The sequence below is a fragment of the Crinia signifera genome, chromosome 4 (genome assembly GCF_055691185.1).
Source record: "Crinia signifera chromosome 4, ASM5569118v1, whole genome shotgun sequence".
NCBI classification, from domain to species: Eukaryota; Metazoa; Chordata; class Amphibia; order Anura; family Myobatrachidae; genus Crinia; species Crinia signifera.
Window position 1 is genome coordinate 24,815,846 of NC_139220.1, and position 72,089 is coordinate 24,887,934.

The window sequence follows — 72,089 nt, forward strand, 5'->3', positions numbered from 1 at the left end:
CGGGCTCACTACAAATCCTGTAGGCAACATGACACTATGAAATAGGAAGCCCTTTTTGTATCAGATTGGAACAAAACAATTTAGCACCTGACTACATACGATGTGTGGCATTTGTATAAAGCTTTATGCCAACCGAGTGTCTTGAAACGCGCAAAACATGAATGTTACCCAATTAATTTAATCATGCACATTAATTGGCTAAATTGCTAACAGAAATGGTAAGAACCAACTGAGCCTGTTTCAGAATTCCACCCATTACACGTCAGAAAATTAGAAAATGGCATCAACTCACACAACCTTTTATTTTCTGCCAGACTAAGAAGGCGTTGTGGTCGCTGTAAGATGTAAGTGTATTATGTCCACATTCCAGAGCTGCGCAAGTATTTGAAAATATTTAGGGACAAAGGAAAAGGAAACCATAAGGCCCCTTTAATCTGAAATGTAACCTCTAAATTCGAGTTGTGTAATGGTATAGTGATCAAGCTTATTTTATAACCCTAGCCTCATTAAGAGCAATATGGTCAGTGTCAGTAGAGCATGTTATACGTTTATCAACACAAGATTCTGTTCTTCAGTCTAAAAAATATTTCTAGTGGTTTATTTTGTTTTGCCGTTATTTGCCAGGTCTTAAACATACTGGACCTTTTCGAATAACAGATCTGGATATTTGGTGGGAAGCCAGGCAACACACAACGCAACTTTGTGATGAAAACTTCTTCAACTCGATCCTTCAATCGTTGTTAATGCCAAATATGTCATGTACATTATAATGTTACGCCGTTTTCTTGATTGAAGACAATAAAAAAACAACAATAATTACGTTTAATACAGAAACTGTAGTTTCACAATTGTTTCTGTTAAATTGTAACAATTATTTCTTCTTGGAGAGTTAGTGACTGAAAAATGTCCTTCATACAGTAGAGAGTTTTTTGTAATATTAACACATATTTGCAAATATTTTCATGCATAAAATATTATAGCTTTCAAAATATATATTTTGTTATAGACATTAAATGCCCCCAAATTGGCAAACTAAAGAAAAATAGGTACTTATGTAATATCTGGGCTCCCGTTTTTCTCATGAGACTGTGTCCCCTCGCGGGGCTCGCTGCGCTCGCCACGCTTCGGGCACGGTGGCTCGCTGCGCTCGCCACACTGTATAAAATCAACTCCATGCGTAGTTGGATAGTAGGGGTATGAAAAAATGGGGTGCATTTAACATGGGAGCCCAGATAATACATAAGTACCGAAAAATAATACACAATGACAAATATGCGTTCCTCCCCGCTTTATATACTGTCACACGTAAATGATAAACTTAATTTACTAAAATTGTTATTGCTCGACTCCCAGACAGGATAGGCCGATGGTTAATTTGCCTAAACATTCCTCGAAAACTGCGCTACATAATAGTGAGGACTGTACAAAAATGAATTCAAGAGTTTTCAAGATTAGCACGTTCAGACAGACATATATACAATATATATGTGAGTGTGTGTGTGTGTGTTTGGTGTTTTTTTTCCATGTACTGCAACATTCCGAATGCACAACTTAATTAACTTATGCAATCATTCATTTTCTAGATAGTTCATTGCGAATTTTTCTCATATTACCAATCTAATATATTGTTTCACACTTTTCAGAAATTTTCTATTTTACCGTTATGTCCACAATTTTCCCCGATAACATTCCCTTTCGGTCATTTGTTACCAAGGGCTGAATTGTTTATTAAACCCAGGAGAACTACATAATATACTGAGTTGTCAGTGTATCCCCAAAGACCAGAGCACCACACTGTGGGCATATGTATTCAATATCCCTTTAACCCAGAGGTACATACAAGCATGTGCACACAAACATAAGGAACTGAGTCATGTAAGAGAAACTGTGCACATTCAATTAAGAAACAAAATATATAATATACATTTTGCATTAAAAGAACAGTTGATTATTAAGAAAAATGACAACAGAAGCCAATCTATGTTCAGCCTCAAATAAAAAATATTTTTGAATACATTGATGGAAGTCGTACAAGTTTTTTGTATCTATAAAACTTTAATTTCTTTAAAAGTCCACATATTTAAATATAGATTTAAATGTATATATTTGCTAAATATATTATTTTTGTTATCTTATTATTAATATTATTATTATTATTATTATTATTATTATTATTTAGTAGTAGTAGTAGTAGTAGTAGTATTGTATTTATATTTTTATATAAAATATTTTTTCTTTATTAGGGCTTTTTTAATACAGTATAATGTCAAAAACATTAACTGTCAGGATAAAATAAGAGAGAAACACATAATTAACCATTTGTAAGTAAAATCAGTAATATTAATCCAAAGGAGAGTAAACAAACATAACCACAAACAAGCACAAAATGGTAACAAATGCGGATAATAAACAGGTCAACAGGGAAGCACAAGTGGTGTGCGCTGAAATATTATTATTTTTATGTATTATTATTATTTTTGTATTTTTATATTTTGGTTCTGAACTGTATTTTAGATATTATTATTATTTAGATATTTTTCTAGCAACTTACCAGTTTTACATATGTTTGTGTTTAGTACATACAGTACATGGAAATACAGTTGTTAAAATCTATTTTAAACACGGTGTGAACAAAAATAAAATACAATCACTATTAATATGTATCAGTGGTAGTAAAATGCATTGGTCTCAGTAACAGCCACTAGACTTGCTGAACATACTAAGATGCATTTTCTGGATGTACTTTTTTTTTCACCAGAAAAAAAAAAAACATTTTGAAGACACTGATTGTACTCTGCTTTTGCTCTTTTAACATAAAATCATAATTGCAAACATGTATTCTGGAACTCATCAGCCAATATTGGAAAATGTATAAGAACTGACATCACTCATATTTTTTGCAGATGCTGCGTATGATTTGCCAATATTTTGATTTTACCGATGCTATACCATAAGGTTAGCTCTGGGGTTCTTAAAGTTTAGTAGAATAATGTATATTTCTGGAATTTATATAAAAATGTAAATAATTATGTTTTATGTATCCAGCATACAGCTCATTTTGACTTATACGTTCTTCAATTTTCAATGAATGTTTGCAGTTTTTTAGCTGTTATCTTGAATGGATTTAAAGACTGTTTTTTTTTTTTTCCTACTACTTTCCGTCTTATTCAATATAATATATGCTCATCTTTATGTTACTAAATTGGGTTTTGTCAAAGATATACATTTTTGCGTACCTGATTGTTTATTTACATCAGCTATTAGTGATGTAATTAATTCTGTGGCATAATCAACATAATTAAATATTTAAAAAATATATTTTTTTTACAATGGAATTGGTTGTCTGATGTTAAAATGAATCCATAAGACCTAATTAAATTGACTGTATCATTTTATCATTCCACTGTATTTTTATATCAAGAGATGCATTTTAATGTTATTTATTTCTTTTGTACTTAATTGTAAAGCACTGCAGCATATGCTATATGCTGATGCTATATATATATATATATATATATATATATATATATATATATATCACAGATTCACAGACAAGCTGGCAAAAGGATGTTCCTTTAGAAAATTGCCCCTTGAATCAGATTGTTTAGCTTACATTAAGTCTATTGTGTAAAACATTTCTGTAGATATTTAAATACACTTTGAAATTAAAAATAGTATAAATGTCATATTCAATTTATAGTCTTCCCATGGATGTGTGTTATATTTGTAAATATATACAAACATATAAAATGTATTGCAGCTATAATATAAATTATATACAAATTATATGATGATCTGGATTCTTTAAAAGGTGTATCACAGTGTCTATAGATTGTTATTGACTTTCATAATTCAGAAATATAATTCTGCTCCTTTAAAACATATCATAAAACAAACACATTTCAAATATTCTAACTGCTGCTATTTTGCAAGCGTTAATGCCATACAGTTTAATCACAGTTTGTTTGGTTAATTATCATTGTGAAGCATTTTGTGGATAAAGGTTAAAATGATCTTGGCAAACATAATATTAAAAAACACATATTAATATTTTTTACAGGAACACATGAATTAAACCTGCTCCAAGTAGCTGTATATTGCAAATATGCAGGTGATTCTTAGGATACAGGAAAATATAGCTGTCTTCTGCCACCTGTTGGTAGACTAATGTTGTGAACGTAAAACGTCTTGAAGTTAAGATTTGATGTACAGGTTGAGTATCCCTCATCCAAATATCCGTTATCCAAGTTATTCTGAAAACCATAGTCTCCATACTTTTTATTTTTTTGCTAAAAACCTACTGGGGACATCTGTAACTGGCATTACTGGGGACATGATATGTACAGTAACTGGCACTATATACAGTATGTGCATGAAAATGATTGCTTAGCATTCAAATTCAGTGCCTGCGATTGTACACAAACTTGTTTCATGTTTTAAAACCTTGTTTCATTCAAAAATAAAATATATTTGTGTGTATTTCATGTGCTTGATGTGTTTAAACAACGTAAAAGCAAGATACCGCAAGATATCTCATTCAAAATATATATAAATATTCCAAAATACGGAATAATCCGTTATCCAAAATTGTTCTGGCCCCAAGCCTGTATACTCAGCCTGTATATTTATTTGTATACACACACACACACACACACACACACACTATATGACTATATATAAATATATATCTATCTATATATATCTATATATAGATATATATAGATAGATATATATATATATAGATATATATATATATATATATAAAATGCATGTTTATATATATTTTATATTATTTCAGAAAGATTCTAAATTATTGTTATTTTCTATTGTGTTGTACAAAGAAATGCTCCAGTTTACAACTTAATAACTAATAAAATTGTGTAATTTATATGGTGAAATGCCCAAATTTTATATCTCTGGGACTGGTTCAGAGGTGGAAGTCATTCGGTTAAGCTGGCCAATGTTAGGTCCAGGGCTATTTTTCAGCAGGCTCCAGCAGGAACTGAGGCCCTTCTTCTAGTTCACTCTGACAAAATATTTCTGAAGCTGTGTACACACGGGGGGCGATAGGGGCTATAATCGCTGGGAATATGGTCGCAGGCGACCATATTGACAGTGATGGAAGTGTGCCCCGGCGATAAATCGCCGGGTGCGGGCTCCCGTTTTCAGCCCCATTGTAATCGCTATTGTAATCGCTATTGTTTTCAGCCCCATTGTAATCTGCGGCACCGCCGGCAGAGGTTCCCTTTCATCAGCGACCATCTCTGGTCGCTGATGAAAAGGAGACACTGGGCAATATAGTGCTCAGCAATGTATTGCTAGCAATATATTGCTGAGCAATATATCTCCCCCGTGTGTACGGGGCTTTAGATGGACAAAACCATGTGCACTGCAGGTGAGGCAGGTGTAAAACCCCACCCAAATCTAATTATCTCTGCACAAGTAACACCTGCCTCACCTGCAGTGCACATGGTTTTGTCCATCTAAGAAATATTTTGTCAGAAGAGTGAACTAGAGTAAGGGCCTCAGTTCCTGCTGGAGCCTGCTGAAAAATAGCCCTGGTTAGGTCCAATCTGCGCACTGCACATATTGGGCCTAACTCCATTTGGATTATTCATCGGAGAAAAATTATTTGACTGTGAGTAGATAGCTGCCACCCAGACAGAAAGAAAAAATGGCCATTGCAAATGGATTGCAGATTGCTGCGGTTTCACAAATTCCGAAAAATCAAAGTCTGAGCAAAGGTGAGTACAGTAGGTCTGAGGCTGCCACTAATCTGCAACTGAGACAGGATGGAAGTGGTTAGCGCTGATGTCAGAGCCCCCCCCCCCCCCCCCCCTCTGCACCGGAGCCCAGATTGAGGGGCTTTAGTACATTCGGAAATATGGGCAAAGCCCTGAAAATGTTTCTCTTTGTCGCATTTCTTAGTACATCTCACCTACTGTATACTCCAGTTTACACCAGAGTTTTCACTAACTTCAGTATTAGAATAATCATCTTTGTATTATTCTAAGCATTCTTGTATTCAAAAACTCAACACCAAATCATACATGAAAATTGTGTAGGGTCTAAGCACTACTACTCTTGGAACTACAGTAAGTAACTAGAACACAACTGAGCATAAAATAGAGGATAGAAGGTAAATGTACGAGTGTGACAGCCGCTGCAAATAATCAGTAGGATTCGGGTAACGATCCTCAGATATAGGGGGGAATAATCAAAAAGAAAATATGATCACTGCGACTGGGGTAGCAAACATTTGTTTAGACAGTTTTACATATTTCATAGTATTAGTTTGATAGGTGGTATAAATATAAATATACAAGGCTTTCACAATCAAACATGAAAATAAAACAGAGAAAAAAAACAGAGATGTTCGTCAATATAGAAAGAGCATGGATTATTTATCGGATATATTGGATAAAAACATCCAGGGATATAACTGGTAACCAAAGGTTGAACTTGATGGAATTATTTATTTTTTCAACCTAAACTACTATTTAACGATGTAACTATGTAGTATATATAGAGACCACTCTATTGAGTAGATAAAATGTGATACTTTATATTTATTATTTCTATGTTTTTATTTGAGTTTTTTTACCAAAAAAGCCAGTGCCTCCTCAGCCATTGACCTCGCCGCACCTCACTGGTTTCTTGGGCATGGCAAAAAATGAACGCATGTCCTGGATGTTGGCTTGGCCCATTCAGTAACTGCATCCCTATTGCAGTTTCACTGCCCCAGGTGGCTTCGTTCTGAGCAACCATGCTCAAAGGTCCGATGATGAGACCAACGTGCATCTGATGCTGTCTTTGAGTGCAAGTGGCAAATCTGAGACATTAGCGGTGGGTGTCTGTGCACAAGACAATGGCAAAGCATACCTTCTCAGATCCGCTGAGTATAAAGACACAGCAACGATGGGAATTGTGTCCAAATCTAAATTAGGCTTTCTGTCCGACATTAAATCAAGTATTCTGCATTTGTCTATTATAATAACCAGGTGCTGATCCCAAAATAAGTGGAAGTATCCGTGTTTCTTTTGATCCCACTACCCCTGCAGGACCACACTGACCTGAGTGTTGGTCCCTATATGCATGTAGCGTTTTCTTTACACCATCACTCCCATCATAATGACCAGAGTATATAAAGGAGGCAGGTGATAAAGTTACTGACCTGGAAACTAGTCCCAATGTGCATGTAAGGGTATCTTCAAAATGGCACTCTCTTCGTCACACATCACACAGCATACTCAATTGGAAATTAAATGACCTGGGAAACAATCCCTATGTTCACGTAGCAGTTTCTTCATGTGTGAGTCCTCCCCAAATAGGATACAGAAGTTGTACTTTCCCCAAAGAAGTTTTATTCCATGCATATATACAATACAAAATATACAAAATAGTAATAGTAAAAAAAGGAGATTCTGATCCTTCTCACCCGGAATGAGCTGGAGTAGTTAGGTGTACATCCGATATTGTGGGTGAATATTGGTCCCTACTGGGTCAAGCGCCCTCACACACCAACACGTTTATGACATCACCGTCCTTCCTCAGGGTGTCACCTGACATACTAACCATTACACTTTCCGTGCTGCCCTACCACTAGCCGATGACTTACTGTGTGTGGGTAGCGGTGCAGAATGCTAGTGGTACCAGTGTTTGTGTAATCACAGGGTCTCACAAAGCTAGTGTAACACTCTTATACATTGGCATGACGGCACCACTACTCAAGGTCAGTAGCAAACACAGGGGTGGTTTCTGAGTACCCAGGAACACCCCCCCACTAGAGCATAAAGCAGCTGTACAATTATAAAGTCCAGCTCCTCCCAACAATTTGCCGCAATTCAGGGTCACTGGGGAGGTGGCAAAGCTAATATGAAGAGATTTCATTAAAATTGTGTCATTTTAGCCACACCCCCTCCTGATAGATCCATGACATTTTCTCAAGAATGGGTGGGGCTTAGTAATATATCATAAGAAATTTTAGAGACCCCCAGAAAAACCCTGCTTTTCCTAGCATGCGAGGGGCCATCCAGCACAGGGCATGGCTGCCCAGCATACTGGGTCCTTCCCTGCTAACTACAGTAGCCCCTTGCTTGCGCAGTCTAGTTGCAAAGGCAGGCACTGTGCTACCATGTTTTGCATGCAGCCACCATGAACTGACCTGAAAACGATCAGAAAATACCTCTGTTGCACTACTCTCACCCAATGCTGCATCTACATCGACCCAATGCCATGTAACTGCCCTCTCTCATCGCTCAAACTGCGGTTCCATTTTTCAGATCTGCAGTTTGAGGCCTTACGCATGTGTACTGTAGCTGTTGGGCATGTGTGGAAATGCAGATATTGCGATTAGTGATTTCTACTCTTTAGCGATGGGTTACTGATTCAGGCCCCTTGTGCATTACAGTTGCACTATGTGGACAGGTGCTGGATGGCCTACCATCAATCGGGATTTCAAAAGTCATTACACCCAATGTCGGAATCTCGACTGTTAAAACCACAATAGTCAGAATCCCGACTGACAGAGGCTATTCTCCCCATAGAGGGAGAATTGGATAGGTGGCGACCTTAAGCTAGAATGTAGCAAACCTTCAGGGATGACTGAAGTAAGGGCAGGCAGCCAAGACTTAAGCCCATTTCATAAATGGCACCTAGGAATTCCCTGCATTGCGTGATTGCACATGCTTTGTATGAGCCGGGGAGGTGCGTCACGTCCTCTCATGGGATGTAGGCAGGTGTCCGGTTGCTAGGGCCATCCAGCTAGCGGGCCTGTGACAGGGGAGTTGGCTCCCGAGGCAGCCACACTGGGTACACCCCCCGCCCAAACTCCTCCCCAGGGGAGAGCATCCCGTCCGGCCGCGGTGACGTGTCTTTCACCTGGCGAAGGTGGCAGTGACAGCACTGGGGCTGCCAAAGAAGGTACGTTCATATGTAGGAGCCGGTATTGGGGGGAGTGAGGCACGTGCATGGTAGCGGCCGCAGGATCCCCTCCCAGCTGGCAGGGTTGCCTGAATTGACCCGCTCCATATACAGTACAATATACAATGCCTGTGTGCAGTGTCCCCCGAGTACATGCTCTGTCTATAGACCTATAAACACTACACTGAAACGGGAGTATGTAAAAAAAAACGGCATTTAAACGTTAATATACCGTTTAAGAGATGCGATGTGAAAGGGGTTTTACCTGGCAGACCCGTTTTTGGAAACGTTTTCAAATACAGGGTCAAAGCCAGTTATGCGGTCTGAAAGCAGCATTACTGTAACATTTGTGCTTTCACATTTCTCTAGTAGAGAATGTCTACCATTATGTTCACCTAATTGATCTTACACTGTTTTAGCATAAAATTTGTTCCACTGTCCTCAAATTTGTATAAAAAGAGCAGTTTGCGGGAATTTGGCTATATTATAATTAGAGATATAATTTAATTGTTATTATTTTTTGTGAACAACTGTATGTTTGTGCGATGCACTAGTCATAGAAAGTGAGAGAACAATGTTCTTTTCATTATCAGTATCTGTACCACTGGAATATTGTGCTTGAATTTTGTAAATGCTATTTACCTTTTTTGTAGCATTTTAAAATATTGAAAAACATTTTGGTATTGGCCCTTACCTACCCCCCCCCCCCCCCAAGTAGTGTTGTTGTGTTAATGGATAGGCACTAGGGGGTTTGGATTATGCTGCAAGGGTGGGGATGTTTAGTGTTATGTTGGGTACACACCAGAACGATCATTATTGTGAGACGATCATACAATGGTCGCACGATCTGTTGGAGCACACGATCTGCATACGATCCGATCACAATCCGATCACGATCTGTACCCAGTTAAAGGGATCGTTTTTAAATCCTGACTGCAGCAGGTAGGATCTGCAAAATGACCAAACGACCAGCGGGGACGCAAATCGGATCGGATCTAAAACATGCCAAAACATGCAAAAACATTTTCATACAATCGGTCGAGATTGTATCGAAATTGGGGGAATTGAGGCCAAATCATTCTAGTGTGTGTCCAGAATAAGGCAGTGTGTTTAGGGTTAGGCTGTAGGAGGGGACTGTCAGGATAAGGCTGTGTGTGGAGGTGGAGGGTTATGGTTGGGCTGTGTGTGGAGGTGGGTGGTTATGGTTATGGTTATGGATGAGATGTTTAGGGTTAGGCTGCAGGAGTGGACAGTTTGGGTTAGGCTGCAGGAGACATGTTTTATGGAGGGCATGCAGGAGATGTCTCAGTAAAAGAGATGCCTTCTGCATGTTTCAACCTGACTTTATGTAACCCTTTTAGTGCCAACATCTCTGTGAGAGATGTTCAAAATATCTGCTAATAATGCCAGCATCGCTCACATTTGTTATATAAATTCAAATAAAAAATATGTAAAATAAGATTATGTAAGGTAAACATTACAGGTCATTATGACGAATACTAAGGTTTGCTTGGCAATTTTTACTCCTATTTTTCACACCTATTTTTTGACAAAATCACTCAAAGGGATAAAGAAGCCAACATTATATATATATGGGACATTATATGTCCCAGCTTCAAGCATATTATTTCCTAAAAAACATATGGTTAAAGTGTTCCCAAAAATTGTGTTTACTCCTTGGTGTTTTAAGATTATCCAATTTTAAAAATGGAAAAAAAATGTAAATTATTAATTTTGTTGAAAAGTAAGTGCCTAACAAAGAAAACTGGGTCCAAATTTAGATGAACTTCATGTTTTGAACCCACAGCCAAGACCACTGTTTAGTATGGCCACGGCGCACCCTACTCTGCCTCTGTTGACCCCTCCTAGAAGATGGCGGATACCTGTGGAAACTAGGACTTAGCCTATAATAGCCACGTTTGGAAATACAGATTAAGTCCGCCTCAACTCTGGTGCCACCAGGTCTTGCGTATGTTCAAGGTACCGGAATCTGGAAGAGGATAAACTAACTAAAGGGACCTGCCTAAACGCAGCTGACTGTCAGCACCCCGCAACCTGAGGAGCGAAAGACAACAAAAGTAAACGCGACCTCACTGCATGCAGACAGCGACCTAGTTGCAAGCACAATAATAATAACCCAACACAGACAATAATAAAACAACACACAAAAGCACAGCAAACCACAAAAAATTGTACCGATAAGTACAGAACAAGGAAACTAACCCACAATGGGTGAATGTGTGTGATGGTGCTACAAGTGCCTACCCACTGGTGGGCCCCGGGCGAACCAACTAGGTTAAGGAAACAAGATAATCTGTAAAAAAGAAGCAAGCCAACAATACATATGTAAAGGAAACCCAGGCTCCAATGTGGAGCACTTACGGTACTGGAACCGAACCAGGATGGACCAGCAGAGGACCCAGGAGATGAAGCACCAGACTGTTCAGGACTGAACAGGAGTGGACACAGAAGAAGAAGGAAGCAAGAAGCTGGACAACAGGAACCAGCAGGAAGGCAAGTGACTGGACAAAATGGACACTATCACTGGCAGGGCTGTGCAGGGCCAACTCTTCCAAAAAGGCCATATGGCATATCCCCATGGAGAAATCCTGCAAAGCCCTCCAGCCTAATTATCAGCTGCAGGCAGGCATGCTGGCCTGGCGTCTTATGTGTTGCCAGGCAACCACAGGAGCCTCTGACGGAAGCGGCGTCCAGCCGCATCTTCCCCCCGGTCTCCCTGGTTGCAGAGCAACTGGCCCAGGAGATGCCATCTCAGTGGGAGCGAGATGCCGGGAGCTGCTGCATTCCAGGAATAATCACGCACGCCCCCTCTGTGCAACACGGCATCCTAAAAACTGGAAAGTTTTTACATTCTAATTTTATTTATCTCAATTTAAATGCATTGGAATTTGAAATTCCATTTGATATATTTATAAATGGTACTTGTGGAGTATCACGGCTCCCACGATGTCCATCGTATGCTTAAAAATCGCATCACATCGCATTGCATGCAATTTTGCACTGAAATGCATCCAAATGCATGGAAATGTGTAGCAAACATGTTAAATGCCCCCAAATGACATTTTTCAGAGTGTATCACCCCCACTATCAACGCCAACCCGAAGCGTGGCGAGCGCAGCGAGCCCGCGAGGGGTGGCGGTACGCGCCCTACGACCTTTTCATACCCCCACTATCCACGTGGGCGTGGAGTTGAGTATAGAAAGTGTGGCGAGCGCAGCGAGCCACCGAGCCCTAAGCGTGGCGAGCGCAGTGAGCCCTGCGAGGGGACGCGGATACCTTCACAGGTATCCGCGTCCCCTCGCGGGCTTCACAGGTGTCCGCGTCCCCTCGCGGGGCTCGCTGCGCTCGCCACGCTTCGGGCTCGGTGGCTCGCTGCGCTCGCCACACTTTCTATTCTCAACTCCACGCCGACGTGGATAGTGGGGGTATGAAAAGGTCATAGGACGCGTACCGCCGCCCCTCGCGGGCTCGCTGCGCTCACCACACTTCGGGTTGGCGTTGATAGTGGGGGTGGTACACTCTGAAAAATGACATTTGGGGCATTTAACATGTTTGCTACACATTTCCATGCATTTGGATGCATTTCAGTGCAAAAACGCATGCGATCGCATCGCATCGCATGCGATTTGATTGCATGCGATGCTTGCTAAAAATAGCTAAAAACCGGTAAAAATCGCATCTCATCGCATGCATTCTCATGCCACTACATATGGCATGCGATGGCATGCGATAGGAGCCGTGATACTCCACAAGTACCTTATAAATATATATCAAATATACTATAAACTAGGTGATTCATCGCGCCCTATGGGCGCTCTTCACACCGTCGTAAGGGGCTGCGCCCCCTTAATTTGTGAACATTTGTATATGAGAAAGATGGTTAGAGGCATTGTCCCGCTGCGGGGGGTGGCAGTTGGGAGACCCCCCAATCTAGTAGAATAGACGCTGTGCGCATGCGCACAGCGTCTATTTTCGTATGAAAATGAGGTCGTGGCTAACATATGTTGGCATGTTACATTTGAAATATATGACGCTGTGGCAGAATCTGCTGCGCTATATAAGACGCTGTAACGGAGTCTGCTGCGCTATATAAGACGCTGTAACGGAATCTGCTGCGCTATATAAGACGCTGTAACGGAATCTGCTGCGCTATATAAAACACTAACGGAATCTGCTGCGCTATATATGACACTGTAACGGAATCTGCTGCGCTATATAAGACACTGTAACGGAATCTGCTGCGCTATATAAGACACTGTAATGAAATCTGCTGCGCTATATAAGACACTGTAGCGGAATCTGCTGCGCTATATAAAACACTAACGGAATCTGCTGCGCTATATAAAACACTAACGGAATCTGCTGCGCTATATAAGACACTGTAAAGGAATCTGCTGCGCTATATAAGACACTGTAATGGAATCTGCTGCGCTATATAAGACGCTGTAACGGAATCTGCTGCGCTATATAAGACGCTGTAACGGAATCTGCTGCGTTTTATATAAGACGCTGTAACGGAATCTGCTGCGCTATATAAGACACTGTAACGGAATCTGCTTCGCTATATAAGACACTGTAACGCAATCTGCTGCGCTATATAAGACGCTGTAACGGAATCTGCTGCGTTATATAAGACGCTGTAACGGAATCTGCTGCACTATATAAGACACTGTAACGGAATCTGCTGCGCTATATAAGACACTGTAACGGAATCTGCTGCGCTATATAAGACGCTGTAACGAAATCTGCTGCGCTACATAAGACACTGTAACGGAATCTGCTGCGCTATATAAGACACTGCAACGGAATCTGCATGCGCTAAATAAGACACTGCAACGGAAATCTGCTGCGCTATATAATACACTGTAACGGTATCTGCTGCGCTATATAAGACGCTGTAACGGAATCTGCTGCGCTATATAAGACACTGTAACGGAATCTGCTGCGCTATATAAGACGCTGTAACGGAATCTGCTGCGCTATATAAGACACTGTAACGGAATCTGCTGCGCTATATAAGACGCTGTAACGGAAGCTGCTGCGCTATATAAGACACTGTAACGGAATCTGCTGCGCTATATAAGACGCTGTAACGGAATCTGCTGCGCTATATAAGACACTGTAACGGAATCTGCTGCGCTATATAAGACGCTGTAACGGAATCTGCTGCGTTATATAAGACACTGTAACGGAATCTGCTGCGCTATATAAGACACTGTAATGGAATCTGCTGCGCTACATAAGACACTGTAACGGAATCTGCTGCGCTATATAAGACACTGTAACAGAATCTGCTGCGCTATATAAGACACTGTAACGGAATCTGCTGCACTATATAAGACACTGCAACGGAATCTGCATGCGCTAAATAAGACACTGCAACGGAAATCTGCTGCGCTATATAATACACTGTAACGGTATCTGCTGCGCTATATAAGACGCTGTAACGGAATCTGCTGCGCTATATAAGACACTAACGGAATCTGCATGCGCTATATAAGACACTGCAACGGAAATCTGCTGCGCTATATAATACACTGTAACGGAATCTGCTGCGCTATATAAGACGCTGTAACGGAATCTGCTGCGCTATATAAGACACTGTAACGGAAGCTGCTGCGCTATATAAGACACTGTAACGGAATCTGCTGCGCTATATAAGACGCTGTAACGGAATCTGCTGCGCTATATAAGACACTGTAACGGAATCTGCTGCGCTATATAAGACGCTGTAACGGAATCTGCTGCGTTATATAAGACACTGTAACGGAATCTGCTGCGCTATATAAGACACTGTAATGGAATCTGCTGCGCTATGTAAGACACTAACGGAATTTGCTGCGCTATATAAGAGACTGTAACGGAATCTGCTGCGCTATATAAGACACTGTAACGGAATCTGCTGCGCTATATAAGATGCTGTAACAGAATCTGCTGCGCTATGTAAGACACATATAAGAGAGATTCCCCCCCCCCCCCGGGCCCCACCAAACCCCCAGACCCCATGATTATTCCCTTAATTCTTTTTTTTTTTTTTTTTTAAACACGAAAAAATCTACCTTGAGGAGACATTCTCTGTAGAGGCAGGGGACTGGGAGGAGTCTTCGTTATTCTTATTTTTGCTGCTCTGCGCTGCCCGGGAGCCGGCCCGAGCAGCAGCAGCAGCTTGGGTAGGGACTTGAGCAGTGAGTCACGTGACGTGACCCCATCACGTCGCGGCGGCAGGCAGGGACCAGGTGAGTAGGCGCCGGGCAGGGCAGCCGCCGGCGCACGCTGCCCTGCGTGTGCGAAATTAATTATTACCGGGCAGCAGGACTCCACCTTATTTGCGGAGGGGGGGCGGTGCCCTGCGCCCACACTGTGCCCGGAGCGTGTGCTCCGGTGGCTCCGCCCTCCCTACGCCTCTGAGCAGGGGGGCGGGCGAAATGTCCGGCGGGGTGGCGGTGGGATAATGATGATGTGCCTTTCTGACGTGGTCCAGCCGTCGCCCGACCCAGATTAGCGTGTCGGGTGGCGGGGTTAGACGGGGAACGCTGTAGCAGAAGGGGGTGGGGGCGTGTTAATATTGAAGGGGGGCGGGTGAAATGTCCGGTGGGGCGGTGGGACGGCGCGCATATATGAGGGGGGGGCTGGGCGCGCGGTGTGTAGATGCCTTATGGGCGGGCAGGGGATGAGTGTGTTAGGGGAGGGGTTGTGGGTGGTGAGCAGGCGTGGATGGAGTTAGTGGGCAGGCATGGGGAGAGGTGTGCGAGGAGGGGTGTGTGCTTGTGGAGAACAGTAGGACGGAGGTGCCTTGCTTTTGCAGTGTGGCTGACGGTGGATGGGCCTGTCAATCACCCGTGAAACCCCGCCCACCGTTTGCCACACTGCTTGACTGACAGATCTGGCTAAATATATAAGAGATATGTATTACACGGCAGTTATTGTAAGATTTAGAAATGTGTTTGTACATAGGGGGTGATTCTGATTCACTCGGCCTCCGGCGTGTTCACACCGGGGACCGATTGCGTACCCACGAAAATGCTGATGTGCCCAGGAAAATGCTGGGCATCCCCATGCGAATGCGGGTGGGCAGCTGCCTCCAAAAGGTGGGCAGCTGAAGTCACAGGACGTCAGCCACCCGCCCCCTTCTCAGACCAGACACTGCAAGTCTAACGGTGCCCATAGACGGTCCGTTCCCGGACCGTCCGTTCTGTACTATGAGATGCGTGCTCCCGCGCATCTCATCGTACGGTACAAAAAGTATGTGCTGCACATACTTTTTGTACTAGCTGTTCATTGCATCGCATTGCATGCACAATGCATGCACAAGGCATGCAATGCGATGCGATGTGTACTATACAAGTGCCGAACGGATCCGATGAACGGACCGTCTATGGGCACCTTAAGTCAGTCCAGACTGACTTAGATTTGAGAGCAGGGGAAAAATCATTCGTTGGTGGCCAACCATCAAATTATTTTGCCCTGTACACTACCCTGCAAACGGATGTTTATGCAAAACATCTATTCGCAAAGCTGAAGGGATGTTCAGAGTGTGGCTGGAGGCGTGCATTCGTACGCCCGGTGAGCGGCATTAGAAGGCTCGCTAAGCAGCGAATTTCACTGCTTCGTGAGCCAACCAGAATCACCCCCATTGCGTAGAGTAACATCCCATAGGGTATGGATTCTAGTCTTGGATTTGGATTTTAGCTAAAAATTGATAAAATAAAATTGATAATAAATGTTAAAAAATAATCAAATTTTATTTAAAAAAAAAGCTTAAAGTTTACAATGCAAAAACAGAATTCAGATTTAAAATCCAAATTTTGAACCAGGGGAAAATTTATACCTGGACTCGGTTCAGATCTCCTCAGATCTGGAACAGGTTTTTAGTTAATTTCAGATCCACAAAATTCAGGTGGATTCAGATTTCTGAACAACCAAACCACACATCTCTACTTTAACTAATCATAGGGGAACATTTACTAAAGCTTCATTCATTGAAAAGATGTGATGTTGACCATAGCAACCAATCAGAATTTATCTTTCATTATCTATGATGCAATAGAGAAATGATAGACAAAATCTCATTGGTTGCTATGAATAACATCACTTCTTTTTATTTTCAGAAGCTTTACCCCATTGTCGCTATCACTGCAGGTAAAATTTCTATAATGGGATCCTATTGCATAAGCAGCAAAGTTAAATGATTGGAATGATAAAGAGATAATGTTTTATTTATCCTTATTGACTTGATAGAATTTTTGGTACTTGTTTCCTAGCACGGCGTCCAGATTTTCTACATGGGCCATTATAGCGGCATGCGATGCGATTTTATTATGTAATTTTTTCTATCCTCATTGTACCCCACTATATCACATCGCATTGCATCGCATGTCCCGCAAAATCGCATGCAATCGCATGCGATTTAATAGGATGTGCGATGCCATGAAATTAGCTATCCAATAATATGATTGTATGTCCCAAAAATAGGTTTAACGCCCCCCCCCCCCCCACTATCCACGCCATCCCGAAGCGTGGTGACCTCCGACCTTTTCATTCCCCCACTATCTACGGCGGCGTGGATAGTGGGGGTGCATTAAACCTATTTTTGGGACATACAATCACAATATTGTATAACAAATGTCATGGCATCGCACACCCTATAAAATCGCATGCAATCGTATGCGATTTTGCGGCAGATGCGATGCGCTGGCCGGGGCTGAGAGAGCAGTGAATAAATGATATAGGAAAATTGCATTGCATCGCATTGCACATCGCATTGCACATCGCATCGCACATCGCAACGCACATCGCAACGCACATCGTATGGCCCTAAAATGGCGCATGCAATGCGATTCGTTTTCCCTACGCAGAATAGCCCGCTAAGCAAATTGCTTAGTGGGCGCCTCTCTAGTAAACAAGTACCGAATTTTTGTGGCTTGTTACACTTAAGAGTTCCTCCCCAACAAGAACACCACCTCAGTGCTCCACAAATTAATTTTGATATAGTGGACTGTAGAGAGGCCATGGTCACATACAATTAAGAAAGAAGAATGATTTGTTATTTTGAAACTCAAACATCAGGCTCGATGATACAACTACATGGCACGGTAGCCGGTAATAAGACAGAAGGGTGTCAGTTACCAGCTGTGCCGCCGACAGGAGGTGCTGTGGGTACAGCTGTCCCATGGCCCCAGCATCTGGAAGGGCCTGGGCAGCTAATTTTGGTACTTGTTGAGTATCACGGCTCCCACGACCTGCATCGTATGCAGATCGTATGCTAAAAAATCGCATCGTATCGCATATGATCGAATCGCATGCGATGCGATGCGATCGCACCTGATTTTGCACTGAAATGCATCAGAATGCATTGAAATGTGTATTAAACTAGTGAAATGCCCCCAAATGCCATTTTTCATAGTGCACCCCCCCCACTATCAACGTCAACCCGAAGCGTGGCGAGCGCAGCGAGCCCGCGAGGGGCGGCGGTACGTGTCCTACGACCTTTTCATACCCCCACTATCCACGTCGGCGTGGAGTTGAGAATAGAATAGTGTGGCGAGCGCAGCAAACCACCGAGCCCGAAGCGTGGCAAGCGCACCGAGCCCTGCGAGGGGACGCGGATACCTGTGAAGCCCGCGAGGGGACGCGTATAGCTGTGAAGGTATCCGCGTCCCCTCGTGGGGCTCGCTGCGCTCGCCACGCTTCGGGCTCGGTGGCTCGCTGCGCTCGCCACACTATTCTATTCTCAACTCCACGCCGACGTGGATAGTGGGGGTATGAAAAGGTCGTAGGACGCGTACCGCCGCCCCTCGCGGGCTCGCTGCACTCGCCACGCTTCGGGTTGATGTTGATAGTGGGGGTGGTGCACTATAAAAAATGGCATTTGGGGGCATTTCACTAGTTTAATACACATTTCAATGCATTTTGATGCATTTCAGTGCAAAATCGGGTGCCATCGCATCGCATCGTATGCCATCGTATGGCATCCGATGCGATGGCATACGATTTTTGAGCATAAATGCTCAAAAATCTGTAAAAATCGTAATCGGGTGCCATCGCATCGGATGCCATCGTATGGCATCCGATGCGATCGCATACGATTTTTGAGCAAAAATGCTCAAAAATCTGTAAAAATCGTATTGCATTGTATGCCATCGTATGCCACTACATATGGCATATGATGCCATACGATGGGAGCCGTGATACTCCACAAGTACCCAAATTTTTTTCCCACCACAACTCTCCATTGTGATGTCACTCATCAGGCCCCGAAGCACAGGCTTCAATGCAGGACCCCGGAGGCCAATTAAAATGCTGCACTGGCTTTTGAGCTATTCAGAGCTGGTGTACCGTTAACCAATCAGAGCGGAAGCCAGCCGGTACTGCAATTTTAACTGGCCGCCGGCATCCTGCATTGAAGAAGCAAAAGCGTGTGCTTCAGGACCTGCTGAGTCAGGCGGTAAGTGAAGGGAGGGGGGGTGAGCCATGGGCAACTCCAGGGTGCCCGGCAATTGGTGGGGGGTCCGGACTGGAAATCAGACACGGGACCCAAAATTCCTAGTGGCAGCTCTGGTTACCAGATAACCAATATATTATTAAGCAATGAATAGGCTCACATTTTAAGATGGTGCTTACTGCACATTATGCCTATGTGGAGATATGTGTACCCTTTGTTTAAGTGGTATTGTGAAGAAAATCGGCATACCAATCGGTTCACTTTAACAAAAATGCTGTAGTCAAATATTAAGTCATTCTGTTTCCAATGTTAATTTTCCAGTGTTATTTGATGTTCTCTCTCTGTTTCCCTTTGGACCATTCCAACTAATAAATGACTGCGGAGGATCAAAGGCGTGAAATCTTTTTCAAGATGAGAGTTCCAGAAAGCATTTATAGAATTCTGTAAGAAATAAAAAATCTGTTACAATATTTACATTGTCTGTCTAAATAATGTTATAATAAACCAGTATGAGTAAACAGTGGTCGGTCTGAGTCATTGTTTCTCATTTGTTCTTTTTTATCTAACAATCGCTAGAAGTGAACCGCTTGGTTAATCCTTACACATACATAGGTTGTTTTATTTTTATCAGTTAGTAGTTCCAACCTAGTGTACTGTACTCAGCACAGTATGAAATAACATTTGCAAATAAGTATAAGTTGCCCTACAATTCTTGTTTGTGGTTTTTTTTCCGCTCTAATTCATCGATGTGTTTTGGTAACACTACCTTCAAGTGTTTTGGTTTGGATTTTGGTTCAGTTTAAAATTGCAAGAAAAAAAATCCAGGTACTTGTGTATTATCACGGCACCCCTGATATCCATCGCAGGGCATTGTACAACCACAAAATCGTGTATCATCGCATGCCAAGCCATATGATCGCATGTGATGCGATGAGATGTGATTATACCCGATTTTTCATTGTACAGGCACCCAGACCCGATTTTACATTGTAAACCCACCCTGATGGGTAATGACTATGTTCAAAGGCCCCCCCCCCCATTGTTAATGCCATGTCACTATCAACGCCAACCCGAAGCGTGGCGAGCACAGCGAGCCCGCGAGGGGCCGCAGTATGTGTCCTCTGACCTTTTCATACCCCCACTATCCACTTCGGCGTGCTCGCCACGCTTCGGGCACGGTGGCTCGCTGCGCTCGCCACACTATATAAAATCAACTCCACACCGACGTGGATAGTGGGGGTATGAAAAGGTCGGAGGACGCGTACCACCGCCGCTCGCCACGCTTCGGGTTGGCGTTGATAGTGGGGTGGCGTTAACAATGTGGGGGCATTTAACATTGTCATTACCCATCAGGGTGGGGATACAATTAAAAATTGGGTCTGGGTGGGCATTTAACATTGAAATCGCATTGCATGGCATGCCATTATAATGGCATGCCATGCAACGCAATATTAAAATTGTACGCTCATCCCGGGAAAAGCCTAAAATCGCGTCCATCGCATGCCATTGCATGCCATCGCATGCCATCGCATACCTTAATTAGTGGTATGCGATGCGACGCGACGGGCGCCGTGATAATACACAAGTACCAAAATCCACAATCATTGACTAAAAAAATCTAATTTGCTAGAAATCAATAAAAAAATTGTTCTAATCATGTAATTTATGCAATCCAAAACCGGAAATACAGATTAAAAATCAAATTTCCAAACGATGGGAAGATTGGAACTGGGATTCAGTCCAAATTGAATCACCTCAGGTGAACTGGAATCGGGGTTTAGCTTGGTTTGAGTTTACAAAATTCAGGTGGTTTTGAATTTCTGGAGAACCAAGCCACATATCTCTAACAATAAGGTGTGTACTGCATGAAACTCGTGACTTTAAAGCTCAGTTGTGAATTTTATTTCACTGATGAAGTACAGTAGTTAAATGAATCAAGTTAGACTAGACGTTAATGAGGTACATATTTATCCAAAAATATACTGGTAGACTAATTGGCTCCCAACAAATTAACCCTAGAATGTCTGTGTGTGTGTGTACATGTGGTAGGGAATATAGGGCCTTATTCTGGTTGGTGCGGCCAGGCCGTACGCGTACGTCCCGGGGTTTTTTATGATCTGCGCATGCGTACATTCGCTAATGCGCAGGCGCGAACACTCCACAACGCTTACGGACGGGTCTCAACGTGCGAAAAAACCTATACGCGAGTGTACGGGCATTGGGGGCGGCATAGGGGCGTGATGAGGGGAGCGGCCGAAATAATGAGGGAAAATGGGCGTAAATATGGGCGTACACGGGGGTGTGCACCAAAAATGAGCGGTGCTACTACCACACGATCGACTAAAGCACCGTTCATTTCGGACACAAAACAGGCGGCCGCCAACCGCCATCTCAAACCACCCCTACAGATACCGCATGCCAGCGTGCGCCTGGATTTGCTAATTTACGCTGATTACTACCAAACACATACACCTGAATGTAATAACCAATGCTGCAGTCTATTAAGTCCAAACCATGATTTCACTACCTGCAAGCCACACACAGCACTCAAACACATTGGAAGCTTATCTTTCTATACTTCTCTACATTTAAAGGTTTGTTTAATTTAAGGTAAGAATCTTTTTAAGACCTGCTTATATATGCTAAGGTAGGTATTTGTTAAACAGTTAGACACATTCACTACGTGCTTTCATAGACTTTACACAGTAGCACACTCAATCTACACAAGTCGACATGTGTCAACGTGTTCACTCTAATACAAACATAGGTTTTGTATTTAGGATACAATAACATAAACCACATCTAACACCTACAAAGGATGTTTCAGCAATGTTTTAAGCCCATGGCCACTATTTTGCACATTAATTAATTCAATCAATTAATTAATTTTCATAATTATAGTTGAAAGCCAAGATTTGCAGGTCCATATATGTGAAGGGTATGTCAGCGTACACGGACGTACGCTCACTCTCACGAGCGGTGACATAAGCTGACTTTTCTATTGAAAACAATAGGGACCCGTCCGTGCAAGCTGGCGTACGCTCAGATAGCCGCAAGAAGTCGGTGGGAAGACGGACGAGAGACGTCCGTAAACGGTGGTGTACGCTCAATTGTACGCCAGTTGTCGGAGTGTAAGGGCTGGCCCGTCCGTGTACGTTGGCGTACGCTCAATTGTACGCCACTCCCCTTTGACGTTGTTTCTGGCCGTACGTATGCGGCTGAGTTGTGGGTGGACTTAACCCCAACGGCCGCGTACGGATAGCGTACGTTAATAGCGAACGTACGCACGTTTGGCCGCTCCGATCAGAATAACCTCCATAGATAGTAAGCTCCACTGGGGCAGGGACTGATGTGAATGTTCAAATATTCTCTGTAAAGCGCTGCGGTATATGTGTGCGCTATATAAGAAACTGTTAATAAATACATAATAATACTATTTGGTGGGAAATGCCTCAATAACAGCTCTGTTAGAGTGTTCATTTATATTACTTTCTCTATATATATCTCATTGATGAATCACATTAGAATAACTTGAAATCAGGCTATAACTTCAGTAGAGAGGAGTGATTTGGTTTTGATGAACATGGAACACACTTTGGGGATCTTAATAGAACTAAGTCCCAGCTTGGATCAATTTTGGGGATCCTAGTGGACCGGCTGCCAAGTTGGTTCTTCCCTCAGGTTCGGACCTTGGATTTAGAAAACAAATGTCTTTTGGATGCAAATAGAAGTTTTGAGATCAAATTATGTGCTTCAGATCTGCCTGACCTGTACGGTAGGTGTGTCACCAAACACACCACACATAGACCAACACAGAAAGTACCAACAGTTTTTCAGGTGCTCCTTAATGTCCCCCCTTCAAATGTATTACTGAGGGTTGCACGTATGACATAAAAGGAGAGATACAACAATATAGTGTAATACCATCAGACAATGGAAGGTTTATAATGATGACACTTTAAGATGGGAATCGTACCCTCTCTAATTGTCCACCAAACAGTAGACAAAGATCGCTTGCGATTTAAAATCTGGAAAATAGGTCCTCAAATGGGTCCTCCTGACTTATCCTTGATCATTCAACATGTAAAACATTAAGCAAGATATCTCCCAATAGTGAAATACCGTTTTTTTATTTTGAACAAATGATATTTAAAAAGCAATACACTGCACACAAAATGGGTATAAACACCAGAAATCAATGTCTACTTGTGCAAAAGCAGACATAAACAGCATAAATAGTAAAACCTCCGGCGTCCCTGGATGCCGGAAGTTGAAAAAGTCCTGATGGTCCGTCCAGAGTTTACCAGTCCCCTCCGCCAACGCGTTTCAGACAAACTGGGTCAGATGTATTAAGCCTGGAGAAGAGATAAACTGGAGATAAAGTGGAGATAAAGTGGAAGAGATAACGCACTAGCCAATCAGCAGTGTTTGAAATATGACAGTTGGGATCTGATTGGCTGGTGAGTTATCTCCTTCCACTTTATCTCCAGTTTATCTCTTCATCAGGCTTAATACATCTGCCCCAATGTCCTTTATCAAGGCATGGAGACATATCCCCATATCCGGGTATTTATACCCAAACAACACAATTAAAAGCAAAACCTATTTCCAGACATGGAATCCTAACCTCTATTAAACCCTATACAATCCTTATGTGCCGCCGGACTTATTCTCCTCCTTTTTCAGGAGACCATCTACATGCTTTGGAGGGCATCATTCATTTATGCCCTCCAAAGCATCAGTTAATTAATTTATGTTTTCTGGATTTCATGTACATCCCTGCTTCGTGATTCTAGGTGTTATTCCATTCAACGTGTATGGTGAGATAGGCAAACTTGATTGGAAAGTACTGCAAATGAATGTTATTGATGTTAACTATACCACAGGAACCAAAACAGGTATAAGTTACATGATTTAGTTGTTTTGATAAATGTCATATCATTTTGTATTGATTATTAAAGAAATCGAGTTCCAAACCAAAACACTTGAGGGTTGCTTTTCAAAACCAAAATATGATGGGAGTCTATGCACATCTTTAATCTCCTGCCTCCAACAAAATAACAGTGAAGATAGAGGTCCTAAAATATATACCTTAGAATTAAGCACTCTTTCAAATGTTTTGAGTGTTGCAGGGTAAGAACATTCATCTTTTAATACCACAAATTTTTCAAAAATTCTTAATATTATTTTTTTCCATTAGTTTGCGTGCCATGGTAGAGCTCATTTACTTCTTTTAATTACAGTTTGGATTTAAAAAAAAGATACCATATATGGCTCTTTGGCCAGTCCCCCCATGTGTATGTGTGTGTGTGTGGTTGGGTTAATGAGTGCTGGCAGTGAGAGTGTGTGTGTGTGTGTGTGTGTGTGTGTGTGTGTGTGTGTGTGTGTGTAGGAGGTGGATTTATTGCTACTTTTGCCATTTCCTCTCCGGGAGGCGTGCTGAGGTGATGTCACCAAGGCTAAAATTATTCAAAGTTACTCAATTTGCATAATTTTAACCCCAACTCCTCTCTGTAGACCCACAAATAGCATTGTTTGCCTCAGCGGCGAAGGAGTAAGCGGGGGCTTCGGGGAGCATTTGGAAAGTTGGCCAGCAATACTGGGAGGGTATGATTTATTGTATATTGGCATGGTGAGTGTGTGTTTGTGGTGGCAGGGTTAATGAGTGATGGCAGGGAGAGAGTGTGTGTAGTAGATGAATTTATTGTAAGCTGGCAGGGTGGGTGAGTGTGTGGGGGTGGGGGAGGATTTGTTGTGTGCTAGTAGGGTGACTGCGTGTGTCTTGGTTTGTGGATTTATTGTGTACTGGGGGGTGGGGTTAAGGAGCGCTGAGAGGGATTCTGGGTGTGGATTAATGAGCGATAGTAAATAAACAATATTATCAGAAATAATATAGACCAAATAACTATTTTATTGTTTTATCATTTACTTCGTACAATAGAAGGGTTTATACAAAAGTGTGCAAAGCTGAATGAAATGTGATTAATAATACTGAATACAGGCGTCATACAAAGCGTAATACAGAGGATCAAGCAAATTTGTTACACAAATCAGTGAAGCACATTGGGAATTAAGCTACTTCAGCAGAATCAGAGATTACACAATAGGTGCATACAAAAGCAATACAAATAACATAGCATAAGGCGCACACAAAAATAGAAAAAAAAAATCAATAAGCCAAGCTGGCCGTTGGCCATTTGAAGAGAAAACAAAAACAGATGACTATTCAGGCATTAATACAAAAAAAGAGGTTTCTCAAAGGACAAATTACTTTTCATTCCTTTCCCTGTGACAGTAATAAATTATACTGGAGAACACTTTACACAGCAGTGTGTAAACCTTGTTGGGCTGACGTCTATGTGATATTTAAACACACCTTGAGCAGGTGGCTGTTATGTTTTTATTTTTAGAATGTTTCATGGCCAATAACCAACTGGCATCATACTTAAGTCCCACCTGCCACTAGAAAAACCTTCCCCTGACACCCAGACTTCCTTCAATTTTCACTTGCTCTTGGAGAAATTAACTTTTTATGAAGAGAGATTTCATTGTCTCTGAATTGCTTATGTCCAGCTTCAGCATGTTAAATCTTAAAAGTACAAAATTGAATTTATTTCACAAATCCCTTATCCGCTGTAAACGGGCTTTGCACTGTCAGCCGAATACTCAACCTATACCAACGCAACATTTTCAGTTCAACGCTGTATAGATTATTAAGCTTTTAATTGCAGTCAAGGCCATCTTAAGAGCATTGTAGGCTCTGGGCAAAGCAGTCTACTGGTAGGCCCTCCTCCTACACTGTATTTTCACATGTGAATGGCTCCAACAATCCACCAATCAGCATGCCGGACACCCATTCACTGTCTGGCTGCAGGCAGGGAGGCCTGTTTCCCATGAAGCTCTGGGGACAACAGCCCATCAATGCTTGAAGGCCCTCTGTATGCCTAATCTGTATTTAACAAGCGTGAGATTAATTTAAAGGTGGTCAACAAACTGTTGATGATGCAGGCCACATTAGTACAGATATCCAGTCAGGTGGTCTACATGTCAGCATATGAACATTTATAATGAATGAATGTTGAATGTTGACATGCTTCAAATGGTTGACAGACATCAGAATGTCAACATCCTCAAACTGTGAAATGTTGACATTCTGGGGATTCTGGGAATTGGCCACTGGTGGGAGGGATAGGGCATGGTCACTGGTGGCATGCTGAGTATGCTGACATGTCAACAGTTTGACCATGTTGGTATTCTCTTGCTGACACGATGAGTGTAACCATGATAATGGCTGACCATTCTTACCTAACCATTGTGCATTGGGGATATAATAAATTAGTAATTGTAGATACAAAATGCAGTTTTATGGATCAAGTTGGGGGGGAGGGGTCTTAAAATACCAAACATTAAGATGCCCTGGATTTACCAATCAACTACAAGTCTTTGTACACAGCTTGTTAGTGGTAAAGAGCGCTAACCGCTTCAGCACCACTATTATGTAATGAAAAAGCCTCAATAGACCAACAATACAAACATAAGCAATAAGAGACTACTAAATTCAGGGGCATATATAAAAAAGCCTGGTAAAGTGATAAAGTTGCTCGTGATAAGACAGTAGGCAATCAGCTGGTTGGCTGGTACATTACCACCGGACACTTTATCACTTCACCAGGCTTAATAACTCTTCCCCAGAGTCTTTGGAAACTAATAATAGGCTGACAAACTGTATTTTAGGATGCCACACAATGTATACTTCTTTATAGTTTACATATTATACATTGAAACCATTCAGTAACTCCTCTTCAATAAACATATGGGCTAATGTATATAGATATAGCACGTATCCATAGGAAGCAAGGTTAAAAAAAATACATAATTCAATCCTTATTTGTATTCTAAACAGAAAAAAAGATTTTCAAACTATAGAAAAAGATGTGTGCTGAGATCGTAGCTTATGTGTGTTATGATATTACTATGTAGCAAATATCACAGCAGCTTTCAGCTAAGCATAAAACCTTATATATGAACTAGAGAATGCAACTGGAGTTGGTACTGAAATTATATCCAAATGTTATTTGATAAATGAACATTCTTTGTTTGATTAAAGTTAATTTGATAGCAGTCAAAAGGGCATCATCAAAAGACTGCAGGAGCATGTTGTTAACATGGCTCCATAAAATTGCCTGCCTATGCTCAAACCTGTCACTTTGTTATTGGAGTGTAATGGTGCTGTACAGCTGTACAGTACTTAGCATAGGAGAGAGTGACTGTTGTTCATCTTCTATCCTACCCTGGTTTTATTCTGTGTGCCAAGCGAGTTTGTCAACATTTTGCCTAACCCTAATCCAACCAGGTATTCTTACGTTAAGCATCCCTGCAGTTGGATTCCCAGCGCTGGCATCCTCATTGCCAGCATTGGTATTGTGAACACTGCTATCCTGACCCCTGGGATGCTGAACATATACCGCATGTAGTGCATAATGCAACACATGGGCATCATGAACATACAAGTGGGAAGGCGTCTATACACATAATGCCCACCTTCTGGGAAGATCGACATAAGACCGCAATATGGTTGCTCTTTAACACCAATAAAATGAAAGGTAAAGTTACAGACATGCACAACATGTGAAAAAGCAATACATGTGATGGGCGGCTTGCACGTCCCCATGGGTGTCACAAGCCACCCGATGGTGAGGAATTGAACTGCTGCTGCGTCCTCGGAAACAGGTTGGATCACTACTGCAAAGGAGGCTCCTACTTGTAATGGATGCATCCTGCTGCATTACCATACATAGCTATTACTACTAATGACAAGTAATCAATAATCAGCCCCCAGGTACTTGGAGAACCCAGTGAGCACAGTTGGATCAATTGTGGGGGAATAGGAGCTGCATCATACCACCCTGACTCTGCCTAGAAAAGGCCGTCCCGCAACACTCATCATCAGAGTATGAATGAGACTTGTGGGGAAATCCACAGAAGGGCCATCTGTCACTTTGATCCTTATTGTCTCCACTCTTGGAGGGGCTGAGGATACAGCTATGCAGTGAGTTGTACATGTAGTATATAAAATAAACCATACAGTTTCATTTGGCAAAATATAAATGGGGCACTACTATGGGCACATATAAGGGAGATGAGGGGGTTGGGTAGAAATGATGGGAGACCCCAAGGAACATGCTATGGGCTTAATGGGGCTTAATGATGAGAAAATGGGGTTGACAGTGGTGTATTTATAATGGGTGCAGAGTCCACCCTGAGTCTAAGGGGGCCCACGCTGCACCCATTTTCTTTAATACTAGCTCAGACTCTATAATGCTGCTCTGCGATGCATGACTGCTGGCAGAGAAGGAGTTGATAGCATGAAAATAGTAGCAAACAAGCCAATGAGATGTCCTGAAAAAGCTGTTCTGGGAAGAGCATCTCTTCTTATATTTTCCCAGGATGCAGTTATAATCCCGGCGGTCGGAATCCCGTCGTTCAAAATCCAGACGACGGAACCCTGACCGCCAAAATCCCGCCACTTTCTCCCTCTGTGGGTGTCCACGACACCCATAGAGGGAGAATAAATTCTTCACCATGCAGCGGGCCCGCTGCATGGTGAGCGCAGAGAGCCCACAAGGGGGGCGATCCACGTCCCCCCCTTGTCGGGATTTCGGCGGTCTGGATTCCGGCGTCGGGATTTTGAACACCGGGATTCCGACCGCCGGGATTTCGTATCAATCCCATTTTCCCAGCCTGTATACTCTGATGAAATGTGCTGTGAGAGCTACTCTTTGTATATATATTCATGTACCCTGTGTGTATTAGTATTGGCGCTCATTGTCATCTTTTTGGTAAGTATAATTTGTCTTTTATGTGTCCTGTAAATGAAAATGTTTAATAAATGATATTGTGAATGGAAAAACATCCCAAATGACAACAATCTGCTTTTTGGCACAAGTTTAATGAGAAGGAAAAGATTGAAGTAGTTGCTTTCCAGACCAAATCTAAATCCAAGATTCTAAATGTATTTTTTTTTTAAATATATTGTGCGGTTATTTACCATATTTGGACATCTCTAGCAAGACCTCCCGCTCCTCCTAGTGAGCGTTGTGTATATCATGTGTTCATTTAAAGTAAATAACAGTTATTGACCAGCTGTTGTCTTAAACTTTATTTTTATCCATTTATTTTTAATGCAAGCTTTGACTGCACAAACCTAGTTAATGCTTTTGGCACCTTTGTCACAATATACTGTATATATATATATATATATATATATAGACTGTGGTAATGGTCCGGCACTCCTGCTCCGGGTTCTGTATGCTCCGGTGCTCGCAGCGTAGTGGTAGATAATGGACAGGTGGGGTGTGCTGCCGCACAATAACGGAGACTGGTCAGCGTGGATGCAAGTAAAAAGTTTACTTAAATAACATCTGTCATCTCTGTACCGACGTTTCGGGGTCCCGTGCGCCCCGTTTTCAAGGAGGAAAGAGATACAAGTGATCACCCTTCTACTATTTAAGGTAAGCACCTTAGGGTGATCACTTGTATCTCTTTCCTCCTTGAAAACGGGGCGCACGGGACCCCGAAACGTCGGTACAGAGATGACAGATGTTATTTAAGTAAACTTTTTACTTGCATCCACGCTGACCAGTCTCCGTTATTGTGCGGCAGCACACCCCACCTGTCCATTATATATATATATATATATATATATATATATATATATAGCAGGACAAGGAATTTACTTATATGGAGAGCCGGATCCTGCTGCAATTATATATATATATATATATATATATATATATATACACTTCCCAAATGTGGTTCAGCGCCCTTTACTCAATTGATAGTCCATACGTCATTTCTCCAAGATAACAATTTATTAAAATCTTCAAAGTTTGATTCCCAAACAGGGATTCTGTTGTACGGTGAATTATGCTGCAGAGGCCAAAGAGTGCACTGGACAAGGGTCCTGGCGGCTAATTCAAATTCTGGCTGAGAAAACCAGTCCACAACTGCACGTTATCCTGTATATCACATAAATCGAATTGCAAGTGGCAGACAGTGGTAACCTTTATTCTCGACCAGTTTTTGACTGTATACTGGATGCTCCTCTTTCTCGAGTTTATTGATCTAATAAGGTCCCTTAAGGAGAGTATCCATCTGACAAGGGCCATCGGAAGAGCCCCTACAAACAAGGGCGATCGGAATAGCCCCAATCGACCCATTGAGAGTTTTATCCAAACAACTCCAATATCTAAATATCCCTAAGAGGCGAACAGAATTGTGAATTGATCGTCGGGGTAAACACCCTTGAACCCTCAAACCCCAAGTTATTCAATCATCCGTTCATATACGGACTGAATAGGTTATTCGCACCTTAGTACCGAAGCATCAAGATCCTGAATAAGGAGGTACCTTTGATATCCTAAGGACCTAGTACTCAAAAACATCCAGTTTGAAGACACCTTCACCAAAATAGTGGTTGAAATTGATCCTAATCTTTTTGCGAACCCCTGATGAAGTCCCGTGTGGGGACGAAACGCGTTGGGATCGTTTTTAAGTGCTGTTATGAAATAAACCACTGAACTTTTTATGGTCTGATTCGACCACCACTGTAGTGTGGAATCAAAGACATTTTAATAAATTTATATTGAACTTTGGACTTTACTTGCTTGTATCTTGGAATTCCATTTAAAGGCTACATTGATCTAATTATTGAAGATCACACAAAGGGGCGCCAACCCACAATTGCTATCCACATTCTTCTTGTCCCCATCCAACAGGGGTTTATGTGAGTCCGGCAGCCCCAATTAAAGTATACACCAGAATTAGTGGCGCGACAAGAGAGTCTGTTCCCCATATATATATATATATATATATACACGGTACTTGTGAGTTATCTGGACGCCCGATTTTTTGATTGTATGCCTTAAGTTAAGGCATACAATCAGATGCGATGCGATGCGATATCGCATCGCATCGCATCGCATCGCATGCGACCATCGGATGCGATGACCCGATTTTTCCATAGGAATCAATGTTAAAATGATTCCTATGGAAAAAGGGGTCCTTTTCATACCCCTACTATCCAAGTGGGCATGGAGTTGGATATAAACCTGTGGCGAGCGTAGCGAGCCACCGAGCCCGAAGCGTGGCGAGCGAAGCGAGCCCCGCGAGGGGACGGTATTCCGTGTCCCCTCGCGGGGCTCGCTACGCTCGCCACGCTTCGGGCTCGGTGGCTCGCTACGCTCGCCACAGGTTTATATCCAACTCCATGCCCACTTGGATAGTAGGGGTATGAAAAGGACCCCTTTTTCCCATTGAATTCCATGTTAAAATGGACTCAGTCCATTTTAACATTGATTCCTATGGCAAAATCGGGTCATCGCATCGCATCGCATCGCATCGCATCCGATGGTCGCATGCGATGCGATGCGATGTGCCCGATCCGACCCGATTTTGAAATCGGGCGTCCGGATAACTCACATGTACCATATACACTTCCCAAATGTGGTTCAGCGCCCTTTACTCAATTGATAGTCCATACGTCATTTCTCCAAGATAACAATTTATTAAAATCTTCAAAGTTTGATTCCCAAACAGGGATTCTGTTGTACGGCCAGACGGTCAATCAAACTTGGAGAAATGACGTATGGACTATCAATTGAGTAAAGGGCGCTGAACCACATTTGGGAAGTGTATGTTGTATGTAAGTTACCCGGCCCTCGGGTAACATTGTGGTATAGCAGCCTCAGTATATATTGTTAAAAGAAAGTTCTTCTGTTTGATATTGTTAAGCGCGTCGTGGAGTATTGTGTTATATATATATATATATATATATATATATAGTATATATATTCATATATATATACAATCCAATGCAGCCGGCACTCTATCCAAATCAGCAACTTGCTCCAGGTGCCAGAAGAGTGAAAAGATACTGGTCCAATCCCCGCAGGGAAAATAACGGCACTCAGGAGACGTTTAAATACGGTAAAAGATTGTAATGGGTAACAGGGGTCAAGATTAGGTTCACATCAACTAAGATCCCCAATCTCGACCCTGTGGGGGTCTAAAAAAGTGGTCAGGCCACTGCACAATGTGGGTCAGGGATGCAAGATATGGCAACGTTGCGTAACAGTGAAGGGGTAAAGGGCCTGGTGAATATTTCAGCTCCTAACAAACTGGTTTGGTATAAAAGTCTACAGTAACTTTTTTCAACCAGTGTGCCGCATCATACATATGCCACAGTGGGGAGCTATGTGATTATTATGGGTATCAATGTAATTATTTATGTGGAGACCAATGTATGTGTTTTTTTTTCTGTCGAGGTCAATGTATGCGTGTGTGTTTTTTTCCCTGTAATGTGCCCCTTGTAAATTTTTAAATATTGTTCAGTGTGCCACGAGTTAACACAGGTCAAAAATCACTGGTCTATAGTATTTAGGTTGACACCAAATGGTCAACATGTATTAGGTCATCTGGTACAATAAGTCGACAGGTATAGCAGGTCGACAGATAAAAAGTCAACAGATAAGTTCATCAGAGGTTAAGGCTGACAGGTACAATAGGATGACAGTGTCAAAAGGTCACCATGCTCGATGGTTGACACAATTCTCAATCAGTCAACTGTCAACTTTTTTTACCTGTCAACCTTAAGCACTTTCGGCCTAAGATCTGTCGAATTTTTGAACCCATCGACCATATTGTGTTGACCTTTTGACTATCTACCTAGACACTGTCTTTCTATACCCCATCAGACACTGACCTTGATAAAACCAAAACTACAGAATGGCAAATTCATCTATATTACTTGCACAATGGATTATTAAAAAAAAAAACCTTATTTCCAAATAAGCAAAATGCTCAAGAAATCAATGTTTTTTGGTGAAAGCAAATTAATCAAGCTTGCCGACAATTTGGTTTCAGAATCGGAGCAGATAATTTGCAACCACTGCATTTTAATTGGCTAAAGAAGTGAAAAGCCGCCTGGTAAAATAGCCAATCTGTTAACCAAACTGCAGCGATGACAACAGTGGGTGGGACATATGTGGAATAAACAACATGTGGCAGCCTCACGTCCAATCACATGACTTCCCCTCTTTCTAGGAATGCCCATTATTTCAGTCTCTCGGGGCCAATGATGTTACAAAAAATATTTACTTCCTTTAAAATAAATTAAAAAAACAAAAGAAAAACTTAAAACAGACCATAGATTGCTAACAATCCATAATAATAATAATAATAATAATAATAATAATAACTTTGTCGATTTGGTCTTAACTTTACATTAATAAAGACAGTTAATACATTTTTTTAATTGACTTACTTGTAATTATTTTTCTTTCTTTTCACTTCCATCTCAATAAAATGTTTTTGTTTAGGTTTCTGTTTTTGTAGTTGACTGCCTTGATAGATTTTTAAAACCTTTCGTTTTGCAAAAATTCGTTCATTTTTAGACAGCGTAACTTGAGCTTCTTAAGATGAAATTTGTGGTGCGAATAAAGTCACAGCTGAATTTCGCACTTATATGGAGGTTGTGATCTCTACAAAATGAAAGAAAATGCAACTTTGCAACATGGACAGTAAATGTTATTACTTAAAGTCCCGGTTTGTGTAAAGCTTTAAAATCCATAAGAAACACAATGGGACAATCATTTTTGTAAAGTCAGTCTGAGAACATAATCATTTCTTGTCTTCAAAAGGCAAATTTCCTTAGAACCTTTTTTTCCCTTTTTTTTTAGGCTGCGTTATTTCCTCTCATTTCCTGAAATGGTACAAAGCAATGATTATTTGTTTGTGATTAAGCATGTCCTATTAGTGTGTGCTGTATTATCCCCGTAATCCCCATCCTTATGAGTTATACAGCTCATGTGGAACAAGCAGGAGAATAATGGAATGTTATGTGAGCCCGTATTGTACACATTGGCATTTTAATTTCTTTGTTGGCACAACTGATTTAATATGTAACAGAGTTATACATTTGTGTTATTGTTTGTTTGAATTTACTCTGCTGTGTAACTGGTGAAACACAAACAGGATTAATAACAATCATACGAAATAAAAGAAGGAAGAGTCCGCATTCTTAGGATCTGGCAACAAATCTGACACTAGCATGATGTTAGCACTTGAAATTTTAAGAAAGCAAAGTCAAGAACATTGGGGAGTTACAGGTGGAGCAGAGTTTATTGTGAAGTGATGTGTAAGTTGTTTTACTATTTTTTTATTTTTAACTGTTTATGACTCTTGATATTAAGATCTGTTGTTCGTAGTGCACAGGAGCAATTTTATTACTGGAAAAAAAACTGGTGCTGGCACATGCACAGAATATCACAAAGACTCTGGCGCTTTACCAGAGTCTTTCGTTCATGTGCTATGATCCAAAATAACCATATGTCTGGTTATAACATCAAAATTATGGCACTGGCAGGGTTAGACTGTGCAATAAGGGCCTACCGGTATCCAGATGGCGGATCGACAGGGCTGAGGTTGACAATACCATTGTGGACCACTAGAGGTCGAAGGTGTCTAGTTAGATGTCTATACGTGGTTGATCGGGTTTACATATACAGTGAATCTGCCTCGACGAGAACCTGGTCAATAGTAGCAAGGTCGTCTTTTTTTGTGCCGGTCCACTTGGTTCCTACTTTACTATCAATGTGGACATAGAGTAGGAATATAATAATAGTCTTCTGAGGGTAGTGAGGCCCGAAGCATGGTGAGCGCAGTGAGCCATGCGAAGGAACACTGTGCACATAACACAGTATCCACAGGCACCCCACTGACATTCTGCACCAAAAAAGGATGAAAACCCTGTGGTGACCTTGCTACTCTCTACCAGGTTTCCATCGATGCATGCCTCTCGTCGATCCAGTGTCACTATGTACAACCCAGTCGACCAAGTATAGATGTCTAACTAGATGCTGTTGACCTTTAGTGATTGACCATGATATTGTCAACCTCAGCCCTGTCCATCCACTAATCCTTAACTGGGCCTACCAGGGAATGCAATATTAGGGACCAAAGGTTAAAGCTGTTGGTCAGCCACCAGTGGGGGTGTGGCTAGACAGTACAGGTTGACTTGGTCAACCATTAAGTCCAAAATACAGGTCCGATTTGGTCCAATTTTATCCGATACCAGATCAAATCAGGCCATATTGGAGGTGTTTGACATCAGTTCCGATCCAATGCACATCCCCATACGCATCAGATCGGATCCTGTAAATCATACGAGCAGCATGTATGATCTATCGGAATCAGATCATCAGCGGCACATCGCGGGTGCTTTTTTAGCACCTGCAATGTATTGCATAGGATTCCCCTCGAACTCCCACGGCAGCTACATGGTAGTTCTTTTACATGCTATTTATCGCCACGGAGCCCTTCCTGGGGACCTACTGGGGGAGCTCAAGAGAAAACAAGTCCGACGTGTCCTTCAGACAAGTCAGAGCTTTGTATGGTGGCCTTTAGAGTGGACATGCAAAGAACAATTATATAGAAGAGGATAAAGGTGTACCCAACCACTACATAGGGACTTGGTCAACCATTAGAGAAGACATGTAGAGGACAGGGCCATTTATAAAGGAGGGGATAGGGGTGTGTCAGGAACACACATTATTTGCAGAAAGGCTAATTTTGATGTACTTTTTATAGAAACAACCAAACACCCAAGTTTTTCCTGCTTCACCAAGCTACAGGCCCCTAGAGGAGATGGAGGGGAATTGAGGAATTCCCCTGTACACCTGTAGGCCATTATGACTATATACATTGACATCAAATATTTTAGTATATCAATAGAATAATTATGCTGGTATCAGCAGGATGCACAGAAGGCAAATAACTCAAATGGGTACAGGGTTTCCAAAGAGGGCATCTGCACCCATTAGAGATACGCCACAGGTGGTGCATCACTAAACTTAATTGCCAAAAGTGGGTTAATTCTAAAATTTTATTTCATTACATTTTGTAAAGTTTCAAGTAATATTTCTCCAAATCAATCTGCATACGGTACTAAAGTGAATTGGATTTATTTACCCTTTAACCCTTTGAGCGCCAACATCTCTGTAAGACAGGGGTGGCCAAACCGTTCCTCGAGATCTACCAACAGTCCACGTTTTCCAGGTTTCCACGTTTTCCAGGTTACCTAGCTGGTGCACAGCTGTTATTACTAACTGTCACATTTTAAAACATGCTGCATTCATTCCTACTATAGATCTACAGGTTGCCTGGAAAACATGCACCATTGGTAGATCTTAAGGACAGGTTTGTCCACCCCTGCTGTAAGAGATGTTCAAAATATCCGCTAAAAATTCCAGCATCGCTCATATTAGTTATATAGATGAAAAGAAAAAAATGGGTACTTGTGTAATATCTGGGCTCCCAATTTTTTCATTGCATGCCACTACTTAAGGCATGTGATGAAATGCGATAGGACCCGATTTTCGGGGTTTTTAGATGTTCCTGTACAATGTAAAAATCGGTCGCATCGCATGCCATTACAATGGCATGCAATGCCATGCGACCGACCCGATTTTTACATTGAACCTAATGTTAAATGGCCCCCCAGACCCGATTTTTAATTGTATACCCAACATCATGGTTAATTACAGTATTAGGTAAAATGCCTCCCATTTTTAACGCAACGCCACGATAAATGCCAACCGAAGCGTGGCAAGTGCAGCGAGCCCGCGAGGGGCGGCGGTACGTGTCCTCCGACCTCTTCATACCCCCACTATCCACGTCGGTGCGGAGTTGATTTTATGTAGTGTGGCGAGCGCAGCGAGCCACCGAGCCCGAAGCGTGGCGAGCATAGCGAGCCCTACAAGGGGACGCGGAATACATGTGGAGTAATGCGCGTCCGCTCGCCATGCTTCGGGCACGGTGGCTCACTGTGCTCGCCACACTATATAAAATCAACTCCCCGCCAACGTGGATAGTGGGAGTATGAAAAAATTGGAGGACGCGTACCGCTGCGCTCGCCACGCTTCGGGTTGCTGTTGATCGTGGGGTGGCGTTAACAATGGGGGGCAGAGGCGTAACTAGAAGTTTGTGGGCCCCATAGCAACATTTTGGTAGGGGCCCCCCACCTACCCCTGCCGTTGTCACTATAATGCCCCTAAAGGGGAGGGGGAAGGAGAGAGAGACAGAGGCTATTGGGGAGAAAAAGTGTGACAGGGTGAGGGAGGGGTAGTGGGTAGGAGAGGAAATACTAGGGGGCAGGCTGTCACTTGAGGGGGTTGAAAGGCACATGCAGCATAGAATAAGGGGGGCAGGCTGTCACTTGGCAGGATCAGAATGCAGATACAGGGGATTGAAAGGGGGGGCAGACTGTCACTTGGTGGGGGTTGGCAGACATATAGTATACTGCAGGTTGGCACAGGCTGTCACTTTGGGGTGGGGGGGTGGGAACAGCAAGCAGTTAGGTACAGCAGACTGCAAGGAAGGGAGGATGTCACTTGGGATGGTGTCAGCAGGCACATGCAGGAGAAGAGGCAGGGTGAAGTAGGAAAACTAAAACTCTAGGTTACCCATGACCTGCAAACCCCCAGCCAGTTACCTGCATCTATCTGAGATTAGAGGCCACCCTGAGGGCGCCCAGCATTGCTCTGAGTGTTTGCAGGGATGACTGCTATCTGCAGCGTGCCCACCAGATGGATGGTGCCGGGAAAGAGCTCTCTCCCCTTCCGACGTGACTCCCAGCTCCTCGTGTGAAGGAGAAGACTGCTCTAGTGCTCTATGGTAATCTCAGTGACTGCTCTGAGAAGGGAGCAGCGCCCCCTGGTGTGTTGTTTTACACTCTGGCTCTGCACCTCGCCTCCTGCTTCTGTTCCTGCCCGGAAATAAAGCTGACAGCTCCGGTCCCAGCGCTGCACGGCTGTGTGTACTACGGTATTTTTAATTAAAAGAAGGAACAAAGAAAATAAAAAGGGTGCAGGGGATAGCCTGCTGGGTCCTCGGGCCCCCCAAACGGCCGGGCCCCATAGCAGTTGCATCCCCTGCACCCTCTGTAGTTACGCCACTGATGGGGGGGCATTTGACATACAGTAGTCATTACCCATCAGGGTGGGTGTACAATCAAAAATCGGGTCTGGGGGGGCATTTAACATAGGAATCAGGCATCTGGGTGCCTGTACAATTAAAAATCATGGTCCAACCATTTTTCAAATTGTGTGTGAAGCTATCAAATTTTAATTATTTCCTTTTTGCAGAAATGTATTTTTAAGGTGTTTTAAACAAACTAATTTGATTTTCTATGGAAATCCCCAGCAATCCCAACCATCTGCATTTGAGGAACCAGCTCATGAATACTTACTGTATAAAAAGCGTTTGTTGAACAAAAAAGATTAACACAATGAATAAAATGTACATTTTGTACCCCGTAAGTTATTTTTGTCAAATATTATTAAAATATTGAATGATTCGGGCCAATATTGGAAGTTGCGTCAAAAGCAAAAGTATGTAATACTGTATCATCTCTATACAAAATCACTCAGTACATACAGATGTACAGATAGGTATATTAGTGTTATCTACCTAATAGGCTTTACTAAAAAATTCCATTCAACATGCATCTACATTATAGACAAGGCATAATATATACTTGGGGGGGGGACTCAATCCAAGATCACAGCTGTCGATCCCTGCCAACAGCCGTGATCCTGGCCCGTTTGCGGTAAGCCCGACAGATGAACGACAGGTGGGATTCAATGTCCCGCCTGCCTTTAGGTGCAAAAGTAGCGTGGCCACAAAAACGGCTGTGGATTGTCGATCTGCGGCCGGGATCGCGACAATCCATGGCCGTTATCGGGGGAACGGGCCTGACAGCTTCTAAAATCAGGCCCGTTCTGCCGTGATGCCGCTTCAATGCTGTCATTAAAGACAGCATTGAATAGGGAGCCGCCGCTATTTCCCCCATCGGAAATAGCGGCGGCACATTGAATACCCTCCTGTGATTAGCTCTTTAATTATTAATTATTTTCTAAAATGATATGTTCAAAAAGGTGTGTGCGTATATATATATATGCAGGTTGAGTATCTCTTAACCGAAATGCTCAGTTACTATTGGGACCAGGAGCATTTTGGATAGCAGATTATTACAGATTTTGGAATATTCTCCTGATTCAGAGGCATCCTCCGTCATCCACAGCATCCTCCAGCATCCCCTGCTGTCCATGGTGTCCTACAGCATCTGTCTCCTGAGCTCTCCTGAGCATTCCCGGTCCCAATGAAGCATTGGATGGGTGACGTCATGATGTCACCTGTGCATCTGCGCAATGCTTCATTGAGACCAGGTTCCGGGAATGCTAAGGAGATGGATGCGGGATGCTGGGGGATGCCTCTGAATCAGGTGAGCAAGGTATGGGGGTGAGTGAGGGGGTGAGTGGAGCAGGAAGGGGGAAAGTTGGAGACCAAGGGCAGGTGAGCCCCCCTTGATCACCCACTTTCCCCCTCGCCACCCCACTCACCCCCTCAGATAATGGATATCCAGATAAGGGATCCCCTACATGACTTAGTGTTTCCCAGGACTCCTGGCTACACCTAGGGGTTGATTTAGGGGTCAGAGCACCCATATGCACAGCAGTAATTCACCACCCCCAATTCCCTTCTAGATTAAGCATTTCATTGTTTGATTATATGCCCTCAATTGATGATTGGTGATTAAAAAAAAAAATAAGAATAATAATAATGTGAATAAAGAACTTTATTCTCCTTCAATGGATTTTCCGTGCCCGAGTCTCGTCATCGATGAAATTGTGATTAGCCAATGTTTATGATTTACAATCTACGTGGATACTTCTTGAATGTGATACCTGCCGGCACACTGTAGCCCACCAAACACCATTCCCGGTTACAAGCAAAACTTCAGTTGTTAAACAAGGATCTAGCATTCAGCAAAATAAAGCCTTGTGCTAGTTTGGGTATTTGAAAAGATTTCTTCAATAGTTTACACTTGCTTAAATATTGGGGGGGTGTTAATATTTTCTACTTGAATGTGTCTTGTGTCAAATCATGGCGACTGAAAGTGATTTGGAAAACTGCCGACTTCATGCGAGCGAGGCTTACAATCCATGCACTGGCTTTGCAGTGCATAAAAAAGTCTAAATTTATTCAGGGTGAACCTAAATACAAACACAACTCAACCAATGCAAACATTCTTTTTAAGCCAAACATATAACAGGAATTTATCACCTTATATGACTCAGCCGCTTTTTTCAAATGAGCTTTTGTGAGATTTTCTCTTGGATTACCCTTTTTTTTTTTTGCAGCTAAATTTTTTAGTTTTTGGTTTTTTTTTTTATTTTTTTGAATCTAACCTAAAAATAAATGTATGATTTGAACTTGTTTTGAATCCTGTGCTAAATTATAATTTGAAAGATTTCTTATAAACATGTACTAAAATATATAAGTCTAGGAAGCTTAGATAAGTACAGTTACTTTGGTACTTGTATACTATCACGGCTCCCATCGCATGCCATCGCATGCCATATGTAATGGCATGCGATGCGATGCGATTTTACCGGGTTTTTATTGCATTTGTGAGAAAATCGCATGCCATGCGATGCCATGCGATGACATGCGATGGCATGCGTTTTTGTTCACAAATGCATCCAAATGCCTTTAAATTATTAATAATCACTCCTCAGACTTTAATGCAGGTAAAACTCAGTCCTTTATTAGGAAGCCCAATGCCATTTTGGGGCATACCCCTGTCTTCACTTGCTTGTCCCTGAAGATGGGGGTACACCTCGAAACGGCATTGGGCTTCCTAATAAAGAACTGAGTTTCACTTGCATGAGTTGCAGAAAATAAAGTAGCAGAGCGGAAAGAAAGGGAGAGAGAAAAAGGGGGAGATAAGGGAAGGCCAAGGGCACAAAACCCAGGGCCGGCGCCACCACTAGGCAGCCTTAGGCATTTGCCTAGGGTGCCAGCCACTGGAGGGCGGCCACTTGGGAGCAGCCCCTGGATGAAGGAGAAGGTGAGAAACCACAGTCTCCCTCTCTGCTTTCCCTCCCCCCCATGGAGCGACGCATCTCCTGCCGCTACCACCTCATGGAGAGCCCCCCCCCTTGTGGAGCGAGACACGTCACGCTGCTCCCTGTCCCCCCGTGGAGTTACTCTACGCCCGCCGTAACTGTACGCCCGCCGCATCTCCCGCCGCCTGCACCCCGTCCATCTCTCGACGCCTGTACACCCCCACCTCTCTGTGGAGCAGGAGGGCACCGGGGCGCCCCCTGCCTGGGGCACTCCGGTGCCTAGCACTGGCCCTGACAAAACCAATAGCAAACCGCTCACCATCTAATGATTTTTCCACTGTTTGCAGCATGTGCGTAACCCAGGACTTACACGGCGGCTGTGATCAAAACAGTCTGATCGGGGGTGGAGCTGACGTCACATGACTTCCCTAGAACACCTGGCCACGCCTGTATTTTCTATGACACTACCAGAACACGGACAGTTGCCACCCCCAAACACCGGCTTCCTGTAAATCAACTTGCATACGGCCAGTGATAAACAAAGCAGGATTTTACTGCAGGATTGTCTCATGCATGCGTGCCACAGGACGTACGTATGCCCAGTCTATCGATACACGCAGGTCTGCTTTTTTGTAGTGATCAGATCTGAATTAGGGTCCTTGGTTCAGATCAGATCTCCTCAGGAGATCCAGCCCAGGATTCCGTTCGAATCCACAAAATTTAGATGGATTCGGATTTCCGGAGAACCGAATAACTCCAAATATAATTTGCATCTATTAAACTTGCCTTTTTAGTGTTCTATGGGGGTGATTCAAGAGTGATCAGACGGGGCCTAATTCGACCCTGTTCCGATAGTGGGGGGTCTATGCATGTGCGTATTTGTGCATGTGCAGACCCCTGTATGAACGCCTCCAGCGAGTATCACACTCGGCGAGGCGTTGGCACGGGGAGGGTTGATGGGTGGGCGGGGTAGGGCACCTTCCCGCAGAAGGGGAACACTCAGCGTTTCCTGGGTGTCACTGTGAAAATGCTGGCCGTTCCCATGGGAACGCAGGCAGACCGACTCAGGGCAGGCGGTTGATGTCACGGTAAGTCAGCACCTGTCCCGTCTTCGGCGAACTGCGTAGGAAATAATAATTTCCGAAGGCAGGGGAAATCATTAGATGGGTGGAGACCATCGAATTATTTCTCCTGCAAGCAGCCACAGGCGAGGCGTTGAGTAAGTGAACATATCTCCTCCCCTGGCAGGGAAGGGATTAGTGCGCCGGGGGGAGCGGCCGTTCGGCAGGGTGGTGTTAAGGTGCTCGCTAAGTAGCGAATAACCGCTGCTTAGCAAGCCGACTTGAATTAGTGTGTTACCGAGATGGGTTAATAATACTGTAGCGCCTTTGAACATCTATACAGATATATAATCTAAATTCCTTCTACATTTGACCGCATAGACATTGGGTTACATGGTGCATATTGCAGATTTCTTCATAACACTGAAGGATTTACTGAACGTCTTAGGTTACAATCATCTCTCCGTAACAAGAACCCCTCCAGCTATTGCCATAGTAAAACACAGGTTCATCAGCCTGACCGTTGCCTTTTTCATCTAACGTTCTAGTCTGCGATGACCTCACCGACTGAAACGCGACGGTTTTCAAATTAAAAGTTCATAACACTAAAGAACCTGGAAAAAAGAGCAGGTTCCCATTGAAGTCTTGCTGCAATCTCTTTAACAGCAGCCATATGCTGAGCGTAATTTCCCAGTTATAAGGGTGAACGACAGTATTGCCCTTTCAGCAAATTACTGAGAGATCGGAGCAAAAACATGGAAGATTTGGGAGCATGTGGGAAATGTGATTCCATAAGGAAACTTATTAAAGACAAAATAGTGTGGCCACCAACATATCTCATAACAAAGGTATATGTGCAGCAATCACTAGCTGTCAACAGCGTATTCCGTTGAAAGGATCAATAGTAAGTTAGTAACAATAGCATTTGTCCTAGAGAGCCGAGATTGGCGTGCGTTCAAGTTAAACTTAATTGAATATTTCTCTTTGATGAATCATAGGCTGAATGGCACATGTCACCTTTCTTCATTTATAGGGAAAACTGTGTTTCCTTTTGAAAACATTAAGTTGTTCTTTGCATAATGCCATATTTCATTGAAAATCCATCCTCTATATGGAGATGCAGTACTGTATGTGGATATCTTTAATTTTCTAGATTGTTTATACATGAAGGCGGATATTTAATCCCGGGTCACGACTGTCCGGCTGGCACCGGCAGCCGTGACCCTGCCCCATTCTTGGCTCGCCCTACGAAGATTCGGCAGGCATGATTTAATGTCACACCTGCCGAATGCTGAGAAGGGGGCGTGGCCATGAGATACGGCCACGGATTGTCAAGCTGCGGCCGGGGGCTCGACAATCCACGTCCGTTCTCGGCAGAACGGGCCCGACTGCATCTAAAGTCGGGTCCGTTCTGCCGAGATCCCTGTTCAATGCTGTCAGGAAAGACAGCATTGAATAGGACCCCACCGCTATTTCCACCATCGGGTATAGTGGCGGGACAATAGAAGTGGTTACCAGTGTATGCCTTAAGCGCTGATTTGTCTTTTCTTTCTCCTTATTTAGGAGAAAAACACAATGGTGCAATACAGTTTGTTCAGATTTGCACAATAATGGTTATAAAATTAGATATCAGTGACCCGTACCCTATGAATTTGTCTACTATGATGGTAGACAAATAAGCTCTCCAGGGGGCAGTAACGTCACCGTTGGTTTCACAATATTCATCCGATGATTTTACCATAAAAAGAAAAACTGAGTATAGTGTAGCACAGTTTTTAATGGTAAACAATTACATATACATAAAAAGATGACAAGGTGGACTCTCACCAAATGGCGTGGTCTACAAACAGTTTGCAGACATAAGCGCAGATGTAAACATATGAAGTTTCAGGCGTCCTTGCTGCTTCAAGGATCCAGACCCACCAAGTCCCTTTGTCTCCTCCACTGGCCAACGCGTTTCAAAACAAGAGTGTTTCTTCTTCAAGGCATGTGGAGTAAAGCTACCGGTTCCGGTATTTATACACATGAAAAGATATGAAAAAGTATTCCTAATGCCAGACATGGATTTTACCTATCCTCTAAGCATATACAAACATAAAGTGCCGAGTGCTTGATCCGGACCCTGTTTTTTCCGCGATGCTCACATGACTTCAGCGCCGCACGCGCCTCCCGACTTCTGATAGCAGCTGTGTTAGAATGACACGTGGTGCTCGCGGTGTTAGCGGTCACTTCCGCATCCCGGAAGTTGTATTTGCGTTCCAGGCAATCCGCTTCCTGTTGGTTTTTAGTGGCGGGAGATTGAATACCCCCCTAAATATTTGCTATCAGAATTGTCATCAATTATTTTATTGTTATTGTAAATATGTAGTCAAAATGCCAATATTCAGAATGTCAACATTGGCATAATGTGAACATTGCAATAATTCAGACTTTGTGAATGTCGACAGGCACCATGTTGACTGCTCATGTTAGTGTAGGGTAGTGTACTGGGGCCTACACACGTAGCGATGTGTGGAGATGAGCGCAGTGGCGTAACTATAGCTCCGCAGCCCCCGCGGTGGCGGGGGGGCGCAGAGAAATTGGGGGCGCCGCCGGGGGGGCTGCGGGGCTATAGTTACCCGCGGTCTGCGTCTCGCCCGGCTCTCTGTCGGGACCTTCCTGACGTCACGGTCCCGGCCGGCTCCTGCTGCAATGAAAACTGACAATTAGAAAATGGCTGCCCCCATACTGCAGACAGTTTTCTGTCTGCAGTATGGGGGCAGCCATTTTCTAAGAGTCCGTTTTCATTGTAGCAGCAGGAGCCGGCCGGGACCGTGACGTCAGGAAGGTCCCGACAGAGAGCCGGGCGAGAGTCGGACGCAGACCGCAGGTAAGAAGGGGGGGCAGGTTAGGTGGGGGGCGCCGAATAAACGTGCGGCGGGGGGGGGGGGGCGATAAATAGTTAGTTACGCCCCTGGATGAGTGTTCTGAGTGATGCCACAAGATCGCTGCCTATGTGTCATCCTTGAGTCAGAACTATCCTTTGTTACCCACATTCAAAATCTTATTACATGCATCTGAAAAAACATATCCAAAATATGACCATTCCTTGCAGAAGACACTGCTAAAACACTAATCCATACTCATCATCTCCCGCATTGATTATTGCGATAGTCACCTTACTGGTCACCTTAATGCCATTAACTAAACTACACCAATGTGCATCTCTTAACTTATCTCAAAATAACTACCAACCCAATGTCTTCACTCTACACAAGATCTTCGTCTTCATCCACACTGAGTATTCGCTCCCATTCCCGATTGCAGGACTTTCTTAAGGCTGCACCCACTCTGCCCTCCCACGCACAAAAAGAGTATTTTCTACTCTCCAAACCTATAAGTGATCTCTGAAAACTCAACTTGATAAGCTTTCCTATCCAACTACATCTTAACTAAACGGTCCACCCATATCCTCACCTATTTTCTCATTATTTCGTATCACGTCCTCCTAACCCCAGGTCAACATTGCTGGGTGACCGTGTCATACGGCCAACCAAGATCCTTTGCAATCTGGTGGACTATTATGCAATAGATAGCACCTATCCTTGTGTATAAATGCCTATTTCCCTATAGGTTGCAAGCTTGCAAGCATGGCCCTCCTACAGGATTTGGGCGCTATTTAAGAAACTGATCATTATTATTGTTATCATTTATTTATATGGCCCCAAAATGGTTCTGCAGCGTCTTACAATATTTAAATAAGCAAATAAATAAATAAGAAAATAATGAATTGCAGTACAAGGCAATTTAGGACACGTAGACGGTATATACATATAGTTGCATCTGGGGAAGGGACACTGGCGCAATTAGGCTGGTAGAGATAAATACAGTAGATATAGTAGATACATACATAAGTACATACATACATACATACGTACAAAAAAATTATAACTCATCAATGGGAACATCATGGTAATATTTAGATTATTTAAATGTTGACATTTTGAATGCTGTCATTTCTCGTGAATGTTCAAACCATGTCCAAATTCTGCTTGTCAACATTTTGTTGATCAGAGACAATGGGTGAAATGTAATAGGATGAGAGATTCAAAAAGTGAGAGATTTTGGTTTTGCCGTGTAAATGATTGCCTCTTTAAAAAAAACCTGGAGATTTCTTACCAAAACTCTCACTTTCTGAATCTCTCATCCTATTAAATTTCCCCTAATTTCTACAATTTCATGCTGACATAAGCAAGACCTTAACTGTTTGCTCATGTACTGTAGAACAGACACTTTTTCCTTCTTAGCAGCTAATTTCCTAGACGCAACCTGTATGTACCTCCAACACTTTTCTAAAACCTCTCTGGCCGAGGCCTTGCTGGTAAAGCGCACATTAAATAACCAGGATCTTTAATAATAATCCCATGTACTTACCTATCCATGTATTTACTCCTGACAAGCTATCATGCACCATGGTTGGCTGATATACCGTAACTATGTTCTCTGTCCTACAGTGAACTCTGATTGGTTGCCAAAGTTCAGTACAGGACAGTAAACGGAACACTATACTGAGCCAATAAAATCACAGCTGATAGTAACTAAGGGACTTGGCATGAAGTTAGAAATAATACAATTCATGTGAGCAAGTCCAACCAGGTCTGTGTCCGGGATGAAATTCGTCCTTGGCCAGTAGCCATTTCTTGATTGCCTGAAAGGGTCATTTTAATCTTACGGATGGACCTCAGGAGCTGGAATGGTTCTACACGTTTCTCTCGGCTACTGTTATGTCTCTCATTACCTGCAAGCTCCACAATGGTGGACAGTGGAAATCCAACAGAGGTTACTGAGAAATTGATTGGTGGCATTTTATCAAGATTGCTACGCGGAGAGATGAAGTTCTAATTAATGTACTGTATTGTATATACAATATAACTGGTAGGGAAGACGATCATTTCTAACCAGAGGTGACCAAGTGCACTGTAGATCCAGATGATTACTCTGGATAGATCCTATATGTAATGTACCATGGATAATTGGATGTCCCCCCTATGTATGTGATTATTGCGGTATTAGACATCACCAATGATGAAACTCCAATGTACAGATGGAGCGCCTCTCAGCCGGTGCTGGGACTCGCCAGAATGCCCCCACTGGCGAGCTGGTGCTCCATCTGACTGGGACGCGCAAGTGTCCCACACGCACGTGCGTCCCAGTTTCCTGGCGGCGGGGACGTGAACCCTGTCCGTCTCTGCTTCAGGGAGATGGGCAGGGTAAGGGGGGGAGCAGGGAAGTGGGGGGCCACGTCGGGGACCGGCAGCGAGGCGGCGGGGACCCGGGGGTGCTCCGTTGTAAGGGGATGTACATGCGTCCCCTTCCGGCTACTGGCAGGGGCTAGCGGCTGGTGAATCTACCGCCAGCCCCACAAGGAAGAGGGACGCTCCATCTGTAGCCTCTAATATCTCTCCTAATTTATATTACAATATATATTATTTTTTATATTATTATAGAACATATACCAAAAAGTGGTAATTAATACCAACAACATTTTTGTTTATTAAATATTTAACGTTAAAAAAAAAGTATATATATATATATATATATATATATATATATATATATATATATATATATTAGCATATCTATAGCGCTAACATGAATGTGTCTTCACTCTTTACATTTCCTTGTGGTCAGTGAATATTACTGCTCCGTTGACAAACATCCAACATTAGAATGGGCCACTAATCTTAATGTGCATACACACGCAACAAGGTTGGAAACGATCCTATTTTGTTACCGATGGTATCAAATCATTCATCGTGCGTACACACGCAACGATATGAAACACTTCACAAAAGATTGGTCTATGATCTTCCTGCATGCTTGAAAGATCATAGACCAATCTTAATGATCGGCAATTCATGGAACGATGTAAACGATTGGTAGTTCTGATTGATTGGGAATGCCCACATCGTGCTTCAAATTGTTCCGTGTGTATGCACCTTTAGATTAGATGTTTGTGTACTGAAAAAAAAAAGAACATTGGTATTCTATACATTTTTAATTATAATTAGATCTATTACATTTAAAAAAAAGTTGAATATGGTTAAACATTTTCTTTTCAGAATATATTGATGTAATTTTCTGCCAAAAAGTAAAGTAAGTAGAGTAAAATAAGTTACTCTTTGTGGTAGCTACAAGAATACGGCGATTCAGATGGGCACATGGACCAGGCGTCTGCCTTGGAATTCTTTGTAAACTGTAAGTATTATTGGCAATGAAAATATTATAAGCATAACTACATAAGTAAGAAACGCCTGCAGACAGCGAGAGGGAGATGTTTTACTTTCACGTAACATTTGGTTATAACATCATACTTGCAACAATTAAAGTGCTGATTTGGTCTTTGAGTTAACGGGGAAAACACTTTAGAGGATTTTTTTTTAACATCGTGGAAGTCACTCAAAATAAGCACTAGAGGTTTAAGACAACATAGTAAAATCCGTAGAAATGCTTAAAGGGTTTATAAGGCTCAAACTTTGCAAAATTATATTTCATTTAATCCAGTGCCCATGTTTTTAGAAGTAGCTATGAGAACAGTGCTGATGTTCTCCGTATTTTAATATATAAAAATGGATTTAAATATGGATAAAATGGCTAATCAGGGTGATACACTATTTACTTTCCTACTAACTTTCAATTTACATTTTTAATATAAAACTGGAAGTGCTTTGGTGCTAGAATTAGCGTTTCCTGATAAATCAAACATGGTGCTTAGTACTGTAAGTTAATTGTTTTCAAAAGCCAATTTTATATTCATAAAATATATATAAACTAGGTGATTCATCACGCCCTACGGGCGCTCTTCACACCGTCGTAAGGGGCTGCGCCCCCTTAATTTGTTTGTATATGAGAAATATGGTTAGAATTGTATGAAAGATGCCCTGTATTGCAACTTGAGTTATAGGTGAAATGTGTTAAATAGAGAGCATATGATGTGGAAGGGGGTGTGTATTGTTTTGTTTAATTAAAAAGCGGTTACAGAGTAAGATGTACATTGATGGTGTGGATGGTACAGTGACATTTGTGGGTGTGGGGGGGCTGTGTGTGAGTGTTGTTTAGGTGTGTATGTGTGCAATAGTATAGTAGGGTGTTTTTGAGTCAGCGGCTCCCCACTGGCGAGGGGTCACTACACAGGAAAACAGGAGCCTGGGTAGTGATAGGGTGTGTGGGCATAAGGGGGACTAAAGAGAAGGGTGGGAGACATTGTGCAGCTTCTGCCAGTGGGTGGGGATCCAGCGTGGCAGTACAGGAGTACAGGACGGTGGCCCTGAGTCAGTGTCTCCTCCTACTGGGTGGGAGTTAAGGTGCATGAGAGCAGGAGGCTGGGCTATGAGGCATGATAGGTGTATGTGGGCAACACAGCATCAGCGACTCCCCAGTGGTGGAAGTTACGGTTCAGGAGAGCAGGAAGCTGGGTAGTGATAGGGTTGTGTGGGCATACAGGGGGGGGGGTGCCGGGAATCGGGGGGGGGGGCGCGGTGGGTTGCCGCGAATCGCGGAAGGGGGGCGCGGGGGATTGCCGCGATTCGTGGGAGGTCGCGAGGGGGTGGGGTTCCGCGAATTGCGGGAGGGGGGTGACGGGGTGTGGGGGTTGCGGTGAATTGCGGGAGGGGGAGACGTGGGGGGTGCCGCGAATCGCCACAAGAAAAAATAAACACAGAAAGGTCAACACATGTAAATGTTGTGTGGCACTTTATTGGTGTCCATGTCGACACATGATAATGAATATTTCATTATTCCATTCAAAAAATGGAAAATAAATCTTCAAAAACTCATGTCAACCTTTTTCTTTGTCGACCATAGCCATGCCAGTGTTTTGCTTGTGCAATCCTGGGGTTGCGGTGAATCGTGGGGGGGGGGGGGGGAGTTGGGGGGGGTCCGCAAATCAAGGGAGGGGGGTTCGCGGGGGGGTGGGGGTGGTACAGCGAATTGCGGGAGGGGTGGTCGCGGGGGGTGTGGGTGCCGCAAATCATGGGAGGGGGCGCGGGGGTTTGCAGCGAATCGCGGGAGGGTGGGTCGCGGGGTCGAGGGGGGTTGCTGAGAATCGTTGGAGGGGGGGTCAGGTGGCCGGGGGTTGCCGCGAATCATGGGAGGGGGGGTCGCGGGAGTGCCGTGAATCGTGGGAGGGGGGTCGTGGGGGGTGCCGCAAATCGCGGGATGGGGGGTCGATAATCACTGGAGGGGGGGGTTGCGGGGGGGGTGGCACTTCAATGGTGTCCATGTCGACACATGAGAATGAATATGAAAACATTCAAAAATTTAAAAAGAAATCTTCAAAAACTCATGTCAACCTTTTTCATTGTCGACCATAGTCATGTCAGTGTTTTGCATGTGCCATTTAATCCTGGGGTTGCCGTGAATCGCGGGGCGGGAGGTGGGGGGTGTCCGCAAATCGCGGGAGGGGGGATTTGTGGGGGGGTTGCCGCGAATTGCAGGAGGGGGGTCGCGGGGGTGGGTGCCGTGAATCGCGGGAGGTTTCGGGGGCGGGGTTGTTGCGAATCGCGGGAGGGGGGCATGGGGGGGGCGAATCACGGGAGGGGGGGTTGCTGGGGGGTGCCGCGAATCGTGGGAGGGGGGCGCGGGGGTTGCCTCGAATCATGGGAGGGGGATGCAACGAATTGCGGGAGGGGGGGTAGCAGGGGGGTTCTGCGAATGGCGGGAGGGGGGATCGCGGGGGGTGCCGCGATGTGCAGGAGGGGGGGCGAGGGGGGAATGTTTTGGCGCGAATCACGGGAGGGGGATTGCGGGGGGGTGCCGCGAATTGCGGGAGGGGGGCCCGGGGGAGGGTGTTTTGCCGTGAATCGCGGGAGGGGGGGTCGCGGGGAAGTGCCGCGAATCGCAGTAGGGGGGTGTTTTGCCGCGAATAGCGGGAGGGGGGGTCGCGGGGGGTGCCACGAATCGCGGGAGGGGGGTCGCTGGGGGGGTGCCGCGAATTGCGGGAGGGGGGGCGGCGGGGGGCGCTCACCTGGTGGCTGTGGAGTAGGTTCCTGGGCAACATGGGGAGGCAGAGGGTGTCTGGCACTGTGGGCTCACTGGGCTGGTTCTCTGTCATGTGAGTCAGTCATGTGAGTCAGAGGCTCCACCCAGCATTAGAGACACACTCACACACTTTGAGTGACAGATGTAGCCAAATATATAAGAGATATACAATTTGGCAATTCAATAAAAAAAATCACTCAACGAATTTCTCATGGTTAATAAAAACAGTGTCAGGATGATAGATCTACACTTTATAATTAAACAGTCACTAGGTCCAGGGCCGAAACTAGGTGTTTCGGCGTCCGGGTCGGCAGTCATTTGGACGCCCCCCCCCCCACAAAAAAAAAACCTGACCTTGGGGTCAGGCAGCGGGGGTCCGGGGACTGGAGAAGGTTAACTAGCACTGCCGGGCGGTGGGCGGGAGGCAGATTTTGAAAAGACTTGCCGGACGCTGATTGGCTGAATTCAGCCAATCAGCGTCCGGCAAGTCTTTTCAAAATCATCAGCGCTTCCCGCTGCCAGGAAAATAGCGAGTGGCTGTGTATGTGAAAGCTGCTGCTACACCAGTCCCTGGACCCCCGCTGCCAACATACCTGTGTGTAGCGTCCAGGGGTCCAGGGACTGGTGTAGTGGCAGCCTTCACTCACTCCGTCTCCTAGCGCTATCTGCCTGGCGGCGGGAAGCGCTGATGACTTTGAAAAGACTTGCCGGACGCCGATTGGCTGAATTCAGCCATTCAGCGTCCGGCAAGTCTTTTCAAAACCTGCCTCCCGCCAACCGTCTGGCAGCGCTAGGAGCCGGAGTTAACCCACCAGTCCCCGGGACCCCGCTAGGACCTGGCGTTAACCCACCAGTCCCCGCTGCTCATCCCAGGGATCACGCTGCCGGGACACCAAACTAGCGCCCCCACCCTACAGCGCCCGGTGCGCGTGACCCCCTAGCCCCCCCCCTAGTTACGGCCCTGCTAGGTCAACATCATATGGTCCACAGATAAAAGCAGTTGAGCAGTATGAGAGGTTGACATTGCTTATGGAGGGGATGCTCCCTGTCACTGTGAATAAATACTGCATGTCCTTACCTGGAGGGTGTGGTCTAGTGCCGCAACCTTCTATTTTCTTCATTTTGGGGGTGTGTCCAGCACTCACCAAGCATCTGGGAAGCCCCTGGTTCCCATCCATTCAGTGTCTCTTCCAACTGTCCCCAACCCATGGGATACGGCATCCTGCAGGTGAGACAGCAGGATAGTGTCCAATTAGTTTGACTGTCCCGCTGTAATCAGGACATTTGGGAGATATTCTTTATTTCTCTCCACTTTAACTCTCTCTAACATTTGCCCCATAGTACTTTAAAATACAAGAAACCCATACTTACTTTCCCTCCTGGAATGGCTGGGAGGGTCCCAAAAATCAGGTCCGATTCCCAGCCCCTTGGAAGGGTGGGCAAGCCACCCGCATATATCGGGCCCCCCGCATCAGCCCCTGCATCAGCCCCCGGTCTCCCTCCCTCTGCTGGTCAAATACTGGCATTCGTGGCTCTTTGGGGGGCTACAATTATGCAAATCCCATCATTTAGTACCACCTCCACTCCGAAGAGCCACGAATCACAGCTTTCCAGAATGGGGGTGGGGTTAATAATGGCAAGCCCCACCCCCACCCCCAGAAAAGCTGCAGAGAGTCTCTGCGGGCTTCTCCTGGAGGTGAGACACTTAAGGTAGGCAAGTATGAAGAAACCTAAACTGAAGATTACAAAATCACATGTACTGTACAATACATAGCAGCAATAATTAAAGAAAACGTATTTAAATAAGCAGATGTCCCATTGTGAAGACATCAATTCTGCATTGAAACCATATCCATTCATTTAGTTCCAAAATAAACAAATCATACTTATTTCTTCTGTAAATGGGAAAGGTTACAGCCTCAGAACCGAACTGATTATAAGATACTTTGAAAAATGACCGAAAAAGATGTTTGCGGGCCTCAATTTTATTAATCCGTGGGAGACTTTGGCCGACAGTAATCTAACCAAAAATGATTTAATAACTGTTAAATGGCTACTAGCATGGACAAGTATTGTCTGTGGTTATTATTGTCTTGTTTGTAGACAGGCAGCAATGAACGTAATATGCATAAAGCCTTGTTTTAAAATTAGGTCTGTTTTATCGGCCGATGTTTGGTGTTTGCGCATGTGCAGAGGCGTTTCTGCGCATGTGCGAACGGCTCGCACGTCCGAACACGCGGTGAGTTCCGTGCAGAAAATGATCGGTCGGAACCGTCCGAGCAGGGGGTGGAGAGGGGCGTGAAGGGCTGTTTGGGCTCATTACCATATGCGTATGCCCCGCGTTTCATGTGCGTTCCCATGAAAAAGCTGGGCGTATGTATGGTAATGCAGTCATGATGCACGTGTGGGGGCGGACAGCTGACATAGCCGGATGCCAGCCAGTGGTGTAGCTAGGTGCCACGGTGCCCGGAGCAAGGGCATGTTTCGCCCCCCCCCAAATTTGTAGTAGGCGGGGCTCTTGCGCAGCAAAAAGGGGGCGCAACCTAACACTATACCACACACCGTAATGCCCGTTGCACATTTTAGCAAACTACCCATTACACATATAGCCACAGACAGCAGGGGAGTGAGAGGATGGCTGGGTAGGTGGGAGAACAGGAGAGAGAAAGGGGGATGGGAAGAGAGTGAAAAAGAGGAAAGATGGTGTGGGAGAGAGGTGAGAGAGGGGTGAGGTGACGCGCATGGGGGGGGGGGAGGGGGTGATCCAGGGTGAGGTGCCAGGGGGCGAATAAGTAAGGTAATGGAAGAAGAGGTGAAAGGGGGTTAGGAGAAAGGGGGTGAGGCAACAGGGGAGTGATAGGGAGGGTGAGGTGCTTGGTTGGGAAAAGGGGTGAGGTGACAGGGGGTGGGGTGAGGTGACCAAGGGTTTCATAAGAGGAGGTGAGACAACAGGCAGCGATAGAGAGGGTGAGGTGGTGGAGGGGCGGTGATAAGGGGCAAGAGGAAGTGAGATAATTGGGATGAAGTGACAGGGGAAGAGTGTATGGGAGGGTAGGTGAGGCAAGTCTTCTCACCAGCATCTGCGGATCTCCAGGTCCTCAGCATCGGCCACTGCTCAGCTACTGGTCCGTCAACTGGCCGCTGCTTGCATCATTATCCCCTGCTCCCCAGTGCCAGCCCGCCGCTTGAATGTGGGGGGGGGGATCCACTGCTCTGTTTAGGAGGGGGGTGGGATTCAGGCAGTGCTGCCCGCACTGTGGATGTTCTGCGGCTGCACTCTTAGCAGAGCTGCTCACGCTGTGGCTTCACTGAGTGGGGTCGGGCAGCGAATCCGATGCACTCCTAGGAGGAGGGGCAAATGCAGGATTTTCATGGGGGGGGGGGTTTGTACATGCACATAACTATATATACACAAATGCCCACACACAAACACATACCATAGATACACACAACCTGTACACACACACACACATAGCATAAACACATTATGTACACATTCATACATACCATTTTATACACACACACACACAGACACATCACGTACATACACATACATAACCTATATACACATACACAGCATACACACAATGTACACACACATATACGATACATACTACACACATCATGTACACATACCATCCATTATTTTCACACACATACCATACACACACACACACACACACACACACACACACATCATGTACACACACATACCATACATACACACACACACACACACACACATATCATACATACATACACACACACACATCATGTACACATACATACCATACATACATACACACACACACACACACACACAATCATGTACACATACATACCATACATACACACACACACATCATGTACACATACATACCATACATACACACACACACACATCATGTACACACACATACATACATACATACATACATACACACACACACACACACACATCATGTACACACACATACCATACATACACACACACACACACACACACACACACACATCATGTACACACACATACCATACACACACACATCATGTACACACATACTATACATACACACACACACACACACATATCATGAACACACACATACCATACACACACACACACACACATCATGTACACACACATACCATGCATACACATGCACAATATGTAAACATAGCATACATCCTCCATCCTCAAACAAACATCATGTTTGGGGGCTCAGGAAACCATCCTAGCCTTGGTTAGATAATGGTTCACTCACAGCAGCTGTGCTGGTCCCCTCTCCCGGCTTGCTTGCTCTCTCACACAGACCACGGAGGAGCACTGCTTGCCTGGGAGGAACTGTAGCAGGGCAGGCTTCCTCTGTGCACAGCGCCCCCTACCTCCAGCCAGCCCAGCAGCACCCTGTCAGTGTCACTCTCGTTGCAAGGAGACGCAGCCAAACAGTCTGCACGGGGCTGTATTCAAAAGAAACTGCAACGATTGATCGGCGGGCAGGGGGGTTTCTAAATACTCGGAACCCCCTCTGCTTGCGCGATGTGGATTCACTGAAGGGTCGGGCAGCACTGCCGCTGAAGTCCTAGGAGACCCCCCAGCTGACTGACACCCCCGTGTCAGTCAGCGCTGCCCGCGCTGTGGCTTCAGTGAATGGGGTCGGGCAGCGCAGGCGGCGGAGAGGGTAGGGAGCGGGGAGCGGGCTGCATGGCTCCGGCGCCATTTGATGTATCTGCGCCCGGAGCCCGTGCTCCGCCGGCTCCACCCTCCCTACGCCTCTGATGCCAGCTGCCCACCCATATCCCTGTTTTCATACGAAAACATGGTCGGCGACCATCGGAGGATGGGGGAGGTGTTCACATGAAATATCCACTCATGGTCCGTTCACTTAGCGACTCTTCCTGACAGTTTAAAGGGAAAAATTATGTATACCTGGATTCTAACCATATTGTTTACATGCATTTCTGTAATCCTAGAACATGCGTGAGAGAGTTCTGACAGCACAGGCAGCTACTGAACTCCCTAGACATTCATTCTCAAATGTCAACAATGTAACGAGGTTTAAAATACAATAAATTCGACATTATTGTGACAACAATGTCCAATTACCGTGAACTATTAAGACAATTATCAACAATTACAAGATTTTATTTCTTTTTTTTTTTTTTATTTATTAACAGTTTCTTATATAGCGCACACATATTCTGCAGCGCTTTACAGAGTATAGTCGAACACTCACATCAGTCCCTGCCCCAATGGAGCTTACAATCTATATTCCCTACCACATATACACGCACACAGACATTCTAGGGTTAATTTGTTGGGAGCCAATTAGCCTACCAGTATATTTTTGGATTGTGGGAGGAAACCGGAGTACCCAGAGTAAACCAACGCAAGCACGGGGAGAATATACAAACTCCACACAGTTAGAGCCATGGTGGGAATCGAACCCATGACCTCAGCGCTGTGAGGCAGTAATGCTAACCATTACACCGTCCGTACTGCCCCACACAAGCACATGTTTCCTTATGCACGGTCCCAAAAACCCAACTCACTGTGAGGTAGATGTATGAAGCAGTGATAAGGGAGGAAAAGTGATAAAGTGCAGGGGCGTAACTATAGCACCGCAGCCCCCGCCACCGCGGGGGGGTGCTGTGCATGTGGGGGCGCCGGGGGCTGCGGTGCTATAGTTACCTACCCCCCAATCCCCCGCAGACTTACGTATCTTGCTGGTCCCGGCGGCTCCGTTCTTCTGATGAGGACCACAACAAAATGGCCGCCCCCATATAGCAAACAGTTCTCTGAAACTGTCTGCTGTACGGGGGCGGCCATTTTGTGGTGGTCCTCAGCAGATGAACGGACGGAGCCGCCGGGACCAGCGTGATAGGTAAGACTGCGGGGAAGGGGGAGGGGGTTAGCATAGGCGGCGGGGCGATGGGGCGGCCGGAGGGGGGGGGTGCTCGACGGGGCGTCAGCGGGGGGTGGGTATGGGCGCCCCCCCTAACGGCGGGGGGGGCGCCCAAAACGTAGCTACGCCACTGATAAAGTGCCTGGTACTTTATCACCGGCCAATCAACTCCTAACTTTCAATTTTTAAACCCAGCGTGTAATTTAACACATACCACCCAACTGCTTTCTGCGGGAACATCCCTCAGCGGGGGCAGTTGGGATTCCCCCCTGTCATCCAGTGAATAGACACCTGCGCACATCGTCTATTCCAGCTTACAGAGCTGCTGGTCAGGCCCCCACAGCGGCGAAAACGGGACGTGGCCTCGCAGGAATGATGTGATTTGTAGGCCATGCCCCCTTGCTGATAAGCCACGCCCCCAATGTCCGGCACGTGCCTATTTCATGCACCTACCCCGGTGTACTGGACACAATCAAGCACTTAGATAAACATCTAGGAAATATCAATACAAATATCTGCAACGGTCCTAGATTGCTTTTAAATAAAACATAACTTTATAAAGGATTCTATGATCCAAATATAGATTTTTTTTGATTAAACATTGATGCTACCAGTCATTTTTGCATAAAGAAAACAGGCTATGATTTCATAGGTGTTAACACAACTTGAAAAGGAAACACCTGATTTGAATTAAGTAACATATAAACCTGCACACTAAGTTCACTAATACCCAGCGCGCAATTCATAAATTCACAGCTCCTAAGACTGGAAGGAAATTCATCTAACAGAAATTCCATGTTGATCTTTACTGTTGAGGATCAAGCCAGAAGCACACACGCACACATGCACACACACACACACGCCTTCATTACTTGTAGTAACAGTTACATCTCCACGACATCATCGCATACAGTACCTCCTAACTGTCCTGATTCCAGCAGGATGGTCCCGCTATTCGAACGCTGTACTGCTGTCTCACAGTAAGGAGCCTGTGAGCAAGCGATGCTCTGCAAAGTGAACACAGAATAGATGGCATGCGCTGCCCAGCTGCTCAGGGAGCACTGGGCATGACTTTAAAATCCTGGAAACAGGTCTGCGCCATGAGGACACACCCACTTGCTCGATACCATGCCCCCTTCCAATCACAGCCAAGCCCCCTTCCACCTGAGGCCAGGTCTCCTTTTTTCGGGTCCTGAGCTGTGGGTAATAAAAGTCCCATGAACTGGTAGGTGCAGAACTCATCCCATGAAAAGTGTAGCAATCTACACAGTCTAGAGAAACAGTCAATAGGTCATATGGTCAACATGGTCAAAATGTTGACATGGAGGGCATAAAGGTCAACATATATAAGGTAGACAGTACTTAAGGTCAACATGTACAAAAGGTACACAGGTTTAAAGTTCATATGAAAATGGCCAACACAAATGTAGTCGACACAAGTTATTGGGGGGGTTTTCACATATTTCCCAACTTTTGCCTGATTTACCATTCATGTGGACTATGCTTGGGAATAGAAACCTGGCCAAAGGGTAGTAAGGGAAGCGAGCCCACGAAAGTCTACATTTGCAATAATTGCAGTCACATATCATGAAACATACAAAATGACGGGTTCAAATCTTGTGTTGACTTTTTTTGTGTTAACCATTTTCATGTCGGCCTTTTGATCCTGTTGACTATATGATGTCAACCTAATGACTATGTCTAATTACTATAGATCTTCTACCTCACACCTGATTCAGAGCTGCCAGCAATGACAATGTTAAAGGAGTTAACATTGGCATTGCATGAACACAACGCATGCACAAAACCCTAAGAATCCCACAGCACATGCGCTATACATAGTGTACACACAAAGCAGCAGTTGCGTGGAAAGGTAACTGGCATTCCTAAGATGTGACAGGAGGTGGTAAACATATGTAAGAATAATAATAAAGGTTGTTAAAGAAATAGCTATTGGTCTGTAAATCTTGCAGTGAGTGATGGGGAACATAGGTAAATGCTGGGGGGTGGGGTTCAGGTTGCCTTTAAACCCCCCTCCAAAGTAGAACTGATGATTATGCATTTACTTCTGCCACGGTTGCTGTGTGTTGAGATCTGCATGCTCAATCAGTGCACTAGATCAGAGAGCAGCTGACAGGAAAAAGAGACAGGTGTCTTGCCATGAAATGGGAGAATGTGAGCTTAAGGTGCCGATATCGGTCCGATGCGCGCTCCCGTGGAACTTTAGCTGAATCTTCTCATCTTACGTGCAGCACGAAAGATCAGAAGATTTTACAAAAGATCCATAGGAACGCACACGGGATCTTAAGAACAATCTTTGGTAAAGATGTGCGCTTGCCTGAAATCTTTGGTCCAGGACGGACAAAAGATTTCAAGGCTAATTTATGCGCACATTTTATGATTGCAGATCTTTCTAGTGTGTGGGCACCATCTATAGCATGGGTCTTCAAACTGTGGCCCTCCAGATGTTGTGAAACTACAAATTTCAGCATGCCTTGCCACAGTTTAACACTCCATTATAGCAAAACTGTGGCAAGGCATGCTGGGATTTGTAGTTTCACAACATCTGGAGGGCCGCAGTTTGAAGACCCATGATCTATAGTATTAATTATTAATATCGTATTCCATACACTATCCAGTGCAGCGGTTAAAGTGGGGGGTGGGGGCTGGAACGGAGTTCCACCACCCATAATGTGACATGGAACTTTATCAACTTCCACCTTGTCCCTGCCCAGTAATTCTAACAGAAAAACATTATAGTTGGAAGGGGGTGCTAAAATTCCTACCACTAGTCCTGGCTCTGCCTAATGAGGGAAGCGGGGGAGTATTAGGTGGCAAAGGTAAATGAGTACCACCACCTCTCCATGACCACTTTAAACCCTGATTCAGTATATAAAAACACTGTATATGATAACAGTCTGTACTAGGTTCTTCTACCCCTGACTCCTGACACTGGCCAATGTTCCACAGTGCAGTAGTTTGTTATGTGCATTTGAAAATCCTTCATTTGCCCCTGAGTGTTGCTCATAGCAACCAGTAAAATTCTTTAACTTTCTAGGACTCAATATGATTGATTGATTGCTTGGTCGCTATGGGCAACAGTACCAGGTTAAATGTTTAGAAGCTTTATTAAATCAGCCTTTAGAGTGAAAAAGGACAGCTGAAAAAAGTGGTTCCCAAGCCAGTCCCTCAAGGCACCCAGCAGTCCAGGTATTACGGATATCCATGCGGTCTCCTCCATGCCTTCAATAACATTTTGTGGTATCTCTACAATATCTTGCAATGCGGCACCTTTTTGTACTGCATGCCATTAAAAAAATCTATACATGCAACGAGCATCATGTTATATATCCAACTGCAAGCCAACTTCAAATTTGCACCATTCACATGTACTCTGAGAACAATACAGTCTGGTTTGTATCATTAAACTATTTTACTCAAGCCCATTAATAAATTAGCTGGATATATTTAGGGGCTTGCTCATAATGCAAGACGGATATCTTGTCTTTTTGACTTATTTCAGTATTCTTGTGTCAACACCGAACACCCAGCCTCCTTAGCCCAACCTGGCCTCAAATTCCCCACACAAGCCCGAACATCAGCAAATTACATTTTCCCATCATATTATAATCATAATTGCGAAAGCTGTATCTGACCTTAAGTTATTGGCCTTTAAAATGACTTATTTGCTCATGTTTGGTGACCATGGCAACTAAATAGCATTGCCGATGTCATAGATTTTCATAGTCTTAACTCATTTTCAAGACTGGCTTTATGCTCTACAGATGCTTCTTATTTCATTGCTTTCCGTCCCAACGGCCTACGCATAACAGCCAAACACGACAATTGGATTGCATAAACCATAGTTTGAGCATGTTACCTATTGTTGATTAATTGTGTACCATAAATTGAAGGATTTGTAAATTTACATGCCCCAGAAGATTTACTTTATTACTTGCAAACATACAAGTTCATTCATTTGACTCACAACCCATCTAAGAAGTCATAGGGGAAAGAAAAAGTCTTACATTTTTTTACATGCATTTCTGGCCATTAGCAAAAAAAAAAAAAGTTGTTATACACCGGTAACCTACATTCACATATCAGTAAAAATGAAAGTGAAAATAATTGTTACAGCAGTTGAAATGACCAGATGTATGTTAAATGAATGCGCATATGAACATTTTTTAACCAGAGACGACTTTGCACTTAATTGCCAAGGCTGTTACAGCTGCTGATGCAATAACTGAACCATATTTTATGGACAAACTATTCTCGACTGTAAGGTTAGCTAACGAATGCCTACAAAGGTGACTGAGCTGACAGATATTATAAAGCGGGGTGCGTCGTGCTAGTGTTAGACCTGTACAGTAGAACCTTTAACGAACAAGACCACCAACATTGGCCAATCATCTCGTAAAAAGGACACTCTTAAGCTGAATGTTGCAAAAGTTAGTAGAAGTCAATTGTGTGAAAACCTGTATTCATTGTATATTTCCATATGTTTTTGAAAGCTGCATTTAGAATTGTTAACTCGCACATTGGGGCGGCCTGAGCTGAGTGCACGTTACCTGTTTCCTGAGCTAAGTGCATGTTACCTGTTTCCTGAGCCGGGTGCATGTTACCTGTAGCCTGAGCTGAGTGCATGTTACCTGTAGCCTGAGCTGGACGCATGTTACCTGTATCCTGAGCTGGGTGCATGTTACCTGTAGCATGAGCTGAGTGCATGTTACCTGTAGCCTGAGCTGGACGCATGTTACCTGTAGCCTGAGCTGGGTGCATGTTACCTGTAGCCTGAGCTGGGTACATGTTACCTGTATCTTGAGCTGGACGCATGTTACCTGTATCCTGAGCTGGGTGCATGTTACCTGTAGCCTGAGCTGAGTGCACGTTACCTGTTTCCTGAGCTGGGTGCATGTTACCTGTATCTTGAGCTGGGTGCATGTTACCTGTAGCCTGAGCTGGATGCATGTTACATGTAGCCTGAGCTGGGTGCATGTTACCTGTAGCCTGAGCTGAGTGCATGTTACCTGTAGCCTGAGCTGAGCACACGTTACCTGTAGCCTGAGCTGGGTGCATGTTACCTGTAGCCTGAGCTGGGTGCATGTTACCTGTATCCTGTGCTGGGTGCATGTTACCTGTATCCTGAGCTGGGTGCATGTTACCTGTAGCCTGAGCTGGGTGCATGTTACCTGTTTCCTGAGCTAAGTGCATGTTACCTGTTTCCTGAGCCGGGTGCATGTTACCTGTAGCCTGAGCTGAGTGCATGTTACCTGTAGCCTGAGCTGGACGCATGTTACCTGTATCCTGAGCTGGGTGCATGTTACCTGTAGCATGAGCTGAGTGCATGTTACCTGTAGCCTGAGCTGGACGCATGTTACCTGTAGCCTGAGCTGGGTGCATGTTACCTGTAGCCTGAGCTGGGTACATGTTACCTGTATCTTGAGCTGGGTGCATGTTACCTGTAGCCTGAGCTGAGTGCACGTTACCTGTTTCCTGAGCTGGGTGCATGTTACCTGTAGCCTGAGCTGGATGCATGTTACATGTAGCCTGAGCTGGGTGCATGTTACCTGTAGCCTGAGCTGAGTGCATGTTACCTGTAGCCTGAGCTGAGCACACGTTACCTGTAGCCTGAGCTGGGTGCATGTTACCTGTAGCCTGAGCTGGGTGCATGTTACCTGTATCCTGTGCTGGGTGCATGTTACCTGTATCCTGAGCTGGGTGCATGTTACCTGTAGCCTGAGCTGGGTGCATGTTACCTGTATCCTGAGCTGGACGCATGTTACCTGTATCCTGAGCTGGGTGCATGTTACCAGTAGCCTGAGCTGGGTGCATGTTACCTGTATCCTGAGTTGAGTGCATGTTACCTGTAGCCTGAGCTGAGTGCATGTTACCTGTAGCATGAGCTGAGTGCATGTTACCTGTAGCCTGAGCTGAGTTCATATTACCTGTAGCCTGAGCTGGGTGCATGTTACCTGTAGCCTGAGCTGAGTGCATGTTACCTGTAGCATGAGCTGAGTGCATGTTACCTGTAGCCTGAGCTGAGTTCATGTTACCTGTAGCCTGAGCTGGGTGCATGTTACCTGTAGCCTGAGCTGAGTGCATGTTACCTGTATCCTGAGCTGAGCACACGTTACCTGTAGCCTGAGCTGAGTGCATGTTACCTGTAGCCTGAGCTGAGTGCATGTTACCTGTAGCCTGAGCTGGGTGCATGTTACCTGTAGCCTGAGCTGAGTGCATGTTACCTGTAGCCTGAGCTGAGTTCATGTTACCTGTAGCCTGAGCTGGGTGCATGTTACCTGTAGCCTGAGCTGGACGTATGTTACCTGTAGCCTGAGCTGGGTGCATGTTACCTGTAGCCTGAACTGGACGTATGTTACCTGTAGCCTGAGCTGAGTGCATGTTACCTGTAGCCTGAGCTGAGTGCATGTTACCTGTATCCTGAGCTGGGTGCATGTTACCTGTAGCCTGAGCTGGACATATGTTACCTGTAGCCTGAGCGGGGTGCATGTTACCTGTAGCCTGAGCTGGACGTATGTTACCTGTAGCCTGAGCTGAGTGCAAGTTACCTGTAGCCTGAGCTGAGTGCATGTTACCTGTAGCCTGAGCTGAGTTCATGTTACCTGTAGCCTGAGCTGAGTGCATGTTACCTGTATCCTGAGCTGGGTGCATGTTACCTGTAGCCTGAGCTGGGTACATGTTACCTGTAGCCTTAGCTGGGTGCATGTTACCAGTAGCCTGAGCTGGGTGCATGTTACCAGTAGCCTCAGCTGGGTGCATGTTACCTGTAGCCTGAGCTGGGTGCACGTTACCTGTAGCCTGAGCTGGGTGCACGTTACCTGTAGCCTGAGCTGGGTGCACGTTACCTGTAGCCTGAGCTGGGTGCATGTTACCTGTAGCCTGAGCTGGGTGCATGTTACCTGTAGCCTGAGCTGGGTGCATGTTACCTGTAGCCTGAGCTGAGTGCATGTTACCTGTAGCCTGAACTGAGTGCATGTTACCTGTATCCTGAGCTGGGTGCATGTTACCTGTAGCCTGAGCTGGGTACATGTTACCTGTATCCTGAGCTGGGTGTATGTTACCTGTAGCCTGAGCTGGGTGCATGTTACAAGTAGCCTGAGCTGGGTGCATGTTACCTGTAGCCTGAGCTGAGTGCATGTTACCTGTAGCCTGAGCTGGGTGCACGTTACCTGTAGCCTGAGCTGGGTGCATGTTACCTGTAGCCTGAGCTGGGTGCATGTTACCTGTATCCTGAGCTGGGTGCATGTTACCTGTAGCCTGAGCTGAGTGCATGTTACCAGTATCCTGAGCTGGACGTATGTTACCTGTAGCCTGAGCTGGGTGCATGTTACCTGTAGCCTGAGCTGAGTGCATGTTACCTGTATCCTGAGCTGGACGTATGTTACATGTAGCCCGAGCTGGGTGCATGTTACCTGTTGCCTGAGCTGAGTGCACGTTACCTGTAGCCTGAGCTGGGTGCATGTTACCTGTAGCCTGAGCTGGGTGCACGTTACCTGTAGCCTGAGCTGGGTGCATGTTACCTGTAGCCTGAGCTGGGTGCATGTTACCTGTAGCCTGAGCTGGGTGCATGTTACCTGTATCCTGAGCTGGGTGCATGTTACCTGTATCCTGAGCTGGGTGCATGTTACCTGTAGCCTGAGCTGGGTGCATGTTACCAGTAGCCTGAGCTGGGTGCACGTTACCTGTAGCCTGAGCTGGGTGCACGTTACCTGTATCCTGAGCTGGACGTATGTTACCTGTAGCCTGAGCTGGGTGCATGTTACCTGTAGCCTGAGCTGGGTGCATGTTACCTGTAGCCTGAGCTGAGTGCATGTTACCTGTATCCTGAGCTGGACGTATGTTACATGTAGCCTGAGCTGGGTGCATGTTACCTGTAGCATGAGCTGAGTGCACGTTACCTGTAGCCTGAGCTGGGTGCATGTTACCTGTAGCCTGAGCTGGGTGCACGTTACCTGTAGCCTGAGCTGGGTGCATGTTACCTGTAGCCTGAGCTGGGTGCATGTTACCTGTAGCCTGAGCTGGGTGCATGTTACCTGTATCCTGAGCTGGGTGCATGTTACCTGTATCCTGAGCTGGGTGCATGTTACCTGTAGCCTGAGCTGGGTGCATGTTACCAGTAGCCTGAGCTGGGTGCACGTTACCTGTAGCCTGAGCTGGGTGCACGTTACCTGTATCCTGAGCTGGACGTATGTTACCTGTAGCCTGAGCTGGGTGCATGTTACCTGTAGCCTGAGCTGAGTGCACGTTACTTGTAGCCTGAGCTGGCTGCATGTTACCTTTAGCCTTTGTAAAAGGGGGCGTGGTCTCTGGGGATGACGCGCCGATGGGCCACACCCCCATTTTCTTCACTACTTTTGGCATGGCCATGCTCCCAGCTCCTCTGCCTTTTTGAATAGACGCTGTGTGCATGTGCACATTGTCTATTCCCGGCAAGCTGGAGGTACTCCCAACTGCCCCAACACCTCCCCCCCCCCCCTTCCCGCCGTGGGACACTGCTGGCTTCGTGCGGGATGCTGTACTGTCCCAACAGAACGGGATGGTCCTGCGAAAGGACAGTTGGAAGGAATGATATCAAGCTCCTTTGTATTCCCTACCCCTCCCTTCCCCTCTCACTCACTCTCTCTCTCTCTCTCTCTCTTTCTCTCTCGTACAGTAAGTCTGCCTTAAAAGTAACTTATGTTATCGACATGCTTATTTCAGAATCCCGGCAATATTCTGCCTCTCACAAATATATATTAACTCTCTAATCCCACAGACCAGCAATTTAATAGCCCCGGATTGTTGAGCTTCAGATTCTTTTATTCAAATGGTTAGAAACCACGTTTCCTAGGTATCCATATGCAATGGTATTAAACGCAATACAAATAACTTCACTAACCACATACAAATGGATACAATATATGTTATATATGAAAAATATGTATTTTATTGAACGCCATCCACAATAGCTGTTGTATTTTTTTTTCAACTGAATTTAGCCATAAAACATAATTTATTTTGTTGTCAAGTCTTAAAACAGGAAGTAAAATCCGCATTTCTGAATCACAATTTATATTACATGCACATTTTTCTAAACAAGTCCTGTAGATAGAGGGATTGGAAGCCATAATATTTATGAACAGCACTTTCAGCGAGCAAAGGAAAATGTGTGACCTCTTTTATTTTGTTTGACATTTCAGTCTAGTATTCTGTCCCCCTGGCTTGCATGATGGATGCTTATGAGTCTAATGTTTAAACAGGAAATGCTTCTAAGCTGAACGTTTATGAGGACAGTGGATATAGTTATTTTAAACTTTAAATGTATCATCTTAATAAAATCTTAATTTTTATTTTATTTTTGCCACGAGTTTTCAAAAGTAAACCGTAATGAATGTATATTTCTTATTCAGATAATATTAATAATAATAATAATAATAATAATAATAATAATAATATATTTTTAATTATTATTATTATTATTAATAATAATAATAGATATTTTTGTATGTAAATAATAATAATAAATAAATAAATTACAAAACAAATAAATAATAATGTTACAGGTTTAATATGGTAATTACAGCATATCGACTATTTATTTGTGCAGCAACATTGGCTGTTTAACAACGTAATATTTAAAAATAACTGATGGCTTTTATTATGATTGAATTAGGTCAAGGCCGCCTATTTAAGAGTTATCCAAATCAATTGTATTTAAAATAAATAAATAATTTTCAATATTTGTAAAAAAAAAAAAATGTTTTAAAAAAATCACAATATCGGCCATTGCCATTGGAACATTGCAACCAGTGGCGGGTGTTATGTTTGGGCTGTGGCCCCCCACGAGGGGATAATCCACCACCCACTCTGTCACTGAGCCAGATGCAGTTCGTGGATTCAAGATCAGACATCCATTCAGCGAGCACCTTTAAAAGGCAAAGAAACCTGGGAGCCCTTCTACACGTGAATGACATGTGAACCACAGGGGACACTGGAAGGGATCTGATAGGAATGTGAAAAGAAGCCCATAGGCTTCTATTGAGTACCACCAACAGATGCTCCAGAAAGAATCGTATTTCAGAGTTTGCTACATATGAAAAATGTGGCCAAATTTCCGAAACAATAGTTTGTGGATATTTAGCTGCATTTTTATTGTCGTACATCCTGCCCACATCATCTACATTTTATGGCCAACTCATTACCTAAACTGTGTCTATATTTATTTCCAGTGGCATAAGTTTGTCCTAGTTGCCCGGAGGCAAGATAAATACAGGTGGTGTTGCACGCCGCCGTCCGGTGCTCCCAGTGCCCGGACGGACGGCGAATGGGGAATGCAGCAGCAGCACGGCTGACGCAGGTCAGCCACTTTCCAAGCCTCCTTCTGAGGCAGAGCGTCGGGGCGTTGCTAGGCAACGTCCCCGACTTCCGCCCGGCCACAACTCTCGCGCACGCCTGACGTCATCCAGGCGGTGCGCAATTTGAATAAGTAGCCGGCGTCTGCTGGGCACAGACGCCAGTTATAGCATTCTCTCCAGCGTGTTCCCGGCCCTGAGCTCTGTCAGCTGCCTCAGCTCCTAGGACCTGTTCCTGGTCTCTCTGTGATCAAGTCCTGTTCGTGTCTCCCCTTCTCCAGCCAGCTTCTGGGATCTCTTTCTGCCTGGTGTGGTGCACACAGTGTCATGTAAGTGCTCCAGTGGAGCCTGGTGTTTTTCTTGGGACTGCCGAGTTCCTGTATCTGTGCCATCTCTAACAGTCACCTGTGCAGTTCCCTTAGGAACGCTGGACTTGCCCTGCCGTGGGCTTTAGTCATCCCCATTGTCTGTTCTCTGCTCCCTCTTTTCTCTCTCGTTCCCCCTCTTCCATTTAGTCTTTTTTATAGGCAGGGATCTTTGTATTCTCTCTTCAGTGTGTGTTTTAGGGATTAGTTTTCTTGGTGTCCCTCAGTGTTGTGGTGATTCCCCATTTTTGGCCCCTGGTGTTTGCGACTGGGTCGCGCTCCCGGTTTTGTCCAGGTGCCGGCAGACAGGGGTCATTCCCAGTTAGGCCCTGTAGCCAGTTTATCCTTTTGAGTTACCCCTGGCGATCCCTTATCCCTTGTCCTCTCATAGACCTAGCTGCATCGGGGTTGGAGCGGGCATAACTCGCTCCTTCGGACGCGGCGGCCACAGGTGAAGCCTAGTTCCCGCAGGGATTGGTCATCTGCCCGGGGGTTCTCAACAGAGTCAGCGTAGGTTTCGCTGTGGCCGTCCTGACCGGCGGTCCCGGCTGCGGGCTCACGCCTGACCCTCCATTCCCCGTTTCCCAGTACCTGTACTCCGGGTTTAACGGCAGCCGTAACAGGTGGAGCCCCTCTCATGCTTGCCCGGTGCTCACCAGAACGACCCCGCTGGCGAGTGTCGACAGAGAGGGACTCCATCAGACTGGGACGTGCGTGCATCCCAGTCTCTCGACGGCGGGACCCTGCCCGTCTCCGCTTCAGGGAGACAGGTAAAGTTAGGGGGTGCGGCGGTGGGGACCAGTAATGGCGGCAGGGGTAGGCGGCGGACGACGGCAGAGAGCTCCGCGATGGAACCGCCAGCCCCCAGCTGAAAGAGCTGCGCTCCATCTGTATTGGAGCCTCCCAGATAGCTCAATCAAAAATAATGTTAGGAAGGGGAGTCAGCCACTAATGCGATATAAACAGCTTTCAACTAACTAATTAAAAGTCATAGGGGAGGAGAAGTGCCCCCTTGGGAGCAGGAGCCCGGCGGCAGATGATTTTATTGCCTCCCAAAGTTACGCCTCTGTTCTTTCTACATCAAGGTGTATATTTGTTGACTGGTGGTTCCACAAAGTTGCCTATCATTTGTGACTTTGACCGGTAATTTTATCTTACTGGGAGAGCTGACCTTCGCAATTTTTTTCACTTTTCTAGGTACATATTAATGGTAATATGTAGAAGATATGTGGCGGGATTTATCGTAACCCCGATACGATATGTAGGATTTCCATATCTCTTATTTAGGTTTTTTTTTTAATCCTTTAAGGATAATACTATTATCGTCAGATAAGTCCATGTTGGCCAAAGCCTGTCATGTGATTTCATAAAGGGTGTAGTTATTTGCAATAAATTGAGCTGTATACTCATTTATTTTCTCACACGACCCCCATCTTTGGACCCACAAACTGTAGCTGGTCCAATATAGTAGAATGGCCTCATGTGGACCTCTATAAGAACAAACATAATGACATGAATGAAAAACAAAGTATATACTATAATTCATGCATGAGTGTGGCAAGTGTAAGCGTGCACTACAATACCAGAGGCTTTATGGTCTGGCATGGAATCAAGATCAGACAACAAAAAAAGAACATTACAAACTCAACAAAATTCATTCAATAGAATTTTTTTTTCTCTAAGTAGACCAGTTGGATATTAAAAACTGGGGCCAAATATAATGGCGTCCGAGTTCAGCAGCTGTGCGTGAAAAGTCACGAGTTTGGGTGTGCAAACAGGACTTTTTTGCGTCATGCCAATTAGTTTGTTCGGGTCAGCCACTTTGCGCACCTAAGCCTGACCTTAATGGATGCGACCAGCGTGATGAAAAAAAATCAATTGCATATCACCCTGCGATCTCCTGTCACTTTAGATGAGAGATCTAGCATGGTGCAGATGGAGCGCCTCTCATTGTTGTGGGTTCTGGTGATTCTATCGACAACTGCCAGGACCCGCCATCAGACGGAAGGGGGTGCGCGTGCACGAGAGACTTGCGCGCCCCATTCCATCTAAGCCCTCCATTGCCTCCCCGCCCCTGAAGCGGAGACGGGCAGGGAAAGTGCTCCCCGCTGTCATGTTGATGAGGTTGCGCATAAGATGCTCGCTCGTCCCCATCGGATGGAGCGCATCTCCACCAGCTCTCGCCAGCGCAGGGAATCTGGTGCTCCATCTGTATGTCAGTTGAATCCAGAACTTTGTGAATGATAAATGGTGTTCCAGCCAATCAGGTTCATGTGCTTAAAACAGTAGGAAGCTGATTGGCTGGACCACCATTTAATATACACAACAAGTTTGATCATTCACAAGCTTAATTATTCTTTGATAAATGAGCTACCAACCAATCACCTTCTCTCATTGGGTGCCAAGATGTTGAGATCTTGACAGTCAGTATACCGACATCGAAATCCCAACTGTTCAACTGCCTGAAAGTCATGATTCTGACCAATCATGACTGATTCGTCCCATATAGGGAGAATAGAACCTGTGGCAAGCGACGCGAGCCACTAGGTCGGCAAGGAACTTTTTTTCACTCCCCACCCCTTGTTGGAAAACCGGCGGCCAGGATTCCAATGTTGGTATACTGACCATCGGGATCCTGACTGTCGGCAAGTCGTATCACACCCCCCTCATTTTATAAGCTGCATTTGAAAAATGACAGTTGTGAGCTGGTTGGTTTTACTCCATCTTTCTTATTTTTATCTCACTGCTTTGATAGATCTCCACCATAATATGGTTACATGTTGTGATTATGCATTTCCACATTGTTCAAAGAGAAAAATATAAATCCTCAGCTCTGGCTTTGTTTAAGATCTCTGCTCTCCTTACGGTATATTGAATATTGCCGGGAGATGGAATCCATAAAATGCAATCTGTATTTGAATAAATACACATTGTGTTTTATGCATGCCATCGCTTTGCAATATGTTCTAGGTGGAAAGCAGACATCTCATTATTACTACACAAAAGCAACTGCCTTGCCCACTAGCAGCAGATGCTCCATCATCTGGAATGCTATTTATCCTAAGTACCTGGGAATAACACCTGACAATCATTTGGAGGAGTAGTTGTAAAGACTTCAATATTTTTGTCTTCTTGAATACAGCCAGGTGAACTGTGTTTCTAATGGGGACCATGGGTGAAATGTAATAGGGTGCATTTTTTTAGGTGTCTATGTGTATTTATGCCAATGTAACAGGGTGCGATTTTTTAGACAAATTCGCATGCGATTTAGTGCGATTTTTTAGTAACGAAAATGTGCGTTTTTAGTAATGATAATGTGCAATTTTTTTAGACATGGAAGTGTGCGGTATTTTGTAAAGATGTAAAAAAAATGTATGGAGTTCCCCCCTCCTGAGCTAAACCAGCCCCGAACTCATTGAGCCGGTCCTAGTTCCCGAAATACAGGGGGAACAAATATGTAGGGATCAATTGTATTTAAGAAACCAGCACCAGGCTCTTGTACCGGTCCTGGTTCCAAAAATAAGAGGACAAAAAACATAGGAGTGCCCTATGGAACCCTATGGAACCAGCACTGGGCTCCAACAGCCAGCGGTGTCAAGCCACAGTCAGGGGCCACTTTTTTCTCAAGGTCCCCCGGCCATCACATGAGCACCATCGCTGGTAAGCCCTTGATGAGTACTTGGGGGAATGGGGACCCCCCAATAAAGGTATCCCTACACATTTTCCCCCATATTTGGGGAACCAGGACCGGCTCAATGAGCCCGAGGCTGGCTATACTCGAGAGGGGGGACCCCACGTCGTTTTTTTTTTATTTTATTTTACCTTTTTTTTTACTGGTTCTGTCAAACTCGCCAGCCTGGCCCTGGTGTATTTTGAGTTCGATTTTTGTTAATGTTTAACAAAAATCGCACCCTATTACATTTGCGATTTTGATGTTTTCTTTGAGAAAACATCAGGATGCAATTTGTAATGTGCGATTTTTTTGGTTCTGTCAAAATATGCGATTCTTACCACAATTTGCAGGTTTTTTTTATA

The 72,089-nt window shown here is 44.5% G+C and overlaps 1 long non-coding RNA gene across 1 annotated transcript; it reads right to left on the minus strand.

The window, feature by feature from the left end:
- Positions 1 to 19,450: 19,450 nt before the first annotated feature.
- On the minus strand, positions 19,451 to 55,846 carry LOC146072262 (uncharacterized). The gene is made up of 5 exons (XR_014473014.1): positions 55,697 to 55,846; positions 54,506 to 54,773; positions 52,510 to 52,653; positions 33,708 to 34,145; positions 19,451 to 19,825 (listed from the first exon to the last, which is right to left on the minus strand). It is a non-coding gene; the product is annotated as an uncharacterized LOC146072262 (long non-coding RNA).
- Positions 55,847 to 72,089: the final 16,243 nt, after the last annotated feature.